Source organism: Carya illinoinensis, chromosome 11 (assembly GCF_018687715.1).
Source record: "Carya illinoinensis cultivar Pawnee chromosome 11, C.illinoinensisPawnee_v1, whole genome shotgun sequence".
NCBI lineage: Eukaryota > Viridiplantae > Streptophyta > Magnoliopsida > Fagales > Juglandaceae > Carya > Carya illinoinensis.
The window spans coordinates 4,322,216-4,383,163 of NC_056762.1; the positions used below are offsets into that span (position 1 = coordinate 4,322,216).

The 60,948-nt window shown below is 34.9% G+C and overlaps 4 protein-coding genes across 5 annotated transcripts; 1 reads left to right on the forward strand and 3 right to left on the reverse strand.

Annotated features, from left to right (window-relative positions):
* Positions 1–7,855: 7,855 nt before the first annotated feature.
* Positions 7,856–10,047, reverse strand: LOC122281938. Its single transcript, XM_043093815.1, has 8 exons — positions 9,909–10,047; positions 9,676–9,773; positions 9,134–9,192; positions 8,906–9,040; positions 8,558–8,811; positions 8,264–8,423; positions 8,033–8,108; positions 7,856–7,929 (listed from the first exon to the last, which is right to left on the reverse strand). Exons 1-8 carry the CDS (start codon positions 10,004–10,006, stop codon positions 7,871–7,873), a joined length of 939 nt encoding a protein of 312 aa, XP_042949749.1. The 5' UTR covers positions 10,007–10,047; the 3' UTR covers positions 7,856–7,870.
* A 12,637-nt stretch (positions 10,048–22,684) lies between these two features.
* LOC122280592 (iron-sulfur cluster assembly protein 1-like) lies at positions 22,685–25,337 on the forward strand. The gene is made up of 3 exons (XM_043091556.1): positions 22,685–23,070; positions 24,355–24,409; positions 25,052–25,337. Exons 1-3 carry the CDS (start codon positions 22,767–22,769, stop codon positions 25,209–25,211), a joined length of 519 nt encoding a protein of 172 aa, XP_042947490.1. The 5' UTR covers positions 22,685–22,766; the 3' UTR covers positions 25,212–25,337.
* A 9,995-nt stretch (positions 25,338–35,332) lies between these two features.
* LOC122282566 (50S ribosomal protein L7/L12) lies at positions 35,333–42,685 on the reverse strand. 2 transcript variants are annotated; one of them, XM_043094502.1, is made up of 2 exons: positions 42,551–42,685; positions 35,333–36,187 (listed from the first exon to the last, which is right to left on the reverse strand). In XM_043094502.1, exon 2 carries the CDS (start codon positions 36,092–36,094, stop codon positions 35,513–35,515), a length of 582 nt encoding a protein of 193 aa, XP_042950436.1. In that variant the 5' UTR covers positions 36,095–36,187; positions 42,551–42,685; the 3' UTR covers positions 35,333–35,512. The 2 variants fall into 2 exon arrangements, with proteins under 2 accessions (XP_042950436.1, XP_042950435.1); XM_043094501.1 differs by lacking the exon at positions 42,551–42,685 and adding an exon at positions 40,980–41,342.
* Positions 42,686–47,894: 5,209 nt separating this feature from the next.
* LOC122281633 (mitochondrial aspartate-glutamate transporter AGC1) lies at positions 47,895–55,049 on the reverse strand. Its single transcript, XM_043093320.1, has 6 exons — positions 54,724–55,049; positions 54,510–54,585; positions 53,842–53,937; positions 50,567–51,083; positions 49,286–49,421; positions 47,895–48,302 (listed from the first exon to the last, which is right to left on the reverse strand). Exons 1-6 carry the CDS (start codon positions 54,838–54,840, stop codon positions 48,114–48,116), a joined length of 1,131 nt encoding a protein of 376 aa, XP_042949254.1. The 5' UTR covers positions 54,841–55,049; the 3' UTR covers positions 47,895–48,113.
* Between the last annotated feature and the right edge of the window lie 5,899 nt (positions 55,050–60,948).

Below are 60,948 nucleotides of genomic sequence, written 5' to 3' on the forward strand. Positions count from 1 at the left end.
TATTCGAATGGCCTTTAATTCCATTCAAATTAAATTATATTCATTCGAATGAACATAAAATTAATTCGAATGAGCCTAAATTCCATTTGAATAAAATTATATTCCATTCGAATGAACCCAAATTTAATTCGAATGGACTTGACTTTAATTCGAATGGAATTTATATTCATTCGAACGGACCTGAGCCAAACAGACATGGCTGAGTCGACTCAGACCTGAATCGACACATTCATTTTTCACAAGGAATCCAATATTTTAATCGGTAGAAATGATTTAGGAGTAAATCCCTATCATTTCTACCGATTATAGTTGTGTCATTTGGCCCCAAAACAACAAAATGGGGCTGGATTGATTCAAAATCCGACCCCCCCCCCCCAAAACTAACCAAAAAACTAATAAAAATAAAAGTCATTTAACCCATACCTCTTGCTTTAGGATATTTGAGGAGTTGGTCGGAGTTGGTGGCGGCGTTGTGGCTACTAACGGCGGAGGAATCGAAGAATAAGTTCGAATGAGAGGAGGCACGAAATGAATGGAGAAGAAACTGGTTCGCGGCTTAAATAACGTAATTTCGTTCGAACGGAAGTATAATTAGTTCGAACTAAAAGGGTATAAGTTTGAATTAAAAGGGTATAAGTTCGAATGAATTATATAATACTTCATAAAAATATATATATATATAAGTACAAGAGGTAAAACAATACGTTTTATATTAGTAATACTAGTATATAATACTAGTATTAGTACTAATAAAAAATTTCTCACTAGTATATATAATATATATTAGATAACTATATCTATTATAGTATAGAGTTTTATACTAGTTACTTATATATATTGTAAGTAACTAGTATATATATATGTAATAGTATATATATTATGCATTAGATGAGTATAAAATAGTATTGTATAAAGCATTGCATTATAAAGTAAATATAGTAAGTATATAGTAAAACATTGCATTAATTATAAGTATAAAAAAACATATTTCTAATATATTTAGTTTGTATATTAATAATAAACCAAGTACTTGGACTATATTATAAAGTATTACAGTATTATTAGTTTTCATATTTTGATGCTATATATACTTTAATATCACTTAGTATTATACTATTAGTGATACTTAGTATTATACTTATAGTGATACTAACTTATAAGTATAACACTATTAGTGATTGTAAATAAAATATTATACTATTTTAAATACTTAATATTATAGATTGATAAGAAACTTAGTATTATGATATTAATGACACTTAGTATTATATAGTGTATATAATTTTTACATATACACATAATAATATTGGGTGTATTATGTGTATAGTTATATATTTCTCTAATTATCTATTCAAACTAATATAATGTCAGCTCGAATAGAGATAATTCATGTTCGAACGAATTTTTTTTATTTGGAGGAAAAATTTACACCAAGTTATCGGTATATGCTGGAGAATATTCCTTTTTTATGTTCGAACTGGAAAAATATTAATTCAAACGGGAAAAAATTGTGGGAAAAATTAGCAGTTTTTGGATTTTCTTCGTTCGAACTTACAAAAATTTAGTTCGAATGGAAATGCACATATTATTAATCCGACCATTTCACTTTATTTTCACTCGGATTGAAGATTGAGAAAAGGAGAGAGAGCGTGGCAGAGGCTATGAGAGAGTGTTGTGGAGAGAGAGAGCTTGAAAGCATTGAGAGAGAAGAGATTCTTGAAAGAGAAAGGAGAAGGACAAGAGGTAAGTTGTTTTTTTCTTTTTCGTATTTTTCATTCCGATTTTCGTTTACAAATATCTTAATATTTTTTGCATTTATTTGTTGGGATAGAACAATAGTTTAATGTGTTTTATGTATATATAGGTATTGTGGATTGACTGAAATTTGAATTGCTAGTACAAGAGGTAAGTTTTATTACTTTTCTAAGTTGTTTAATAATCATATTTAGGGATATTCATATAGTTTTCAATGTGTTGTATTGAAATATAGCATCATGAATGTGAAAATTGTGTTTTGTGGTTCAGTTTTGTGCTCTGTTTCGTGACTAGTTTCTGGATTGGTTTAATTCGAACGCTCTGAATACCGTTCGAATATATTTTTATTTGTTCGAACAGAATATAACTCGACCAGCGTTCCATTCGAACTTATAGAGTGGTTGTTCGAACAGTATCAATTAAATACTTATTATTTGCAGTGATAATTAAATAGCAGTTAATACTCTAAATATAATAATAAGATAGTTAATTAAAAAATTATAATTAAATATTTGAACATAAGTAAGTACTCAAGTATTAATTATGATGATTAATATATAATGTATAATTAATTATTTTATGATAGTGTTTAATTAAATAGCTTAATACTCCAAATATAATAATAAGATATTTAATTAAAAAATTATAATTAAATATTTGAACATAAGTAAGTACTCAAGTATTAATTAAGATGATTAATACATAATGTATAATTAATTATATCTATGATAGTATTTAATTAAATAGCTTAATACTCCAAATATAATAATAAGATATTTAATTAAAAAATTATAATTAAATATGTGAAGATATTTAAGTACTTAAGTAATAAGATGATTAATACATAATGTATAATTAATTATATCTAAGTACACTAATTAAATAGTTTAATACTCCAAATATAATAATAAGATATTTAATTAAAAAATTATAATTAAATATTTGAACATAAGTAAGTACTCAAGTATTAACTAAGATGATTAATATATAATATATAATTAATTATATCTATGATAGTGTTTAATTAAATAGCTTAATACTCCAAATATAATAATAAGATATTTAATTAAAAAATTATAATTAAATATGTGAAGATATTTAAGTACTTAAGTAATAAGATGATTAATACATAATGTATAATTAATTATACCTAAGTACACTAATTAAATAGCTTAATACTCCAAATATAATAATAAGATATTTAATTAAAAAATTATAATTAAATATTTGAATATAAGTAAGTACTCAAATATTAAATATTTCAAAATCTTTAATGGCCCATCATGTATACTTGTAATGTAATCTTCCCATATATTTGTGATGTATGCTTGTTATGTTTACTACTGAGTGTTTGGATTTTGTAGTTATTTTACATGCAGTTAAACTTTAGATCCGTTCGAGAGTTGTGGCCAAATATTATCTTAAAGAATATTTGGGTATAACTTTTGAATTGTTCAAAGTGGACAATTTGGGATTCTATCATCTATATGACATATATACTTAGTTATAACTCATGTGTTAGTCAATTTAAATTTTGGTTTAGCATTTTCCTACATTCTTCGAGTATGTAGTTCATAAGTTTCTCGGCTCGTGAATAGGGTCGACGACTTATCGTGACTAGCATACTTGGAGAATGGTAGGGAAATGTTGCCGAAATTTTTACTAACATACTAGTTTTAGACTGAGTATATATGCGATATAGATGATAGTCTCTCGAATGGGATAGGACCAACTACCTTAAAAGTACATGGTAATTAAACACATGTATTGTAATAGTTGAATGATAGTGTTTATCCCATGATTGTGGTTTTCTTTTATAGATGGATAAAAGTTGGATGTTGTTAGGAGATAGACTTGGTCGAGACTATAAGCAATATGCACAAGGAGTGAAATCTTTCTTAGAATTTGCTTGTGGGAGTGTTGATAGCCGAGGATTTATAAGATGCCCATGTAAGAAGTGCAAAAACCTTAGTTCATATAATATGATGGCTGTGGAGGATCATTTATTCGTAAATGGAATTAATTCTAAATATTCACATTGGGTTTTACATGGAGAACCATTTCCCAAAGGACTTAGATTTGGCAGTCATCTCAACCAGATGGATAAATGTAACGAGATTGACACGGAGGACATAAATGTTGATATTTCTGATGATAGTTATGATAATGGAAAAGATATGACTGAAATATTAGGAGATCTTGGCGCAGACATATTTGGTGCCAGGGTTGGAGAATGAACATCTACCCAGTCATTTGAGGGAAATGAAAACTTTGGATCATTGTGGGAGGATGCACAACGAGAATTGTACGAAGGGTGCACCCATCATAGTAAGTTGTCATTCACTATCAGGTTGCTCCATATAAAGTTTATTTGTCGAATTTCTGCAAAGGCTATCGATATGCTACTTGAATTATTTAAAGAGGCTCTGCCAGAGGATAACATAGTACCTCAAAATTTTTATGAAGTGAAGAAATTAAAGCGAGGGTTAGGATTTGATTATAATATCATCCATGCATGTAAGAATGATTGTGTTCTCTTCTGGAAGCAATATGCAGAATGTGAATCATGTCTGGTGTGTCTTGAAAAAAGATGGACATCAGATAAGCGTAATGTACCCCAGAAAGTGCTAAGACATTTTCCGCTTATTCTTCGACTTCAAAGATTATTTACTTCCCGGATGACTGCGAAAGATATGACTTGGCATCACACAAAAAGAGTTCAAAATGATCAATTTCTCACTCATCCTGCAGATTTCTTATAATGGAAGAAATTTGATGACGAGTATCCATGGTTTGCTAAAGAACCTCGCAATGTACGTCTTGGTTTAGCAACTGATGGCTTTAATCCATTTGGCAACATGAGCACTTCTCATAGTACTTGGCCTGTCATAGTAATGCCTTATAATTTGCCAACATGGAAGTGTATAAGGATCATTATTTTATGATGACTCTATTGATTCTAGGGCCAAGGTCACCAAGAAATGAAATAGATGTATATTTGCAGCCAATGATGGAAGAGTTGAAAGAGTTGTGGGAACAGGGTATCAATACATATGATGTGGCCGCTTCGCGTGAATTCAAAATGCATGCTGCAGTACTTTGGACAATAAATGATTTTTCAGCATACGGGAACTTGTCTGGGTGGAGCACAAAGGGAAAAATGGCTTGTCCTGTTTGCAACAAAGATACACAGTCTCAGTGGTTAGCGAATGACCGGAAATTATAGACACCGTCGATATCTACCTCATGATCATAGATGGCGAAACAATAGGGTAATGTTTGATGGAACGGTTGATCGTAGGTCATCACCGCTAGAGTATTCTGGCAGTGATATTCTCACTCAATTGGCAGATGTCCCAGACAACAGATTTGGAAAGAATGCAATATGCCGAAAGAGGAAAAGACAAGCAGTGGAATTGAATTAGACCAAAAAAAGTATTTTTTTTAAGTTGCCATACTGGTCTACCTTAACACTGCGTCACAATCTAGACGTAATGCACATTAAAAAAATATATGTGGGAATATTTTGGGTACCCTGATGTCAATACAAGGAAAAACAAAAGATACAGTCAACTCTCGTAAAGATTTCAAAGAGTTGGGAATCAGATCAGAGTTGCATTTGCAAGATACTGGGTCATCAACTTATATGCCCCTTGGATGGTATACACTTTCAAGTGATGAGAGAAAGAAATTCTATGATTGGTTCATGACAATCAAATTACCCGATGGTTATGCTTCGAACATGTCAAGATGTGTCCGATCTCATGATTGGAAGATAATTGGTCTAAAAAGTCACAACTGCCATATATTTTTACAGCGATTGTTGCCAGTTGGTGTGCGCAAAAAGCTTACTCCAGATGTTCGTACAGCTATCATAGAATTAGGGCGATTTTTCAGAAATATTTGCAGTAGAATGTTGAAAGTTGATGTCTTATTAAAAATAGAAGCTGGCATTGCATTGATATTGTGTAAATTGGAGAGTTTGTACCTGCCTTCATTCTTTGATGTAATGGTTCATTTGGTTGTGCATTTCCCTCGTGAGGCTTTAGTTGCTAGCCCCGTTCAGTATAGATGGATGTATCCTATTGAACGGTTTTTAGGAAAACTTAAGCGATCTGTGGGGAATAAGGCTCGTCCGGAAGGATCGATCGCAGAGTCATATATTCCTTTGATGTTTTTTACGCGTTCAAATGCAGGGATTACATTCACATATTTAAAACCAAATGAAATCATTAGCATATTAACTATTTTAAGGCACGTGATGGACACTTTTCTTAAAATAGATTCTTTTGTTTGTATTTAATTTAGACATGAATGCGAGAGTTGGTGATGATTTAAAAAAAAAAAAACACAAATGTTTTAGCAAATAAGAGATCATATATATATTAATTATTTCCAGGTGTTATCATATAGATTAAAATATTTTTTTTATATAATATGAGATAAGACCAGGCAGTAGTTCCTCTGAAATCAAAATCAAACTATTTGGTAGATCTAACCTCGATTTATTTCTCATATTTTATCATTTAAATGTGTTTTTGTCTGTTTGTTTCTCTGCTTGTTTGTTTATGTGGGGTAATATTATATCATATATATCATTTTCAAAATAATCGTCGATCGCAAATTTTAAGATGTAGGTCCTCCTAACTAATTTTTTATTCCTCCTTTTCTCAACGTCTGTATCCACTCTTGATCTCTTCAATATTTGATTTCAACATTCTTTTGTATCGGTGATCATACGATGAGTCTCGTACACCACATATTTGATATTTTTATTTTTTAAATTCTTTTTTAAATTTTTTTAGATTTATTTTTTAAAATTAATTTAATTTTTTTATTGATTATTCATATACTAAATATTTAATAAAAAATTAAAAAATTTTAAAAATAGATGATATGTAGTATATTGAATGATAGATTTATATTTAAAATTATATATATATTTATATGCGGGTGCGCATGCAATTTTATTTTTTATTTTTTTAATTCTCTTTTTCACATTAAGTACTGAGCGAGCTGCTTGCTTAACATTAGCAAGAGGTAGACCAATTAATTAAACTCACTATATGAATTAAGAAACTCATACATACATACATATATGCATCATAATTGGATGTTGCTAGGTAGCTAGGTAGCATGCATGTGCAGTAGACTATTTTGAAAACTTGAAAATTAATTAATTAATTAATGGTGGTGGGGGATGATTAAGAGTGATGTAGTAATAGTAGTGGAATCAAGGCTAACGACAACCAAGGCATCAACTCATTATAGTCGTTAGGCAATTTTTTTAAAATTTTTTATTCTTAATCATGTTTACTTTTTTCCTAATTTGTCGTTATTTTCTGCTCTTGCCAACTGATTTCCCGTATTTTAAGTTCCGATTTCACTCTCAACACACCATCTGTAGTCAGGTTATATACAGAAAGCTAGCTGCTAGCTAGGTGTAATCAATTTTCCATCTCACCATTTATTTTCTTGTCTTGTCTTGATCATCTTCTAGTCAGCTAGCCAGCACTCGATAATTAAGAAACTTTTACTTTTAATCATCTCAATAATCTTTTGTCAAAATAACCAACAACTTCACTAGTACATCATCATCATTATTATCGATGTTATAGGAGTAAACAGTGGTTGTGAGAGCTTAAGTCAAACTACTAATTAAATCAACTACCTAACCAAGAGAGAATGAGCCTTTTGTACTGTTAATCTTTGACAATCCATGAGAGAATATTAAAGCAATAGTGCTTAGATTAATATATATATGTATATCTTTAGGCCCATGTGTTACAATGTCTCTCTCCAGAATAGATTATTTTTTCCCTACCTGAATTGATGCATTCAACAAAGCTAAAAATCCAAGCTGCTGACACAAAAACCTTTTAAATTCCCTCTGATTATTCATCATATATAATTTGGTAGATCTAACCTTGATTTATTTCTCATATTTTATCATTTAAACGTGTTTTTGTCTGTTTGTTTCTCTGCTTTTTTGTTTCTGTGGGGTAATATTATATCATATATATCATTTTCAAAATAATCAAAAAAGTAATCTTGAACTTGGAGCAATGTGCATCTACAAGGCTATTGGTTAAGAGTTCTTTGTTTGTTGGGGGAGTCACATACCTCTACTTCCAGTTGCAATCCAAGAACGAGTTCCAACTGAGTTGACTTTAGCTGCAAGAATGATCAGCTAATTTGAATATATGAAATAGAGTTGCTGGAAAAATTGTCATCACATCATTCTATACAATAAGGCAGAAAGTTTCAAATTTATCACCTTTAACAGACTTCATTGTTGCACACAATCCGGAATAGCCATTTACAAAGGTTCCATTAGGGTTCAACTCCCACATCTGCTAAGAGTAAATGCATTAGCTTGCAATAAAACCCACAGGTTAATCAATAGTTAAAAGTATTTTTTTCATCCTGGAAAATGACCTAAATTTCGAGTACATCTTTAGAAAATTCCATGAAATATAAATTTGGAAGGAAAAAAAAAAAAGGATACCTGGTTCGTCTCCCATCTGCAGGGTGAAAATGCACCTCTCTTGATTTCCTTTGCAGTAAGCCTTTCATTCGAAGAAGCCCCCAGGCAAAAGTCCCTTCTGTCAGTTGATAATAAACGGAGTTTCCCTTGATATTTCTGTTTGTACGTCATCATTTCATCTCTACATCAGCATTAAAAATCACAATTAATCTGTAATTTATACACATAAACAAAGGCTATAGTATTAGTAACAACAGGAAAACTACAATAACATATCTGAGACTATCAGATTGGAGAAAGATAAAGCACTATTACGATGCCAAAAGAGGCTCTCCCTTGTATATGCAAAACGGTGCTTGATTTTTTCTTTTAAGCTTTTCTTTCCAGCATATCTTTTCAAATTCTTCGTCCAGAGCTTCAGTAGACCAGCCAATTGCTTCCGAATTTGAGCAGGCGGTGAGGGCCAAACCTTGTGTATCAGATGTTCTTACATCTATTGCATATCTACTTGATTGATAGGAATGAACCTCATCTGTACGATGAACCCTCATGCCAGTAACGTAAGGAAACTGTACAAGCAACAAAATACTATGTTATGTTTACATTGACAAAATAAAAGGTTCATTTTTTTCAAGACTACAAAGATTAGATGGGTAAACATGCCTCCATGTTGTTTGAGCTAAACCAGTTTATCTCCAACAGGGTAGGATTTGTTATGGCGTTGTATGTGCTCTCATCAAGCTTTCTCACATCTCCTCCAAACATGAAAGGAGACTTGGCCATGGACCACAGAGTGACCTGTGAAGATGAAAAATGTAAGGTCAGAAATGAGTGCTTAGTTACTAAGGACGTAAAGAACCAACTCATATCCTTCTCTATACATATGTATACCTGAGTTCTTTGCTCATCTGGGTTGAGGTTACAACTTCTGTGCGGACCTTCATTTGAACCTAATATTTTTTAAGTAAAAAAGTTAAATGGTGTTTCTGTGTCTAGGCTCAAAGCTAAAATTAAAAATTAAATCTAATAATAATTTGTATTTATGGGGACTTCAGGAATCTTTGAGATTCTCAACACACATGGTAACACGTACAATGCAATGCTCTATGTGAATATAACATGTTTGGAGTAAAGAAACAATGGCGTAGAACTTGTTTCTGAAGCCATGACACTTGCTCTAGACATACTTCTGTTCCAGTAAAAGTTTCCCCATGGACTTTGATGGCACCTGCTTTGTTTGTTAAAAAATGACCTGATATAGACTTGAGTGCATGAACAAACTATTTGACACTAAAAAGTAGTTTGTTAAAAAAAGAATCATGGCCAAATGATCTTAGGTTCATTCAATCTTATGAAATCATGTAAGAAAGGGTCAAGATTCTTCATTGGATATATTATATATGCAAGAAAAATAGCATGCAAATTCTTATAACCTGGATCAGTAAGCCATCCAAGCGGTAGCATATCCAAGTCAGGCCATGACTTCCCAAGCAGGCCCTTAGCTCCAATCATACTCGCAGTAGAGAAGTCCCTGATAAAGAATTAAGTAATATCGTTTGGTATAAAATAATGACAGGACAAAAGAGAGCCAAATGGAAAACAAACCATGATTGAATTGTAAACTAAACTCCAAAACTATAGAACAGAAACAGATGAGTCTTTTCACCTTGTAACATCGAAATGTGCCGCAACATCTCTCCATGAATCCCAATCATCCCCAGTTATCCGATACATGTTGACAAGCCCATTCACATCCTTGGCCATTGCAGGGGTCACACTGGTTCCAGGAGACAATGAATACAATATGTGGTTAGGCAATTTTTTTAAAATTTTTTATTCTTAATCATGTCTATTTTTTTCCTAATTTGTTGTTGTTTTTTGCTCTTGTCGACTGATTTCCCATATTTTAAGTTCCGATTTCACTCTCAACGCACCATCTGTAGTCAGGTTATATACAGAAAGCTAGCTGCTAGCTTGGTGTAATCAATTTTCCATCCCACCATTTATTTTCTTGTCTTGTCTTGATCATCTTCTAGTTAGCTAGCCAGCACTCGATAATTAAGAAACTTTTGCTCCTAATCATCTCAATAATCTTTTGTCAAAATCACCAACAACTTCACCAGTACATCATCATCATCATCATCGATGTTATAGGAGTAAACAGTGGTTGTGAGAGCTTAAGCCAAACTACTAATTAAATCAACTACCTAACTAAGAGAAAATGAGCCTTTTGTACTGTTAATCTTTGACAATCCATGAGAGAATATTAAAGCAATAGTGCTTAGATTAATATATATGTATATCTTTGGGCCCATATGTTACAATGTCTCCCTCCAGAATAGATCATTTTTTTCCTACCTGAATTGATGCATTCAACAAAGGTAAAAATCCAAGCTGCCAACACAAAAACCTTTTAAATTCCCTCTGATTATTCATCATATCTAATTTGGTAGATCTAACCTTGATTTATTTCTTATATTTTATCATTTAATCGTGTTTTTGTCTGTTTGTTTCTCTGCTTGTTTGTTTCTGTGGGGTAATATTATATCATATATATTATTTTCAAAATAATCGTCGATCGCAAATTTCAAGATGTAGGTTCCCCCAACTATTTTTGTATCCCTCCTCTTCTCAACGTCTACATCCACTCTTGATCCCTTCAACATTTAATTTCAACATTCTTTTGTATCGGCGATCATACGATGAGTCTCGTACACCACATATTTTATATTTTTATTTTTTAAATTCTTTTTTAAATTTTTTTAGATTTATTTTTTTAAATTAATTTAATTTTTTTATTTATTATTCATATACTAAATATTTAATAAAAAATTAAAAAATTTTAAAAATAGATGATATGTAGTATATTGAATGATGGATTTATATTTAAAATTATATATATATATGTGTGCGAGCGCGCATGCAATTTTATTTTTTATTTTTTTAATTCTCTTTTTCACACTAAGTACTGAGCGAGCTGCTTACTTGGCATTAGCAAGAGGTAGACCAATTAATTAAACTCACTATAGGAATTAAGAAACTCATACATATATACATATATGCATCACAGCTGGATGTTGTTAGGTAGTTAGCTAGCCTGCATGTGTAGCAGACTATTTTGAAAACTTGAAAATTAATTAATTAATTAATGGTGGTGGGGGATGATTAAGAGTGATGTAGTAATAGTAGTAGAATCAAGGTTAACGACAACCAAGGTATCAACTCATTATAGTGGTTAGGCAATTTTTTTTAAATTTTTTATTCTTAATCATGTCTACTTTTTTCCTAATTTGTCGTTGTTTTCTACCCCGACTGATTTCCCATATTTTAAGTTCCAATTTCACTCTCAACGCACCATCTGTAGTCAAGTTATATACAGAAAGCTAGCAGTTAGCTAGGTGTAATCAATTTTCCATCCCACCATTTATTTTCTTTTCTTGTCTTGATCATCTTCTAGTTAGCTAGCCAGCACTCGATAATTAAGAAACTTTTACTCCTAATCATCTCGATAATCTTTTATCAAAATCACCAACAACTTCACCAGTACATCATCATCATCATCATCGATGTTATAGGAGTAAACAGTGGTTGTGAGAGCTTAAGCCAAACTACTAATTAAATCAACTACCTAACCAAGAGAAAATGAGCCTTTTGTACTGTTAATCTTTGACAATCCATGAGAGAATATTAAAACAATAGTGCTTAGATTAATATATATGTATATCTTTGGGCCCAAGTGTTACAATGTCTCCCTCCAGAATAGATCATTTTTTCCCTACCTGAATTGATGCATTCAACAAAGCTAAAAATTCAAGCTGCCGACACAAAAACCTTTTAAATTCCCTTTGATTATTCATCATTTATATATGTCAACACATGACCTATATCTATATGATGATCTTTTGCTATCCATGAAGATTCATAAAAATAAAATAAAATAAACAAAGCTAGCATGCATGGAAAAGAGCCTGGTCCCCATCCCTCAATGCGGAGAGGCACACGATGCAATCGGGCCAACCAACGAGGTCCGGGTCCTTCCAACCAACGTATTGGTAGGAAAACACCCAGCTGAGGTTGAGCTGATCGGCCAAGACGATTAGGCCGGCGAGGCTCGACCCAACGGCAGCCACGAAACCATCGTCTATAGCATTGTCTAGATTGAATCGGGAGAGACCAAGAGAGTGGAATAGGCCGAAGATGACAGAGCAAAGGTAGAGGTCCCGCCCACAGCTTCCAGAGAGTTTCGACACTTCATTGCCTGTTGTTTGCAGAGGGAGCCGAGTCGTCGTTGAACCGCCTCACAGTTGTTGACGCATCCTTTAGTTACGCAGAGAAACCACACAAATAGTGCACATCAAGGTGGCCCAATCACCCTGCCTCCCAATTGTGAAGGGGAGTTTCCCCATGTAAAATTCCAGGATGCTCACCCCAAAGCTCCAAATATCACCCGCATACCCGTCGTATTGGCTGTGGTTTAGATCCGTGTTAATCCTCTTGGGGCTCATGTACATAATGGTCCCCACAGCGAAGTTGCTGGGGTCCATAGTCTGCAAGAGAGCCTACTGACTCCGAAATCGACGATCTTAACATGGTTTTAGGCGTCAGTAAGAATATTGGAGGGCTTAATGTCGCGATGGACGATGTGGCGGCGGTGTAGATAGGCGAGGTCGGAGATAGTCACGAATCTTGAAGCAAAAAAATTGCATATTGGTCCAAGTTCAGATACGGAAGTGGCAGAAATTACCGAAAATGAATTTCCAAGAAAAAAAACAAAAACAAAACCTTGGATTTTACCTTATTCTCCGGCTCCTTCCTCTTCTCTGACATCTGGTTCTTGATATCCACCGTCGGATCAGAAACCAAGAGTAGGGATGGGGTTCGAGTCGTGCTGGCTCACTCTTCACCTTCTCCAAGTTCATGCTTGAATTCGACAGCACTGAGACGATATGAGGTTGTATCAAACAATTAGAGGCCTCAAACAAATCAGCAGATAAAAAAAAAGGATAAAAATCTACAGAAAATTTTGTTTTCTCGAAAAAAATTAAAAAAAAAAAAAAAAATCTCTTCCTTCTTCTCTTCAAGCTTGGGAGTCTCTTTCTCCTGAAGCCTATCTCTACCCCTCCCATTAGCAGCCGACCAAGCAAATCTCAAAAATTCTAATATTTCACAGTTTTGGTACTGCTTTGGGTTTCAGCAAAATGAAGAGATATATATGCTCATGAAGTGAAAGGGCCTTAGACCTTTCACATGAAACCCAATATATATAGGACAAGATCAATCTATGAATTAGAATATTAATTATTAATGTACGTAGGGCTTGTTGGTGCAAAGGGGGCTGTAAATTAAAAGAAGAAAATATATAGTCATAGAAAAGTTTGCTTCAAGGCGCGTTAAAATGCTACTTTTCTTAAGGCAATATTCACCCCTGTTGAACTCAAGATTTCAAGTTTCATGTGATTATAAATCTACACATGGATTTTGATGATAACAAATGAATTCAAAGAATAAAGAAGTCTCAAGCTCAAGTTGTCTACACAATGGAGTCAAGCACATCAAGGAAACAAGCATGAGCAAGAAGGGAACAAGTTCACATTAAAATTATAGAGTAATGTTGTAAATCTCTTCAAAATTCGAAATTAGGATTAATGCTCAAAATTAATATTTTATCATAAAGCATTAAAATACATTTTCCACATGTGCATGAATATTTTTGAAAATTAAATTTGAAAATTTTGAAAGATGATTGATTGTCATCTTTTGCATGTGCATGCCTTGATTAAAGGGTTGAACTTTGAAAATATTAAAGATGATTGATTGTCATCTTTCACATGTGCATGTTTTATTTGAATATTTTCAAAAGTGATTGATGCTTTTTTAGACTTATACAAAAAGTAAAAGATTAGGTTTGAATTTTTTGAAAATGAAAGTGTGCTCATTTTGTCATATGCCAAAAGTAAAAGATTAGGTTTGATTTTTTTGAAAAAGTGAATGATGTTGTCTTTGACAATTGAGAAAGAAGAACCTTTTATTTGAATTCTTTGAAAAAGTGAATGATGTTGTCTTTGACAATTGAAAAAGAAGAACCTTTTATTTGAATTTTTTGAAAAAGTGAATGATGTTGTCTTTGACATGTGAATCTTTTTAAATTTGAATATGAAGTCTCATATGCCTATAAATAGATCATTTGAGAGCTTCACATTCACAACACCAAGAGCATACAACATTCATTCAAAGCTTTCATTCTCTCTTCTCTAAACATTGAGCCTTAATCCTTGTTCATTTTGAGAGATATAGCTTGCGCTGTATTGTTCTTATTTCACTCGTTGAGGAGTGTTTTCTGATAACCTACCCACTATCAGCTTTTGTATCAGAAAAAGGGTGTGTATAACCCTTGTGTGTGTAGAAAGTATTCTACACAGGGAATAATTGAATCACCACGTGTAAGGTGATTGCAAGTGTAGAGGGTGTTCTACACGGATCCTTTGTAGCGGTGTTGTTCAAAAGTGTAATAGGTTTCTATCTCCACCTGAAGGAGGTTGAATAGTGAATTTGGGAATCCTCAAGGGGTAGCTTGAGGCGAGGACGTAGGCAGTGGGGCCGAACCTCGTTAACATACTGAGTTTGCTTCTCTCTTACCCTTACTCCTTATATTTATTGTTATTTCATATTTTGTTTATATTTTATATTATATATTTGATTTATAATTGTTATTTTTTTTAATACAACTCAATTCACCCCCCTCTTGTGTTAGTCATCTGGGCAACAACCCCCATTAATAACAGTAATATGTATACGGGTTACAAATGAATTTACACTAAAGATATAATGAAGTTCAAAACAAGTCTGCTTATCTAACTGTGTTATGCACAAACGAAATTAGACCCAAATACTTTTATATTTTGCTATTCTGCCAAGAGATCAAAAATCTATTTATGCAGTTAAATAGATCCTAAGGACAAGTTTTTTTTTTTTTAAAGAAATATTTAGGGAGAGAGAGAATTTTGAAATTGGATTCTAAGATTTATTAATTTGTAAGCCAAATGATTTATTTATAGATGACCAAATGATGCAAACGAAAAGTTATAATGATGTCTCGTTAAAATAAAATTACTTTGTATACGATATATATTGCACTTATTACCAAATGACACGGGTTCGAATCCCACCAGGCACCCTTTGGTATTTATTCTTTTTACATTAAGTTTATGTGATATGGGTCAAACAAGAGCAACAGTGCCACTAGGCTAGATCCATTTCTTTATAATTTATCTTTTTCAAAATAATTCATAACTTGTAAAATAAATTTCAAAGATAATATCAATCATATATATAATGTATAATTATTTTGAAAATATTTCCAACAGAAAACAATTCCCCACCATTTTCAAAATATATCTTGGTTAGAATAAGAAAACTTATATATAAATAAACATATCTTTTGAACTTGAACATTTACGTAGTGTAAACACATCAAAGATAATCAAGATGGCATAGTAGACATGCTTTAAACTACCAGTTCTATGTAATTAGCCGGATATATCTCACATATAAATTTTCTTCTCTTTGAGTAGTTTAAAAAAGTTGACATGTGGATTAGCCTTGTGTCTATATCCTAGTTTTATGACCGCTCTAGAGACAAAACCTAATTCTCATAGGAGATGACACCACTCCCGACATTCATATAGGTAAACTTATCGAAAGTTTCTTGTAACTAAACACTTTAATGGAGCTCTGTTATGAGTCTATTAAGAACTTATTGCTCAGCCTCTCATTTTCATTATAATGCTAAGAATTTCAAATCTTAGGATAGCAAATTAGATTGAAAACTAATTTTAATATCATAGTGCTTGCAAACCACAAATATATAATGTACTTTGCTCATTGAATTCAAGTCTTGATATGTTCAAGAGTTGAGTTGAGTTGAGTTTTTATTATTGGCAATTTTATTGTATAGATTATAAGCACATGATCCCCTTTGATGAATTCCGTGTCAATTCCCTTGCAAGTTCTTTAGTTAATAGATGTGTCAATTCCGACAATATATCATAAAATCAATTGTAATCACTCCATCCATGAGTAATTGCCTTATATAAGTATGTTTTAATCCAAAATGCCTAAACTTGTCATTATTTATATTTATAGCCCGTGATAGTGTAGCCTAACTGTCATAATGGAAAGATATTGGTGTCATTGGTTTTGCCTAAATTAAGATCTCTATCAATAAATTTCTTAGTCACTCAGCCTCTTTGCTACAAGAAGCCAATACTATAAACTGACCATGGTTGAGTCAATTATTTACGTCTTAGATCTTGAGGAGATTGCTCCTCCACCAAGGGTAAATTGATGATGATCATCCTTGATTCCCTCTTGGTATTAGTATATCCTTCTAGAACAGAAAGAAACCACCTTCTACATCGAAGAAAACCCATTGTCAACACCATAATTCATGGTATGCTCCAATATGTTAAAATTTTTTGAATAACTATTCAATTAACTTGGTCCTTTAACTACATTATATAAACACAACAATATATGAATAACTCATATATATGTCACATTTTTTTTTTTTTACATGCATATTTTACATTTATCTATCATATATTTTGTATATAAAAAAAAAAATTAAACTAGCCATGCCATTTAGTGTTATAGCATTAATATATTCTAAACAACAATGCCATAAATAATATAAATTAAGCATGTAAGCAAAAACGTTATATTAATTATTGATATCGAGTTTGAACATGCCCTTGACTCAAATATCCCTTCCCCAAAAATTACCCCTTCAATGAACACAAATTTATTTGATTCAAAGACTAATTTAAACCCATACTTATTCAAAAAACTACCAGATACAAGGTTTTTCATAACTTTTGGATATGATACGCATCTTTGAGAGTAAGCACTTTTCCAAATATGAACTCCAAATTTATTGTGCCTCTGCCTCTAACCATGTATCAGTGGATGAATTTTCTATGTAGATAACACATCCATCTTTTGTTGACTCATACTTTTGGAATAAACTCTTGTCCTTGCAAAATATGTTTTGTTGCTCTTGAGTCAATCCACGAAGAGTTATCTCCTTCGATAATATTGACCTCATAAATCATGGACACAAAATTTTCTTTGCAGTCAAAGCTTTGTTGTTTATTTTTAGGAAAACAATAGTCTCTTTTGTAATGGCTCAGCTTTCCACAGTGGAAGCAAATTACCTTTAGTTTCTTCTAATTCTTGCCTTGGAAGTGACATCATTATCTTCCAAAGTTATTATTTCTCTTCCGGTTTTCATATCCAGATTGATTGGATTGTCTGAGTTTTTGGATCTTACCTTCCTCTACCATGTGCATATTGAAGGTCAAAGAGTTATGCTCTTCCTTACCCTCTAAGCTTGGTTTCTTCTTCTATACAAAGACGTTGGCCTAGATCTTCCAGCGACAATTTCTCCTTTCTATGTCTTAGACTTCGTTTGTAGTCTTTCCATGGATGAAGTTTATCAATAATGGATGAAATCATTTTTATATTGTGTTGAGTGAATTGATTAAGAGTATTCATAATTTTATTGAATTGCTCAACAATAGGCCTAGAGTCTATTATTTTATAAAGAAAAATGATAGGAATCCCGCTAGGGGATCCCCTTCATTTATCCCATTCCAATTTTTTTTTTTTTTAGTTTTTTTTATATGTAGTGATTAAGAAAATATTGTTTAATAATATTGTAAATTTTTTTATTTTTAAAAAATATTAAAAGTGTTAAAAAATGATTTGAAAAAAATATTTAAAAGTGTTTCTTTTTTGTTTTTTTCATATCACACTTTAAATATTTTAAAAAAATAATAAAATTCACAATATTATTAAACAATATTTTCTTAATCATCCAGCAGGATGCTTGAACGGGATCCCCAGTAGGATCCCTAGCATTACCCTTTTATAAATGAAAATTTTGGTAGCAAAAAATTTCTTACTTATAGCATCTTCTAAAATATACTTAGCCTCAAGTGCATCTCACATATACTTGGAAGTTGCTTTGTTCTAGTAAGCATCAAATAATATGTCAGACATTGCATTACAAGGAAAAATATAGTTGTAAACATAATTGTGCATTAATTTGTGCACCAATGTGATGTGATTAGTTAAAAAGTATATTTTATTGAAAACAGTGTTAATTTAAATTTTAAGTATGAATAAATCAGTATTGGTACACAGATTAGTACACAACTGTACTTATATATAGCCAAACTCGCATTACAAATATGTCCCTTGCATATGGAGTCATCTTGTTCCCATTTGATCATTGCCCCATTTTGAGTGATTATTTTATCCTCATTTGCAAAAGGCTTAGGAGTGGTTAGAACATACGCCACTTTGAGACTAAACAAGAGGAAGTGGTTAGAACATAGACCACTTTGGCTCCATCAAAGTATTCAAGTTTTACAAAATTCGAAGCAAATTCTCTCAAACTATGAGCCATTAGCAATCATATATTGTCTTAAAAATGTTGGTATAAATTAGGGGGCTGCAAAAGAAGAAAATAGTGAGAGAAACTTTTTCTTCAAGATATGCTACAATATCATTTTTCTTAAGATAATATTCATCCTCCAATAATAGTATGTACACAGGTTAATTACAAGCAAATTTATCTTTAAGATACAATAAAACTCAGAACAAGCATGTTTGTCTAACTACATTATACACAAATATAATTAGACCCGAATACACTCAAATTTTGCTATTCTACCAAAAGATTAGAAATTTGTTATTGCAGTTAAACAAATCCTAACGACAAATTTTTAAAGAAATGAAATATTTGGAGAGATAGCGTTTCGAAATTGGATTATAAGATTTATTAATTTGCAAGTCAATGGTCTATTTATAGATGACCAAAAGATGCCATCATGCCAATGAAAAGTTATGTCTTTTCGTTTGAATAAAATTAGTTCTGTATAGGTATGGCTCCATGCAAAGCTCACCCATATAGAGCTTAAAGATATTGTGTCCACGACGGTTTAAACCTCTTCCATTAGGGCCAAACAAGGGCAACAATGCCACTAGGCTCGACCCATTCTTATTCATCTCTTTTCAAAATAACTTATAATTTTCCAAATAAGTCTAAAAAATATTTAACAATAAATATAATATATTATTTTGAGTGGAAATGTTTTAATTTTGAGGTGAAATATTTACAAATTTTACGATGAGGACGATGATGATATAAATGTATGAGTCAGCTAAATATCTTATATATAAATTGCTGAGAAACATGACAAATACTAATTCAATCCGTATCTAAATAGGTCCAAAATTAATTTGAGAATTTTAAGAAATATAAATAAGAAAAACCATTTCATACTTACGTACGTATACTAGACAAATGTTTTTTTTTTTTAACATTGTTAATAAAATGTAATTAGAATATTGTAGATTAAATGTGCTCGATTCTTTTAGCAATGAACTAAATCCATAAAGATAACTTTTTAAGTTTGATGGAGATCAAAAATTTATTTTTTCTACCTATATATATTAGCTATATATAAAAATAATTTTATTTCAAAGTTTAATGAGGGAAGCCAGTAATCTTTAATTCATATGGAAAAATATAGTTACAGGCATATTTGTGTATAAATATGTATGCTAATTTAATATGATTGGTCAAAAAGTAAATTTTATTGAAAATAATTCTAATTTAAATTTTGAATATGAAAGAATTAGTATTGGTACACAGATTAGTATACGACTTTGTTTGTATGTAGAAAAACTCAATTCATATATATTGCTCCTGAATTGTTTCTGGAAAAGATAACATATACTTGACCTAAAGTAAGTCTATTGGGCCCCATTTAAGGGGAGATGTCCCACCATTGGAAGACAAAAGAAGAAGGAGGAATGAGAGACAATGAATGAATAAGGGAAACGAGAGTGTCAGTAAAAATGGACGAGAAGATGAAAGGAGAAAGTAGAGAGAAAAAAGAATGTTAGACATGCAAGAGAAAAATAAACAATCCTCACCACTATTTAGGGGCAAATAAAAGGAAACGTCTAGATGATTTCAATGAGGATTTTTGGAACTTCTTCGACTTTGGATTCTTCTTCGGCTTCTTCAACATCTAGAAAGGGACTCCTACGAGAAAATATTCTCTAAAAAATATTTACGAGATTCATTGTACGTACATTAAGAAATGAGATGCTATAAGGAACTTTAAATAAGCTTATTATAATGTATATTTCCTCCTAAAAAATTTCGTGGACCTAAACTTTATGCAAAACTACGTAAATTTGTGTGTTTATCTCTTGTTTACATTCTCCGTATTAATTTTCTATTTACTGTCATGGATATATGCACACTCACACCGGATCACACCAGGGGCTTCAGACTATACCAATATAGGCCCAGATCGTTATAACGGGTCGGGAATGACTTTTTCTTCCTTTTTAAACTGTGACGTGATTATTTGCATTTACAATTTCTTTTCTTTGAAAAAAGGCGACAAGCAATATTAATTGAATACATTAGCCTCGATTGACTCGCCAAAAAGGAAGATCTAAAATACTAATTAAGTTTATAGCGTAACATATCCTTAATCTAATAATTAAATTTTCCTTTTCTTCGAGACATTTTATCTTATTTTACTTGATAATGCAAACTTCGATAAGTATTATTGGAGATCACTTGGTTCTCTACCTCAAAGTATATATGATTAAAGCATTGATACGTGGTGCGTGACTATTCAAATTTTCATTTTTTAAAAAAATAATAATAATTCAAAGGAGAAACTTTCGCAAAAATATTTATTGTCATTTAGTCACCTCCTACTTAATTTTAGGAAAAATACAAAAATCTTGCTCAAACTCCGCTCAAATCAAAATTACCCCCAAGCTATCAGATAATTGCACGCTTATGAACCAAACTACCTTGTGTCAAAATTGAACAATGTTGTCCACCTAAGCATTGTTAATGTATTATGCATATGCAAAAGACAATTTTGATGAATGTAAAATGAATTTAAATTTTGACTATTCCATTTACATAAATTTTTATATTGAAATAGCTATTTTTGTTATTATATAATAATAAAATAATATAAGATGAATTTGACTTTAACTATTCACATCAAATCTCCACATTAGATTATTTATTTATTTATTATATAGTAATGAGCAATTAATAATTTAAAAAATATTTAATTTTTTTAATTATTAATTTATTTTATTTTATCATATTTTACTATTTAATTTAAAGAAACGTATGAAAGTTTGTAGATGTAAATAGAGAGAATAGAGAGTGTGTTATAAAAAAATAATAAAATGAGTACTTGGTCTGTAAACAATAGATATCAAATTTGGTATTCTCTTTATAATTACTGTAGCTAAAAGCAACAAAATTTGCTATTGGCTAATTCATTGCAAGTGAATGTCCTATCTAATAGTTATAAAGTACAGTTTATTTTGGATATTAATAACCTGGTGAGAATGCTCTTAATTAATCAGGTCTCATAGTGGTAGGGGTGTCAAATCGTGTTAACGGGTCATGTTCGTGTCATGTCAAAACATGTATATTATACTATATAGCTCAACCCTAACCCGACTCGTTAAGTTTATCGTATCAAAATCTTAAACCTTAACACAATCTGTTAACATAATAGGTCGTATCGTGTCAACCCGTTTTGACCCATTAGTGAATATTATGAAATAGGTTAACACGATAATATACGATTCGTTTCAAACTATTTATGTAAATGGGTTGAATAAGCCCGAATTAACCAATTTGACTTGATTAAATTTAGCATAATTTTATATATTTTTTAAAATTACAATATTTATAAAAATTATAAAGCTAACTGTAAATCTAAAATTACAAGCCAAACAATAAAAATATCGAAATTAAAATTCTAACAATTTTACTTTTAGGTATAAGGGTATAATTGTAATTTTAACTTTCTTAACGTGTCATAACGGATTATAACGTGTCATAATGGATTGACCTATTATCAATCCATTAAGCAATCGTGTCGTAACGGGTCAACTTGTTTTGACTCGAACTCGTTAAGATTAAATCCTAACCTGCTATTATCGTATCGTGTTTGTATTGAACTAACACATCGATGCCACCCTGCATAGTGGTAGTCGTCCAAGAGGAACTGGTTTTCTTAAGTTTAAAACGACAGAAATAGCTAGCGCTGCAGTTAGTGCTGCGAATGCTGGATCTGGTCTAGGGGTTTGTCTAAAGGGTAGGCAATTGACAGTTTTCATTTTTGAAGGCAATGGGGAGAGAGGGTCACGGACTCACGAGGTAACGGGGGAGAATGGGTCTTCCATAATCTCCCATTATCACTGGGCCAGAATGCTTTGGACTAGGAGAAGAGGGTTGTGCTATGCGGCCCCATTGTTAGACCCATGGGATTTCGACGTGGTAAGATGCCATTGGAGAGTATTATTTAGAAGAGCCCTAGCAAGTAGAAATACATTTGATATGGTCGGAAGAATCTCTAGCAAGAGCGAATGATCCAAAGCTTGAAGAAAGAAACGCAAGATGCAGAGGATCGCTTCGAAGGGGCTCCGTCTAGTGCTGCTGGACTCACGGAACGCGGCGTCATGGCCCGCCCAGGTGCTGCCGCGCCTCTATCACGAGAGGGTAATCGAGCACTACGACAAACCCCGCAATGTCGGGTCATTTGATAAGAACGATCCCTCCGTCGGCACCGGCCTGGTCGGTGCACCGGCCTGTGGCGATGTCATGAAGCTCCAGATCAAGGTCGACGAGGAGACCGGAAAGATCGTCGATGCTCGCTTCAAGACCTTCGGTTGTGGCTCCGCCATTGCTTCCTCCTCTGTAGGTTGGTGTTTCTTCTGTTTTATCATTTTATTTGACTGCTGAGGAAATAAGAAGTCAATGTGGATTGTTTGGCTTCTAAGGTATTTAGGATTTATGTTTTTCTTTTGGAAAACTTTTTTGTGCGTATGATTCGTTTGATATCATAGCAATTACACTAAAATTATTTGAGGTCTTGTTTGACCGGAGAATTGAGGTATAGAGAAAAGAAACTGGGTTTTTTTTTGGGGAGGGGGGGGGGGGGGGGGGGGGGGGCGGGCGCGCCTTTATTTTTTGTGTGGCGGTTGAGATTGTTAAGCAAAGGATTGCGTTTGAAATTCTCTCTATTAATAGAGCAGGAATGAGGAGACATGAATGAAAGACTTCATTTTTTGTGTTGTTTTGTACGTGACAATAGGAGTTTACTTTGTTAATGAAAATTCCCAACTAGTTGAAGGACCTCAACATGTAAAACTTGTGTTTTTGTACTTCCTTAATCCTTTACCATATCTTGGCATCAGGACCTCGCTTGTGTAATCCTCTAATGATTTTGGTGTTTTCGTGAGTCAATCCAATCAGTTTGAATCAAATTCCATGGATATTTTCTTTAACATTACGAGTTTTGAAGTGATTGATTCTCACGTTACTCCTTCTAGGATACTATGTTTGTGGAGAAAATATCTTTGGTTGTGTAAATGATATGCTGCCACAATTGCACAAAATCGTATCCTCTTAGGTTGTGTTCTTCTCAGAATATCTTTTTCCTGATTTGGACCATAATCTAAAGCCAGATTGTAGTCTAATATTATAGTTTATATGGACATGCATCTTAGGTATTGCATGAACAGAAAGTTTTAGTTTGTTAAAAGAACGGATCTAATTAGGATGCCCAATAGTAGGTTTTTCATGTTTTTAAATTAGCTTAACTTGTGGGGGAAACATTGGCTTCTTTGCTCAACAACTACAATTAACCTCCTATCTGCATCCTTTTAATGCCCTCCTAAGTGAGCAATGGCGAATAGGATGCCGAAGCGCATCCTAAGCTTTGCCATCCTGTATCTCATATGAGCGCAAGTAATGAGACTACCCCATAGTTTATTCCATGTGGTTACTTGTCTGGCTCCTTATAAAAAGTTTTAGGATATAGCAGTGATATAGAGAATCCAGATCTGTGCCCTTGAGTTAGAAATTACCATGAATTATGTGCTGCTTTATCTTATTTATCAAGTTGTTATTTGTTCTCTGCTTCAGCTTATTGCCCTTTACTCGAAGGATTGTTCTAATTGCTCTGCTTTCTCTCATTTACTAGCTTCTGAATGGGTGAAGGGAAAGCAATTGGAAGAAGTTGTGACTATCAAAAACACGTGAGTTCTACCTTTGTCTCTAAATCTATTTCAACTTTTTTTTTCCCTTACTATATATGTCTGCCTCTGTAGTTATAAATTTATGATTGTGCATTTTTCTGCTTTGTATTTGCAATTACTTTGTAGTTAGTTGTTGTGAGGGGTTTTCTTTTAGTTCTTTTTTATTTTTGTGTCTCTTAACCTGTCACTTGCTGCCGTGAAGAAAATAAGTGACCTTTTACTTGCTGTCATAAACAGGAGATCAACATGAATCTAGATACCATGTGTGACGTAGGAAACAATCTTAAATTTTATAATTTGTGTAGAAAGAATTAAAATGAGATTGTGGAAGTAATGAGGCATAAAAGAAAGATTTTTGTTCAATAAGGATTTCATGGGTAGTTACATACCAGAGAAAGAGGGAGAGAGAGAGAGGTATAGACATTGTGAAAGGAAGGAAGGTTTTTGTACATATTCATTAATTTGTCCTGTTTAAGCACAATTGAGTGACATGCAGTATGAGCCTAATTCCTGTTTTACTCAAAAGGAAAGAAATATATGGTTATTATGGAAGCAATATATGGTATTATTTTGAGGAAATTTTCTTTCATCGAGAGATTTATGCTAAACTAAATGAGGCATTATTTTATCTAATCCTTTTAGGGAAATCGCAAAATATCTCTCTCTCCCACCCGTAAAGTTGCACTGCAGCATGCTTGCTGAAGATGCAATCAAGGCTGCCGTTAAAGATTATGAAGCTAAACGTGCCAAATCAGATGGCAGTGCAACGGCAGCACCTGCAGAGAAGGCCGCTGAAGCTTGATGTTATGTAATTTGATGATGAAAATGAAAAATATTTGATAGTCAGACTTAAGTATTTAATGGAATGTACCTCATGTATTCTTTTTTTTTTTTTTTTTTTAATAAAAAAAACGTAGTTTATATTCCATAATTCAATCAAAGAAGATTGTGAATATAATGAGGATAGTCCTCTACATGAATGTTCTCCTCAAAGAAGTCAAAAACATTCTTAGGTTCTTCTTGGTCATTGAGAATTGCCAGATGAGAATTTTGAGTTTTAAGATTAAATATTAAAATATTATATTTTAATATTATTATTATTTTGAGATTTGAAAAAGTTAAGAAAAAGTTGAATTGTTTATTATATTTTGTATGGAGATTTGAAAAAGTTGTAATAATGAGATGAAAATTTTGTGTTTGAGATGAAAAATTCAAATGGCCAAACAGTACTTAGTTAGGCAGTGTGCCACTAAGTTAGGCTTTCTAGGAACATGAACAATAGACCAATCTTGAATCTGTGTTAACAATTTCTTAGCATCACGAATAAGCAAACCAACTGAGCTCCAATTATCTTCATTGTTTCAAATAGCCTTGACTACTTGCAAAGAGTCTCCATCAAGAATAATATTGGAAGACATTCGAGGCAAAAGGTGATGGCCATTAATGCTGCAGCTGCTTCTCCTATGAATGAATCAGGATACAAGTCATGGACAGCCCTCAAGGTGCCAATGACACTGTCTTGCCAGTCTTTGATTATCACACCTATACCTATCATGCAGTGAGTTTTGTCGATGGCTGCATCCCAATTGATTTTGAAAAAGTTAGAAGGAGGTTTACACCACTAAAGAGGCGTGTCATCTGCAGAGGTTGTCTTCTTCTACTTCTGTTGGTGCTCCACATACCGATAAAGTTCTGAAAGGCTGGATGCCACGGACTTGATGACTTGCTGAGGAGAGGCGAAATGGGACTCAAAAGCTCACTTGTTCCTTCTTTGCCATGTGTTTAACTGCATAAGCAGTTTCAACAAGTTCTTTTCTTGACAGAGTTGAGAATGTGACTTAAGAGCTCACTAAATGGGCCTTCCACAGCTGAACATTTTTTGATCTTCTTCAAGAACTCACTCCAAATGGCTTGAGCTGGCTTACACAACCTAATGCATGAGTGACAATTTCTGGATGGAGAAGACATATTGGACACTATGAGGCTTCCAGCACTTTCCTCTTGAACAGATTGACCTTGGTGGGAAGTATGTTTTTGGTTGCTCTCCACAGAAAGATCTTAATTGAGTGGGAAATTTTAAACTTCCAAATGGTGTTCCATAAGGCAGGGGAGGTTGTTGGCATTGATGGTTGTCCCGAGTTAACTACAGAAATAGTACCTTCGAGATGGTAAGCAGACCTCACTGAGAACTTGCCATTGGTTGTGCATCGCCAAGTCAACTGGTATAGGCTTCTATTGGGACTAATAGGGAGCTTAACTATAGCAGCAGCTTCAGACTCACTAAAAATAGCCTCAAGCAGGTTGACTTTCCATGTGAGGGTATCCTAATTAATGAGAGATAAGACTTTAGCCTATGAATTAAGGATTCTAGGCAGGGATTGGATTATGAAAGAAGATGGGTTAGGGATCCATTTGTCATGCCAGATCCTAACCGAATCCTCATTCCGAACTTGCCATAGGAGCTCCTCAAGCATGAGGGGTCTAACAACCATGATACTTTGTCATACAAGGAGTCACCCCTTTTAAGGTTTGCATTAGAGAAATCTGTACATGGGTAGTACTTGGCTTGTAACACTCAAGTAGCCAAGGAAGATAGATATTGAATTAACCTCCACCCTTGCTTTGCAAGTAAAGCTAGATTGAAGGTCTCAAAATCTCTAAACCCAAGACCCCCTTCCTATTTAGCCACCCCTAGGCCCTTCCAACTCATCCAATGCAGCTTGGCTTTTTATTCTATCTGCCCCTACCAATAAGACTGCATAAGCTTGTTGATGCTTTTGAGGATACTCTTGGAGATCTTGAATATTCCAATACTATAGGTGGGGAGTACTTGAATGACTGACTTGAGGAGAATCTCCTTTCCTGTCTAAGAGAGGAAATTTATTTTCCAACTGCTTAACTTAATTTTGATTCTGTCCAAGATATGGTTAAAAGCCCTGGATCTGTGTCTGCCAACAAAAGAAGGTAAACCAAGATATCTATCAAAAGGGCCTGAGGCATAAATACCTGTTGAATCCAATATAGCTTGCTGAAACTCTTGCTTAGTGTTTTTGCTGAAAAAGATGGGGTCTTTTCCAGGTAAGTCTTTGACTAGAGGCTAACTCATAAGCACTTAAAATATCATGCAACCTGCTCCATTCAGTGGGAAGACCCTTGCAAAAAATAAGGTTGTCATCAGCAAAGAATATGTGATTTACAGACAAGGATCCCCGAGCTATAAGAAAACCAGAAATGATGCCATTTTGTTCAGCTTGATTTAGAGATTGGCTGAGAGTTTATGAACAAATGATAAACAAATAGGAAGAGAGATGATCTCTCTGTCTTACACCCCTAGAAGGTTTCAATTAAGCCTGTGGGGAGCCATTTAACAAAATAGGGTAGGAGACAGTTCCAATACATTGTATGATTAGCTCAATCCAACCCCTTACAAAGCCAATTTTTTCCATAACAGTTTGGAGGAAACTCCACTCAACCCTATCAAATTCCTTACTTATGTCGAGTTTCAAGGTCATGAACCCTTCCTTTTGCCTCCTAAGCTTGTTTTACATTGAATGAAGAACTTCATTAGCCACTATAGTATTGTCAGAAATCAACCTACCCGAGACAAATGCACTTTGAGCTGGCACAATTAGGTGAGGCAAAATAGATTTGAGTCTGTTAGCTATTACCTTTGCAATGATTTTATAAAGAACATTGCAAAGACTAATTGATCTATAATTTGAGACTAACCGAGGGATGCTTTTCTTGGGAATGAGGGTTATGACGGTCTGGTTTATAGTGTGAAAGCTAGGCCTTGAATTGAGCATCTCTAGCACAGTAGTTACCACCCCAGAATAGACCAATGATCTTGGTAGAATAAGGCTAAAAGCCATCGGCACCAGGTGAACCAATAGGGTTCATTTCAAAGATTGCCTTTTCCACTTCCTTTTCAGAATAATCCTTTGTCAAGAGCAGGTTCATCTTAGTAGTGACAGTTGGTTCAATCTGTGCCAACAATTCAATCTGTGCCAACAATTCAGTAATGCCTGTAGGGTTCGAAGAGGAGAATAGTTATTGGTAGAAATTCTGAAATTTCTCACCAATATCCTCTTGAGATGATAGCACATTTCCTTCCTCATCTAGAACTTTACTAATTAGGTTCTTTTGTTTTCTTTGAGTTGCACACTTTTTGAAGTACTTGGTGTTTCTATCCCTCTCTTGCAACCATTTCTATTTAGCTCTTTGCCTCCAAATCAAATCCTCTTCTTTTAGGATATCATCCATCTCTTTTTGTAGGCCTCTGATATGTTCAATGTTCTATCCTATATTGGATTCTTGCAAAACTCTCAACATTTCCCTCTTCTGTTCCACCAAATTCGTTTTGTTTCTACTTGAGAGTCTATGCCACTCTCTAAGTTGAAACTTGCATCTCTCAAGGCCTCTCCTAGTGACTTCAGCTACTAGACCTGATTGCATATAACCCCACCAACCTCTCTTGATTGCTGCTACACGTTCCTCTTTTTTGGACCATGCTGCTTTATACCTGAAGACCCTTTTGGTTGGATAGAAACCAGTCTCGAATTCTTGGCTTTGAAATAACCAAAGGACTATGGTCAGAGCATTAGACTGGTAATATTGAGATTGAGTTCATAGCATAGAGGTTTTGCCAAGCACCATTTACTGGGGCCCTATCAAGTCTTTATTTTGTAAACTCAGTCCCCTCACGATTGTTACACTAGGTGAACTTGGAACCCTCAAAGCCTAGATCACCTAGATCACTGTCCATGAGTGCCTATCTAAAGTTTTCCATCTGTTTAGGGGGTCAACATGCTGAACCAAATTTGTTTCCCTTGGGATATGATCTCATTGAAGTCTCCCACACATATCCAAATGATATTCTGGCTAGGATTTAAGAGCCTAAGAAGACTCCAACTTTCCTTTCTATTAGCAGTTATTGATTGGCCATAGAAACCAATAATAATTCCATTTTTATTGCAATCATCAGACTTAATTTGTAAGGATATGTGACTTAATGAATATGACACTAATTCAACTGTGATTTTTTTGTCCAAAATGCAGCCAAGCCTCCACTTCTTCCAACACAGTCAACAATAAAACTGGATTCAAAACCCAACTTATTTTGGATGTATTCCATTTTAGATCTATAACACTTTGTTTTAATCAAGAATACCAGGTTTGGGGACTTATCTCTCACCAGAATGTGAAGTTCACGAACTGTCCAATGTTTCCTAAGCTCTCAGTTGTTCCAGCACAAGCTTTTCATGATGACTGGCAGGGCTGTTGAATAGCCTCTGCCAATATTAATTTTTTTTTCTCTCTTGGTGCTTTTAGGAGAGATACCAGCCCGGCTGTTGATCCTTTTCTTATGACCGTTTCCAGTAATAGATTGAGGAGGGGTGCCCAAAATGTCTTTAGGGAAGCTAACCAACCTGCCCCTAGCTCTTCTCTTCCAGCTAGAAATGGGGTACTTTCAATTTTGTTTGACTTGCTTTTGAGAAGTTAAGGATTGAGATGGACTAACCTAGCTTATGTTGTCTGTAGGGAGTATACCATGGTCGATGTTGGATGGTGTTATAGGGAGGTTGACAGAGATATTCTAATCAGACCAGGCAGTGTCCCCAACACCCTTGTCAGCAACCTTGATAGGGATTTCTAGGCATGCTAAAAATTCCTCATTTGATACAAAATAGGCCTCTTGATTACCTGCATGTAGAAAGCCACCAACTCCATAGTTAAAACCCTGATTACAGTCTGTATCTGCATGGTCAATGGGTGCTGAGCCCAACCCTTGGGAACCTTTTTGAAAACCATGTTTCCCACCCTTTTCAGGCCTCTTATCATCTGAGCTACCATGCCGGACATCGTTCGACTCCACTGCCTTGACTCTACTACTAGGCTAAGCATGGCCATGCTCCACTTTGGAGGGAGGACCGGCTTTGAGCCAAGAGCCGTATTGGAGCTTGTGCTCCTCTCAAGTTTTGCCATCATAACCAAACTTTGGACAACAAGTTTTGCCATGTAGAATTGCACCACAATCGAAGCAAAAATTGGGCAGACGCTCATATTTGAATGAAATCCAATGACAAGAACCCCCTATATTAAGAACTCTGCCCCTTGCCAAAGGCTTGGTAATATCAACCATCACCTTCACTCTAAGGAAGCTATCCCACGCTCTACCTTTATCATCCACATCCACAAGCACTACCTTGCCTATTGACTCACCAAGCTTCTCTCCCATGCTTTTGTTCATACCAGCGAATGTAAGATCATGACACTGAATCCAAAAGAGCTCGTGAGAGAAATCTAAATCTCTTAGAGCAATGTTGCCCTTACACTCCTGTAAACACACCAAGTTTTTATCAAAGGACCATGGTCGACCCCTCAGCACTTTACTCTTATTGGTTGTAAACTGGAACTTAATAAGGAATTTATTCTTTCCAACTTCCTTGAAAGTCAGCCTTCCGCCCATTTTCCATAGTAGCTTTAAAGGCTCTCTTGTTAAATTCTTTGTCAGCAACCACCAAAGCAACTGGGCTGAGCTGGCTGACTTCCTTTGAAAAGAGTACTTCCTCATATGAGAGGTTAATCTCTTGTTGTTCATCCTCTATTAGCTTGAGGCCCTCACACAAATTCGCCAACTCTTCCTCCATAGTTTTACTAAGATAACAATTGAATGAGAACTCTATAGATCTAAGATCTAAGAGACCAGCCTCTATGTTCCACAAGGTGACATAGAGAGAATACCCCATCTTCCTAGAGAGAGGACCCAATTTGATGTATTCTTTTGAACTTACAAGTTAGTAGTGTTCAGATAATCATTTTTCCTTTCTTTTCTTGTTTATGGCATATAACCAACCTCATCAAGATTTTTGACATAGAACAAATTATATTCGTACTTAAAAATAAATAAACTACTTAGGAGCGTTACAATATTATAACAATCCTATATCTAAACCAATTTGTAGGTACACAATCACAAGTTTCTAACAATGATGATGAAAATAGCCCGTCGTCAAGTCATTCTCATCGGACTTCAAGATCTTCATAACATATTCATTATTATTAGGGGTGGAAAAAATTTCTGAAATCTGAACTCTAGCTAAATTCCGACAAGACTCCGACTTCCTTAGTTGGAGTAGGAGTTGGAGTCCGGAGTCCATATTGGCTCCAAACTCCAGCTCCAAATTCTGAAACTTAGACTTAATATATTTAATATTGTAACATGCGTAACAGGTAGTTGAGTGGCCTAATGGTGCAATGCAATGTTTTGCCAACTAACTGACCTGCATTTGAGCCTCCCCATGTACGAGATGGTGTATTTTGCCAAGTTTTTTTTTTTTTAAAACCCTCAAAAGTTCAAAATGACATCATTTCCGCCTCCTATAAATTTATCTCTTCAGGAATCAGGTCCAAAACCCTACGTCGTTTCTCTCCTCTTCTATCATTTTCTCAGAGCTGAAAGTCTCTCTCTTTTCTCTCTTGCCATTGTTTCTATCTTCCTCCCTCATTTTCTCACAAATTCCCTTTTATATATGCAAATTTCTTTCATCCTTATTTTCTCTCAAGAAGTTGAGTTCCCTTAGTTAACTAAACTCTTCACTTCAATTTTGAATCTGCTCGAGTTCCACTACACGTGGGTTAGGGTTTCATCCCTAACCTCTTCCCTCCGCTTCTCACCATCAGCAACCCCCTCTTCTCCACCGCATTAAGGAGCTTCTAGGATGGACTTGTTACACTACGCTTGTCTTCCTCTGTAGTCTATTGCAATCCAAAACCCTAGGATGCAAAAATCTTCTGTGAATCTGCTTGTTATAGTTTGAAATTTTTGTTATTTGTTATAATTTCTATTATTTTTTATAATTTCTATTATTTGTTATTTGTTATGATGCGAAAATCTTCTTTTAATTTGACAATCTGTTATCTATTCTTTGTGAAATGTTCTTTGTTGGGAGATTCTGATATTACGTTGCAAGAGAGAAAACAAGTTGTGAATTGTGGAATGTTCTTTGTTGGGATTTTCTTCTGTTCTATTCTTTTTTTCTTTTCTTTTTTTTGTTCTTTCATTCAACTCCGATTAGAGCTCCAACCCTCTACTCCGACTCCGACAACTCCAATCGGAGTCGAAATCTACTATGATTCGGAGTTGAAGTCAAAGCCCAACTTGGTCTCCAACTTTGGTCAGAGTTGGGCTTTCCGACTCAGACGAAGTCGGAGCCCACTCCTAATAACTATACTTTTTCACCATTTTACTGAAACTTGATGTGTTAAGGACTTATTATTGTTGCAAGAAGAATGTGGACTAATGACATACTCCCAAGCATTTAATCCACTTCTTGTAAATGGTTTGACAGCAACTTATACTAATCTAGTATTTATAAAAGAATATTCAACCCCAAGACCTTACACAGTACTAGCCAGGATCATTACCACCAATATAACCCTCTTATAACCAATTCTCACCATCAACCTCTACAAAATCACCTACTTATTCGAAAGTAGTTTCCTCTTCTACCTTTTCTCAAATTATAAATCATCCACCATTACCACAACCTTTAGCCTCTTTTATTATTATCAAACAACACCGGGTGCCAGTTTTCCCAATTGTGGGAGAAGTTGTGGCATGAAATTGTTCAAAAAAATGGTATACCAAACTAACAATTTCTATTAATCAAGAATATTCTTTCACAAAAATTGTATTATTAGATATTGTGACAGATTTAAACTATATTCAATGAGGATTAATACCTTCTAAATATTTTGAGAAAATAAAAGAGATATTATTACAAGCCAATGCCACAAAATTAAATATAATTTATAAACTATCAAATGCACATATTTGCGATAATGGAATTTTTTTTTAAACCATATTTATTTTAGTAAAAAGCATTAATACCAAAGTTATGTTAAGAGATTCATTTCTTACTTTATCATATCCGTTTGTTGTAACAAATGAAGGAATTACTATTAGTATATCAGGGCAATAAATTCAATTCAATTTTTTTATTTACACCTCTTTCAAAATAAATAAATCATTTAAAAAGTACTTCATTAAGCAAAGAAATCAATTATTTAACAAAACATAAATTTAACACAAAAGAAAAAAAAAATCTTAAAAAATAATTAAAATATAAAAGGACCAAAGAACAATTAAAACATGCATTATTGATCTAAAAAATTAATAATTTCAAAACAATAATAGAAAAAGAAATATGCTATAGTTTACCAAATGCTTTTTAGAATAGAAAATAACATATAGTTGAGTTACCTTACAACAAAGAATTGCAAAGAAAAATATCCCTACAAAAGCTAGATCGATTCAAATGAATAATGAACTTTTAGAATATTGCAAAAAAGAAATTAATGACTTACTAACAAAAGGATTAATCCGAAAAGTAAGTTATCATGGAGTTATGCTATTCTTTATGTTCAAAAGCAGACATGACTAGAATCCCTCAATTAGTAATAATTATAAACCATTAAATAAGATATTACTGTGAATTCGTTAAAGACGTTACGAAATTATATATTAACGGCCATTAGAAGCGTTATAGATATTAACAGTTAGAAGCATTGTAGCCTAAGATATTATAGAATTAGATGTAGCCTGAGATGGTTGTTAAATAAGATATTACGAAGTGAAGCTAATTAATATCAGTACTGCATGTCCACTGATCAACATTAAGCACTACTCTAATATAAGTTGACAATTTCTTGCTCATGATAGTTTGCAGGCGACAATACCTCGGTCAAGTGGGTGTATTTGGTTGTTAAATCCAACTCAATTCATCGATCTCAAACTAATCTTCTTCTTCTTTGTTTTTTTTAAAAGAAGAGATGCGGGTCATCTATGAGTGACCCACTCTCAATATTCTTAAAAGCCCTTACTTATAGCAAAGGAATACCTTATAAACAAAACACGAAGCCCTTAAGGCAAAAACTCCAAAAACAATATCTAAAATTCTTTACAAATAAATACATTCCCATCAATACCGTATATAAGGAATTCTCAAATAATCAAGCCGCACAATCCCCCGAAGCCTACCTCGCACCAAGCCCTCATCAACAAAATTAAAATCTCTATCCATTGCCACTTTTTTAGCTAAAAAAATCAGCCGCCATGTTGGCTTCTCTAAAACTATGTTAGCCTCTCTAATTATTGACGGGATTCACTACTTTTTCAACTTTTTATTAAAAAGCTAAACGCCTCAACCTACTTCATATATATTTAAATACATATCTCAACCTATTTATAATATTTAAACACTTCTCAATGAGACTCACAAAATATTACTATTCACAGTTCAATTAAATTCATCTCAACATCCAAACGAAAAATGTTCAACCGGCCTCGGCTTCAACTACAGATTCGATCAAACCTTCCGGGAACAATCTGCAGCCAGCACACTTTGATATTAATCAGTATTTACTGAAAAGAAAGAACGATAAAATATGAGTAAGCAGGCGCATGCGACGTGCTGTGCATAATGCATGTGTCAAACTAATCGGTCAATCAGAAATTACCATACTGCAATGCAGTCATGCAATGGCCTTGCTGTTTATTGTATGCCCATAATTATTGGCACCTACAAATCCCTCGATTAACGGCCACGATGGCAATATCACACATATCTCTTTTTGCCAAGTAAAATGAAATTATAGTTGTATTTGTTAGATGCAATTTCCAGCTCTGTCTACAACGCTTCTAACACCCATCTCAAGCTACATCTATAAAGTCCTTGCATTATCATATGGTCTCCAAACAGTTTGCTTTACCTAGTTTCAACCCTTACTCGCCTTGTATCACATGAACGTTTCTTTGGCAGCCTAACAGCCTTTCCTCGCCCGTGGCGCATTCTTATGGATGACAAAATTCGTATTGTTAACGTATCAAGGTTTAAGATTGTCAACTATTGAGTGATATAATGAACATTGCAACCTCAACTGAAACTCTATTCAAATCAAGCACAACTTTATAAGTTCAACTATAAATTATTCTCCAACAAGCTCTTGTGATGGGTATCCATCCACATTACAAAATTGATATTTTTAAATATCTGAAACTTTCTAAAAAAACCCAGAAACCAATCCAAACACCCCGGAATTCTATTCCATACTCGCAACTCCTCCGACAACCTTTAGTTTCTCTATTATCTCATTTGCCTCCTCCTTGGTGACCCCTTGCTTAAGCAAAACGGGAGCCTTCTCAACCAGGTCTTTCGCCTCTTTCAATCCCAGATTAGTAAAAGCCCTGACTTCTTTGATTACCTTGATTTTGGCAGCTGCATCAAACTTGTCCAACTTCACATCAAATGCTGTTTTCTCCACCTTCTTCTCCTCAGCCTTTGCAGATCCAGCAGCTCCTCCCTGTGTGCCCAAGTCAATACCTTCTACTGAAACTGGCTGCAGCTTTGGATGCCTCAACTTCTCGCTGAGAGTAGGACCAATTTGCCTGCGGTCTTCAGGGGATAGTGCCACAATCCGTTCAGCAAGATTAATAATTTTCTCAGAGGGTGAGGGTCTAGGGCCATAGGGGTCATAGAATGGAGGATATTTGAACCTTTTCGGCTTGGCCTTGGGATCTCTGGGAACAAAATCAGACTGGAAGTAACGAAACTGCAAAGGCCCAGTTCCTTCAGGCAGTATGCGATGAACACGAATGGATCTCACAAGCGCGATAAGCTTCATGGTTTCATAGATCAATGAAGCCAATAACTCATTGATTAGAGATGGTTAAAACTAGTATTGTCACGCCTCGTACCCGGGGGTGAACCCTTTAACCTGAAATCCACAAAATATTAAACTTAGATACAATAATCCTCCAAAATCAAATGTATCAAAAATTCTTCTAAAAAGAATAACTAAACACTCAGAAAATTTCTCTTAACTCAGACTAATCCACCTATGCCACCGTCACTTATCACACATTTCTCTTATAATCATGTCTCGTGCCATCTATTCCAACTGTCACAACTATCAAGTATTAAAAAATGATGAATAAACAGGTGAGTCCGACTCAGCAAGCAATAAAGTTATACCAGTGTGTAAACATGAGCTCCTTCCAGAATGCAAAAACAAACCAAAGTTTTGAAATCCATTCTAGTTAAGGCACTAGAACGGAATATTTTGATACCGATCCGTTTCAGTGTATCGTTTTGGTATAGACATGTTATGAATAAATTATGTATATAAAGAAACTATATTTCAAAATAATATCAAAACAAGTATTAAAAACATACACACCTGAGAAATTCAATAATAATTCTTCAGATAAGTCTTAAAAACACACATTTGCAAAACTCTATAATACTTCTAAGTTCTCAATCCAACTGTTAAAATATAATCACTCATATTCATCAACAAGACGATAAGGATCAACATTTGAAACGTTAATCAACAATGGGAAACCCAAACAAACACGAAGCAATGGAAACAAGGCTTTCTAGTTTCTACACAAGAAACAACATTTTTTTATAAGTGAGAAACAAAACAGCAATGGGAAACACAGCCAAATGTTATAAAAAACATAAACATAAGTAGGAAAAAATTTGCACAAAAAATATATGCACAAAACAGAAAAAAATTGGTTGTTGCTTCTTCACTTATATAAATTGAAAAATCCCTCCTTCTGGGAAATAACAAAACATTTCTACATTCAAAGTTTCTAATATCTTGATATAAAATTTTCATCCAAATGCAAATTCTTCGCTGAAATACATTAAAAAAAGTCCCCTTTCTTCGCTATTTTTTTTTTCTTTATCGGTAATCAAGAAGTTTTATTCATAATAATAGGCAAAGCCCAAGTACAATCTACATCCTTGAAATAGATTAAAAAAGGTCCCATTTCTTCACCGATATGCAAATTCTTCACTGATATACATTAAAAAGGTCCCCTCTTGTTAATTTTTTTATTCTAAGCCACTTTGAAATACATGCATTCCAATGACAACTTGAAATAGATGTTAATCCCATATATGATCTATTAGTAGTTTAAGAAACATGCTAGGTACTTGGATGTTGTTGGAAGGCTATAACTGCAGACTCCTGGTTCAGGTTCTTTAATGAATCCTGGTCCTAGAGCACTAGATTTTTTTTTTATTTTTTTATTTTTTTGCTGTTAGGTAAAAATAGAAAGATATTTCTGAAGGCAATACATGAATCTACCAAACCATAGACAAGGGAAATCCAAGAGGGTTTTATGAAAGGAAATCTACAGACTAAAGTTTAAACTGAAAGTTGACAACACACGGGAAAGAGTTCAATGGAGTTTGCGATGGTGAAGCAGTCTGCGATGGCATTAGGAGGCTCGAGCTGCGACAATGTTGGTTGTGGTGGGCAACAGTTGGCAGAGTGTGGCTGGTTAGGGATTTGAGAATCTGATTTCACAAAGGGAAGGGAGGAGAAAATGGGGGTAGTCAACTGGGGCTTCAAGAATCAAAATGCCATTTTGTGAATTTGTCCCTCATTTTTCAAGTAATTTACAAAAAGACCATTCGGGGCATTCCCCTTAACTTCGGACCAAAATTCACATTCCAACTGGAAAACCGGAATCCGGCCGGAATGGACCGGAATAATCAGAATTTGAGCCAGTACGGAACAATGATCTGTCCTGTAATGGTTACTATTCTGATATGAAAAAATTCACTTCCAAGCCATAAACATCCTTGATAACGATAACATTCCACTGAATGTTATTGTCAATGCAACATAAAGAATTTCCTACAGCTGCATTTTGATCCCTTGCAATTCTGAGAAGAGAGGGAAAGTCCAGCTTAAGTGAAAAATCCCCACACCACAAGTCATGCCAGAAAAGTATCCTCTTCCCATCTCCCACCTTCAATCAAATATGATTTGAAAAAAAATCCCATCTAATGAACTTCCACAAACTCACCCCATAAACACCACTAGTATCTTTAGAACAGCAACCTCCCCACAAACTACCATATTTTACATCAATAACAATTTTTCAAAAGGTATTACTTTCCAAGTGGTATCTCCAAAGCCATTTCCCAAATAATGCTCTATTAAACAATCTTAAATTTTTTATCCCCAACCCACTACAATCAATCGGTTGACGAACCTTCTTCCAACTAACCATATTGGAAGCCTCTTCAAGGTTGATTGGAACATAAGATCTATTAGTGGTTTATGGGCAGGATCACTCATCAATTTCAAGGCATGAGGACCAATCAATTGATGATAAGAGAAAGAAGACTGTCAAGGAAAGGTTAGGGATCATCAATGGTAATAGGAGAAGCTACCCCCCATTCTTGGTGGAAGGCCTCATTTTGTGAAGTTTGAAACGAGAAAGATTAATGATTGCTTAGACTTTATATATTCCAAGCAGTTTCACCATGGTGGTAGTTCTCATCATTCTTCATATTCATCCTGATTGACTTCAAAGTTATTCATTTATTTGTTCATTTATGAATTATTATTTTTACAATTTCCATCGCCACCATTGTCAGTATTGCTATTACTTTTCTTGCTAAACATGGTAGATTGCACCAACTTTTGTATCATTTGTACTAGTTTATGTGAATAAATTTAAGTTGAATATATTATATGTTCGTTACTCTTTCCCCATCTTTTTGGGGATAATTCTGGTATTCTCACATGGACAGGAGTGGATGTACCTTGGCATTCTGAGCTCCCAGCCACTAGCAATGCTTTAATCAAGGTAAACATCTACCCACAACTACTTTTAGGCTATGCTTTTGACTTTTGACTTTTGAAAAATACTAATGCAAGAACTATAACAATGCAGTAACCATTAGATAATAGAATAAATAAAACAAACTGCAAAAATTTGTAGACTAATTTTCTTCTGGACCTGGATAAAGAGTATGATATCATTCCATTAATTTGTTATGCTTTTGCAGTCTTTATTAAACACATTTTGCATGCAATACTTCATGGATTATTATAAAGGCCCTCATTGAGTTCATAACCCATTCATTGGTCTTACCAATCATCACTCTTATTTCCTTTCCCTCCACTTCACTGTAAATGATTTAAGGGGCCCATATATGAATTTTTTATTTCAGAACCCTCTAAACATTGTCAAAATATTCCTTAATCTGGAAATGCAAGTTCTTGCTTCTTCTGCCATGACTGTGATTGTACAACAGTCAGTTACCCTGTTGGAAAACTGTTTGATTAACTCATAGGTTCTCTGATTTCTTTTAGACTACCTTTCACACATACTATCAACAAGTTGATTCTTGTGTGAAGGCCAAAGGTGGTGGGGCATACAAGTTTGCTGATCTCTTCAAGGAAAGGCTAGGGGTTACTCTGGACAAAGAAGATGAATGAATTTTCTTTGTGGCAGGAGCAAACTTTTTGCTTAAGGTGGAATTTCTTATTCGAAATTATTTTTATTTCTTACTCGCTTAGATGTGCTTATCAGTATGTATGATTTGCATCGTGAAATAGAAATTTTGATTGAAAACTTTGAATTAGACACAAATGGATTTTTGGGTGGGTTTTAATTTGTTTCACATTTTAGAGCATGAAAGACCAGTGTATACCTAATTTTATATTCTAATATATTCTCCTTTTTCATAGGAATGTTTTACTACACGTGTAATTCAAGTTAAATAAAATTAGTAGCTTCTAGGATAGATTTGTAGTTCATATTGCTCACAAGCCTAGATTTTTTAATCCCTGCGGCCCTGAATACAAGTGAGCCTTGATTATGTCCCTTTTTGTCGTATGTATTGACTGGATCATTTTATCACGACAGCTACTAATTTTATTGACGTGCACAAGCAAATGCATGCAAAATTAACAAACAGGCTGCATCTATAGGTTCTGTCGTACCAACTGAGTTTAAAGCAGGAATAAGATTTTCAGATTTTTTTGTGCCCATAAAAAGTCACATTTTTTATTATTGAAACTTTAGCTTCTAAGAGATCAAGATGACATCATGTGACTCATTTGGTTGCTTCCATGGCAGTTCTAGGGGTGTAACCGGTCTGATTTGATCCCGTTTTGGTCATTTTTTAGGACCAAACCAATGTACACCGATTTTGAGATTTCAAGAACCAACATCACACCGGTTACCCCCCCTAAACCAGTACTTCCGGTTTTACCGGTTCAGTCTGGTTTTCCGGTTCTATCCATGTGTTATAAACCCTATATCTATCATTTGAATCGAGAACCCTAAACCCTTAAATTTTCACAACATCTTACTTACATTATGGTTCAAACAGATTATTGGATTAACCAACCCATAACAGAACAATAAAATTGACCCCGTGTACTAACCAACACATAACAAAACAATAAACATAGAAAAATAGAGAAATCAGTGTAATAAATAACATAGAAAAATAGAGAAATCAGTGTAATAAATATTAGGGTGAATAATATCTATGAAATCAGTTTAATGAAAGGGGACATGTCGAAAACCTAAACAATGAAATCAGTGTAATATATATGAAATCAGTGTATATTATACCATGAAAATATCTATAAAATCAGTGTAATAAAACAAAATAGACATAGAACAAGTCGAAACCCTAAACAATGAAAAATCCCTAAAGTTAAAACCCAAAACAATAAAACATACCGAGAGGCCACGAAAGGGGAGACGGCGAGGGGCTGTTCGCTGTTGACGGCAGCACAGTGTAAGAGAGGGCTCAGAGGGGCTGCGTGAGTGAGGGGCTACGTGCGTGACTCCGTGAGGGGGGAGGGTTGCGGCTGCGGGTTATGAACTTAAGGTGAAACGATGCCGTCTGAAGTTGCGGCTTGAAGAAACGGCATCGTGGAACTTGAAGAAAAACGTCTCCGTTGAAGCTTGGGAGAATAAAATAGTTATGTGATCTTCTTTAAGTTTAAGCTGTGCGTTTAGTTGAAGTGTGGGTTTTGGGTCCTTTAGTCTGTCACTTAGTACCGTTGTTTTTATTGGTCATTTTACAGTTATTTCCTTTTCTATTATGGCATATGCTGTCACTATTGACTATTGTATGGGTATTAAGGGAGAGCCGAGAGAATGGAAGGGGCATCTGGGAAATTGTCCATAGCTTTGATCGGTAAAGAAGTTGGGTTCCCTTCAAGAATCTCTTATCAACATGAGAAAAACTCAAGGCCGGTCGGCCGATGTTATTATTTTTACACCCACCAATAAAAACTTGCCACGTAGGAGTTGCAGGAGATAAACATCTACGCCCGCATGTAAGAAAACTTTTATACACGAGTTCAGAACCCCTCCCAGTTCCTCTTCCACTCCCTCTCGCGCAGCACTGATTTCATAACATGCAATGAACACGTTTATGGAGGGGGTTTACATTGATGGTATTAGAAAATTAAGATTTTTTTTTTTTAATTGCTTCCATACCTTCAAGCCTACCCAGCCCCAACGTCTGTTTTCCCCCCTGTATTCGGTTCCTCTCAATTTTCTCTCCACATATCTCTGCCGTCATTGCCCTTACACGCCACATGACCGCACGTCACCGTCGTTGCTCAACCACCACGCTGCCACCCCATCACCAAACTATCACAACAACCCCTGCTTTACACCATAGAAAACAGAGTAGCGCTCCTTTCCTCCACCCAACCAACAGCCAACCCAGTCGCACCTCCTTCTTGACTCCACACCACGACAAGCCCAGACTTAACCATGACCCCCAGCCCCACGCCTCCATCCGCAACCATTGCAGCCTTCGATCTAAGCAAAGAAAAACAGAGCACAGTTGTCTTTCTCAAAGCACGGCAAACCAATGACAGCAACACCTCCAACCGTCCAGTACAGAAGAAGACAGCACCACCTTACGTCAGAACCACTGTGGTAAGCCTCCACTGCCAAAGCTGCAGCCGTGATCACCTCCGCAAGCAAATGTAAAATTTTTCTATGGTGATAAAAGACTTCAAAAGGAGGGCACTCTTATGGTCTACATCATACTACAATGAACACGTTTATGGAGCTGACACCATACGTTAATGGCATTATTTCGAAACAATTCGTAACGTAAAATCATTTGGGACTTGCATCAGAAGCAGATTTGATTTATTGTCGATAACTTCTTGGAAAAATCTTTGTTTTTTCCATTTTCTCACCAACCAAACGGCCTATCATAGCTAGTATAAAAAAACATATCAAACAAGCCAAAAAGAAAAAAGAAGAACAAAGAAAAACGGTACCCAGTAATAGATCTCGAAAACCTTGTAGATCTGATCTATCGACATCCACCGATCTGTCGACGGCAACAATCAGAGGAGAGAGGGTGGAGAGTTTCGAATGAGAGATTATTTGCTTAGAGAGAGAGTGTGTATTTGAGAGAGAGAGAGAGAGAGAGAGAGAGACGGGGGAGAAGGGACGGGGGTGGGGGAGGGGGGGGAGAGGGAGAGCGAAAGAGAGGGGGCAAGAGATCACAGAAACATTGCATGCATGTGGGTTAAAAGCCCTTCTTGCTGAGACGTCTACGTGGCAACTCCTGATTTGTGAATGTAAAAATAGACTACACACCCGACCGGCTGGGAGCTTCACCCTATCAATATATGTGTGTGACTCTCTTTAGCATTTTCACAAACTCTTTTCAGCAGTCTCTTATTTCTATTACAGCACCCATTGTTATGGCTCCATTAATTTCCTTAGTTACATTAGGGGTGTTTGTCTTGATCCCTAATGTAACAGAATACATGGATAAGATCTCAACTTTCTTGTAAAATTCTCTAATGCTACTCTTCTTAATTCACCTATTTTGGTTTCCTTAACTGCTTTGGATCGTTTGTCTTGATCCCTTTCCTTTTACCTATCTAATTTTTTGACAATGTTATCTTGGCTTTGGTAAATGTCACACACAGGATCATGTTAACAATTGGAGGGAGACAGCACTTATTCTAACATCTGTTCTGTTTCTTGCCGCTGGAATATGGTTTATAGGTGAGTGACCAAGAATCAGATAATTAGCTTATATAGATGTGATGATAAATTTATTTTTTTTATCGGTAATCAAGTAGTTTTATTCAACATAATTGGCAAATCTCAAGTACATAGGGTGTATACTTGAAAAATACCTAACTAGAGTTTACAACCGAAATAAGAAAGTCATGGACATTTAGTCCATTACATACAATGGCTCCCACCCAAGAAAACAATGTTTTGAAGAAAAAAACTTTCAGCTCCCCCATTGTTCTCTCATGGTCTTCAAAACTTCTATCATTTCTCTCTTGCCATATACACCAACACATGCATATGAGTACCATTTTCCATATTGCTGCCACCCGTAAATCTCTTCGAAGGCCTCTCCAGCAGGCTAGAAAATCCATCAATCTACAAGGCAGGACCCATGCTACTCCAAGACCCATAAAAAAATCCGCCCACATGATCCTAGCCACCTCACAATGTAAAAACAGATGATTAACCGATTCCCTATCTTTCTTACACATACAACACCAATCTATTACCATTACCAGACATCTTCTTAAGTTATTTGTGGTGAGAATTTTACCCAATGCTACTATCCACACAAAGAACGCTGCTTTTGAATGAGTTTTCGTCTGTCAAATGCTTTTCCAAGAGAACTTGCGCATGCCTGGGCTGGATAAAACTTTTTGAAAATATCTGACCATGAATTTACCTTTCTTTGAGGGACTCCACAGTATCCTATCCATGGTACCCTCAGTCATACGTACAGAATACAGTGTTGCATAGAATTATGTGATAACCTCCAACTCCCAGTCTTGTGCTGCCCTGGTAAATTCCACATTCCATTGCGGGAAGCCATTGGAAAAAACCAACAAATCTACTATCGTTGCATCCTTAACTCGTGCTAGCTCAAATATGGCGGGAAAGTTGTCTTTGAGACTCCGTTCACCGCACCATTTGGCATGCCAAAATCCAACTCTCGAGCCATCCCCCACTACAATATGAGTATGTCTCCTGAAGGTCTCCCAACCGTTCGTAATGTTTTTCCACAAACCCACCCCATGTGAACCACGAATTTCATTTGAACACCAATCACCCCATGCTTCCCCAACACGTTCAGCTATGACCAACTTCCACAAAGCCTAACTTTCTTGTTGATACCGCCACAACCATTTACCTAATAAGGCTTGATTGAACTTCGTCAAGCTTCGAATCCCCAATCCACCCCCAGAGAATAGGGTACACATCTTTGACCAATTAACCAAATGGAATTTAAACGCCTCCCCCCAACCACTCCGCAAGAAATCACGTTGTAGTTTCTCAAGACGATTGGCGATCTTCGTTGGAAGTGGGAGCAAAGACATAAAGTAGGTGGGGAGGTTAGCTAGAGTAGTTTTAAAATTATTTTAATTAAATGTATTCAGAGTTCTTTCATGCTTTGATTGACTACCTATCAACTTCCTTAACTTTCAACAAACTCGTTCTTTATAAAACATCTCCATTCCTCATTTCACTAAGGATATAGAGACAAAAGTTGCGGATGCTGAAATTAAATTTCTCTTGGAATTTGATTTTGAGAGAGTAAACTTTGCTAGTATTGAATTCATAGTAACTTGTATGTACAGGGGGGTTCATCAAATAAAGTTGTGGACTTCATTCTAAGACTCTTTCCAGTCATTATTTGGTTATCCCAAGAGATACTCGATTCATTAGTTTCCTGTACTTGGAGACAAACGCTTAAAGGAGAAACAAAATGAAATGCTATAACTTTTATGCATATGGCATATACAAATATCATTTTCTAACAGCAAAAAAATCTTTATGTTGGCCCCTCTGCAGATAAATATGTGCTAGTTTTCTCATAATGCATTCCCATGAGATTGTGATTATAGAGTTCCATTTTCTTTTTCATTTAGTTTCTTATGATTATTCTTTGTTTTATGGGGAATCTGAATTTATTACACGGGTGAAATTTGTAGATCATTGATACTTTGCTCAAAAAAGTAGTCAAAGATTTCTCATCACTGCCTGTTTCCCAAGGCACTCGGGTAAGACTTTTAAGTGTGATTGTGAGCGTTGTCAGTATGTAGAGGTACTTCCATACAATTGATTTTCCATTATATTAACCCACTGTCAAAACCCTTTTCTTCTTCCTTTTTTTTTTTCCTTTTTTCCATTCTATAATCGAACCATCAGTCTCACAAAATACTAAATCCATAAAATCAAACACAAACCCAAACAAAAGCAAAAATCAAATGCAAATCCAGAAAAAAAATATCCAACTAAACCGAGAGAAAGGTAGAGACAGAGAGACCAAAAGCATGAAAAAGGAAAGAGATGTAAAGCATAATATAAACATCAGCTTCACAAAATATTAAACCCAGAAAATCAAACATAAACCCAAACAGACTCAAGCGAAAATACAATACAAACCCAAAAAAAACAAAAGAACAAAATCAACCAAACCAAGAGAGAGAAAGAGAGAGAAATTAACATACCGTAAGCTTCGACTCAGAGATTCGCAATCGCCATGGCTAGGGTTGAGAGATGGCGTTGAGAGAAGACTGAAGAGTAAGGTTTTGTGATTCGTTCGAGAGAGTTAAGAGGAAAAGAAATGTAAAACTAAAATGGTGTCGTTTTCGGAAAATAATAAAAACAAGCGGGTGTATAACCTGATTACGGATTACAGGGTTATAAAACCGAATCAAGATTTATAACACCGCCCGAGTGTAATCCAGGCGGATAACTGCTTAGATCCAAATTTTCGGACCGGACTGGACAAAAATCCGGTCCGGATGCACACCCTATTAATTAATATGCTATTGGTTACATATATGCTACTGATAATCTATGATACAATGGTTACATACACTTTTTTACATGAATGTATATGATCAAATGTATATAAATGTATTTATCAAAATAAATATATATTATAATACTAACTAATTGTAGTCTATACCAATATTAATGGTAATACTAATACTAAATACTATACTATACTAATACTAATACTATAATATAGTTATAGTGACTTATATTGTTATTTATATATAGTGTATTACTAAATTACTAATAGTGATATACTAATACTAATAGTTATTTAATTAACTACTAATACTATAATGATATACCATATCAATAGAGTATCATATAGTGATATAGTATTAATATAACTACTAATACTATAGTGGTTTATATAATAGTTATATATTTATATATAGACTTATAGACTTATAGTTGATTACTAATAGTATTAGTATTAGTGTGTGTGTGTGTGTGTGTGTGTGTATATATATAATAGTATCATATATAGCAAGATAGTATTTGATTATAATTTTACATTATATCACATGTTATATTAATTTTATGTTATTTGATTATTATGAGTAATAGGAATCTAAAAATTAATCTTATATTAATTAGCAATTTATCATATAATTATAAAAATTATATATAATATAAAAATATTATATCATAAAAATTATAAAAGTATTATATTTTATAAATAATATATATAAATTGTATATAATATTAAAAATATTTTATATAATATTAAAAAATTATATATAAACCGGTCCAATTCAGTGCCAGAAAACCCAAAACCGAAACTGGACCGGTTCCAACTTGTTTTTAAAACTTAAAATCGATATCAGACTAAATTGGTCCAGAACCAGACCGAAACAACCAATTTAGACCGGGTTACCAGTTTTTTCTTTCCCAACAACGAACGTCAATAAATAATTTTTAATACCTAGCAATTAAAAAATTAACTTTTCATTTTGTTTACAGTTGTAGCTCAATCCCATTGTGACCTGCAATTAAAAAGAAGAATGATGATACATTTAGGGAGATCGTCAATGTAAAAAAATCTTTTATTCAGCAAAACAGTTAGTTTGGTTATTTATCTTTAGTTGCATCGTTTGATGTTCTTGTCCTCCATTAATCCAGAAATCGTCTAAAGTAATAATTAGATATCCTACCATGTCTTGTAGTAGGCTATTAGCCATGAAGCTGCTGTCACACAGATAGAAGCCCATTAAAAGAAAATTACTTATTTGTAATCTGTAAAAATAATTATTTTCTGTTAAAATAAATCTATTTTTACCGTAAATAATATGTAACAAATGCTCATTTTTCTTGTAGTTAGTTTGCAAAAGAGTTTGTGCAGATTGACCCTAATGAGTTATTTTCTAATCTTGTTAATTTTGGATCTGATTTTAGTTCAACTATCGCATTTGATTTGAATGTTTGCTGTGTAGATATCTTACCTGAATGCACTAAAATTTGGGATAAAGAGAATTTTTTTTGGAGGATTTTTAATAAGAGGCCACGCTTACATCATGGACTTTAGCTATCTCCTTTGCAGTTCATTTATGGGGAGTATTTTTTTTTTTTTAAGGTTTACACTAGGATTTTATCTTCATTCTTTTAAAAAATTTCCCAGTCTGAGTTGGGTTATTCACCTTAGGTGCGTTCATGAGCTATGAAAAGCTTGGTCTTGATGACTTGATGGTCCATCAGTTAGTTGAGAGGCTCCCAATGCCTGTGAAATGCTATGTATCAATTTCTTTTTTCCAGATCTAGCAAGTGAGAGGACGGGGTAATTGACTCGAGTTTAAAAATAAGCCACAATGGGTGATCGGATATATAAAATGTCTATATGATTTTGATAAGTTGTTTCATGAAGGCAATGCACAACACTGCTTAATTTATAGTGGCCCAAATCAAAATCTTCCTCTATTTTCCTTATCCTTTTCTCTTGAGAAAGCATTGTTTGCCAAATCAATTGCCTGTGAAAAAAGATAGCCAGTTCTATGCCATTTTGTTCTCCATTCAAACAAGATAATCAACTGATAAGAAATAACTGCCCACAATCATGAATGATGCAAAACCACTGCGAGCCATCCTCAACCAAATTCCACGGAACAGGAGATTCCTATCTGCGGGATGAATCCCCGTAATTCTCTCAAACCGATTCCCCGGCAGGCTCCATTTGAGATGCTGCCTCTCCATTGCGACATACTGAAACCAGAAAACTCTTGATCATAATCATAGCATTCCTCATCATTTTTACATTCATTTATATGCATTCCTTCAAATTTATTTGCATAGATGACAAGACTCGAAACACACATCATAAAGAACGAAAACCAACTTCAAAGTATGGGTAAGAAAGCAGAGTCTGGTCAAAGCCTACAGCCTATAGCCCAAAAATAGGATGGTGACATCGGTTGTATCACAACAATTTCTGTTATGGTTTATGGACATGAAATTGTTCGCACTGTTTGATAGAGATTTGAAGAGAAGAGATGGAAGGTGAGGACTGAGGAGAAAAAGGAATGATGAGAAAGTGAGGGCCATCTATTGTCCCTTGTGTTGTTTAATAGGAAGGAAAGTAAAGAGAGAGAGACTCGGAAAGTACAAATTTACTTTCACAGCTATGCCCCAAATTAAATAATTTTGCGTGATGAAGTTAAAACATCATGCATTTGTCTTAGGAGGCCATCTTTCCTTCCTCTCCCTCCTAACCAAAAAGGAGATTTTGTGAATCCTTTCCCTCCAATCGTTTCCTCCCCCAACTTCTCCAAAAAAACATGGTGTTAGATGGTAGTCCCTAAGGCATATAAATTAAATTCAGCAAGAAGAGCGAACCATAATATAGGAGTGCAAAACAATAACACATGGAACCATAGTGATCAGATGCAATCATTCACACACACATACAAGGAAAGGGATCAATGCATTTCCACTTCATCCATTTGCCCAGACCAAAAGCACTCATTGGTAGCGCATGGTAGAAGGTAAAGAAAAAGAAGTTACAGAACTTATCAAAAAAGGGAAAAAAAAAAAAAGGTTCTAGAAAAATAAAATATAATCAATTGGCACATTGTGGCAAATGAAACAGAAACCATTTTTTCAGTGTCTAAGTGGTTTGAAAATAAAATCAGGAAGTTTATACCATAATCAAGGAAGTATACGAACCAAGTCAATAACCGGTGACATACCTTGGGCAGCACAACACATTGCGATCGACTTTTTGCAGTGTCAAAACAATGAGAAGCTGCAGCAGCTACAGAACCAGAAAACCCAGCGGCAAGACTAACACCTAAAGGAGACAGAGGCCCGATTTCTTCATCTGACCTAAGTGAGAGCAATTACTTCAAGAAAAAGGAGACAAAACAGATGCAAAATTTTAAATATAGGTGCTACTAAATGAGGATCAGATATCTAACATCTTGAGTAAATAATCAGATAAGACCTTAAATAAGACAAGTGTAGAAAATGAAATGTTACTTTAATCCAATGGTACAATAACCCAACAACAGGATCACAGCTTCAACTCAACCAGAAGCATTATGAGCAAATACAAATGGATCATCCAAGTGATCAAATCAGGTCAATTTGGGCAAGCTTGAGACAACCACCTGGTAGTCACGAATGCAAGAGAGAGACATAGAAAGAGAAGGCCCCACCAATACAAACCCATATGCATATCAAGTCCCCACAAAGACTCCAATCTTTCTTTTTTCTTTTTTTTTTGATAAGTCAATATAATATATTAATCAAAGAATAGGCAAAGCCTGGTACAATGTATAGTTGCCCTAGCTAAGTAGGAGCAATGGATATAAGACTCCAATCTAACAATAAAAGAAATCATTGTCAAATCATCAATTGTCTTAAAAGCTTAAACTGTTAAAAAATTATGAATTTAATCATTTAACAGATATTCTAAGTTCTAACACTCTTCTAGTAGGATAAAATTCCTTCTCAGTAAGGGGGACTCTCAAACACTAGATACTTATCAAATCAGCACTTGCCTCAAAAGTTTAAATTATAGGAAAGCGTGAATTTAATCATTTTCTTACAGTTTAATATCCATTTAAAGATAAACCAGACAAGAACTGCATACTTGGAGGCTAACTTTGACGTGGTGGTGGAAATGAGACTCAGTATCTACCCCATACAAAAGATTCAGCAATGCTTTGTTAAGCGGCCACAAAAATATACATATTTATTTCCTTCCATCAAATCAAACTTTAGTTCACCAACTAAACATTCAAAATGGTGAGAAGATACTAGATCTGAGCAACTTTCTAAACAAAAACCAGAGTTTACGCACAAAAGGGAGTGTCCAGCAATTTAAATCTCGTATCTTTAGACCCTCATACATAGGCATTACTCTTGTATATGTCCCATGTACTTGGCTATGCCTACTTTAATAAAATTCTTATTTACTGATAATAAAAAAATCTGGTAACATGGCTCACTGAGGGATGAATCTAAACCTGGGAGAGGGATGCATCCCAACTGCTTTCCAGTCAAGCATTGCTCGGTGAAGAAATTGCCAGCTAGAGAAGAAAATGCCACTGAAGACAGAATCTCGAACAACTCCTGACCGGCTACCTCTCCATAATGCACCCCATCCTTCCAAAGAGATGACGTCTGATGGCCTCCTAACATCATAGACAGATGGTGGCCTCCCAGACCCAGTAATCATCCATGGGTACTCTTGTAATGCACCCATCATATTGGGATGTTTGGTTGCTAGTGTGGACAAAAGGCCAACAGAATGATTAAATGCCTTGTTGTCTGGCGAGTATCCTCGTAGTAATTTTGCAATCACAGGTGCAACAGTTGCCTTTCCAGTGACAGAGCTAGAGCTTTGAAGGGGAGAAGCAGATTTGACCTGCTCACGAAGTTTAAAAAGTTCAAAGGGAGAGCTTATGAGTGATTCTACTGCACCAGCTGCAATTCCTGCCAGTAGGGCCTCAGAGACATGGACAAAATTGTCTTCCCGTCCATCTGTCAGAAAGTATTTTTCTCCTATTTGTCAGAAGCCATACACTTAATGTTTGCAAAAATAAATTCAAAGAATACAGTATTTATACATCACACCATCCACATGGCCACTTCAAAGTTAGTCAACCATAAACAAATGGAGACATCTGATGCTCCCTCACCCGTAACTTCAGATGCTACACATATTGCTGAATTCTTTTCCAAAGAGGTGTAAGAAAACACCATATTAGTTGTCCAATATTTTTAAGAGAAATATGGAGAATTTTATGGCAGAAGATTAAAATTGAAAATTTTCAGCACAAGCCATCCATAATCACTATAAATGGTCAATGGAAACTTGAACACATTGAGCTGTCTTGTGGTCATAATGTGAAAAGGCGTGATGTTGCCACATATGCTTCCAAATATTCAGTGAATAGGACGAGATAATCATTACAACATATAAATTATTGGTCCCAAGAAAAATGCTTATTTGTACTTTTTTCTTTAAAAGAAGTTGTATGCTTGCTTGGTGTTCCCCACTAAATTACCCTCCTTTCTTAAGAGGTAAAGAGGATTCAATTAAGCCAGATCACAAAGCTAGTCAAAAGCTCAGACCTTTCCAAGCTAGGCGTTAAGTAAAACCAATTCATCAAGAATCCTATCGTTACAAGATCTACTTCCTCTTAGCATATTGAATCTAATAAAATTTTCAACCAAGTTATTTTTAAGTAATCTTAAAGGCTCTGAATTCTTTTTATCAATATTCATTTCCAAAGACTCCAACTCTTTTGTCTTTAAGGCTTTCAATTCTATTCTACCTCTCTATAAAGAGACAAAAAGGCCTAAAGTCCAACAGATGGACACATTGTCCACAAAATGTTGCTCTCATTAAATACACATCATGCAACAGATATCATGCAAAATACACATCAATTCCATGAGAAATAAAATATGATTAAATATACAGCAAAGACAATTTTCTTCTTTTTTTTTTATACATAAGAAAATTTATTGATCCTCATAATTAGGCATAGCCCAAGTACACAGGTGGTATACAGGAGAGAAATACCTAATGACAGCCTTCAAACAAAAAAAGAAGCATACAAGTCATTAAAATTAACCCCCTCTAATACAATAGCCTCAGCCCGAAGTTACAAAGATTGGAAAATTAAGTCTCTAATCCCCCCCAATGAGCGTTCTCTATTTTCGAAACATCTTTCATTCCTCTCCTTCCATATACATGGCATAAGACATAGGGGCACCATCTTCCAAACATCCGCTACTTGACGATTTCCATGTATCCTGCACCAAGAAGCCAAAAGATCCACCACTCTCTCTTTGGGATCACCCAAGCAATGTCCAGCCTTACAAAGATTTCATCCCATAGAGCCTTTGACACATCATAATGGAGAAGTAGATGGTCTGTCATTTGCCTTTCATTTTGCGCATGAAGCACCAATCCATTATGAAGAAGCCACACTTCCTCAGGTTGTCTATGGTCAGAAATTTCCCATGAGAGGCCAGCCAGCCAGAGAAAGCAACTTTTAGGGGCACTTTGCACTTCCAAATGCACTTCCAAGGGAGAACAGAAGAAGGATGGTTAGACAAAGCATTTTATAAAGATCTAACTGAGATATTCTTGTTCCCGGGGTGTATCCACAGCAATTTGTCCTCCACACCACACTCCAAATTCAATGCATACAAGGTGCTGTAGAAATCAGAAATATCTCCCACTTTCCAATCTTGAACTGCTCTGATAAATGAAACATTCCACTGCAACAGGCCATTCGAAGAGTCCATATAATCAGCAACAGAGGCTTCCTTATGCAACGCAATTCTGAAAAGAGAAGGGAAAACCTCCTTGAGAGCTGCATCACCACACCAAACATTGGCCCATAATCTGATCTTTGTTCCATGCCCCGCCACAAATCTGAAATTACGAATGAAATCCTCCTAGCCCTTCCTAATAAATTTCCAAACTCCCACACTATACGATCCACACACTTTGTTAGAAATCCAACCTCCCCAAATGCTTCAAAATTTAGCGTCAACCACGGTCCTCCATAAAGCATCACTTTCTTTATGGTAATGCCACAGCCATTTCCCAAGCAATGCCATATTGAAAATGCTCAACTTTCCAATCCCCAAACCTCTAAAAGTACAAATCTTGTCCCATTTAATCAAATGGAACTTTTTCTCGTCCCCCAATCCACCCCACAAGAAAGCATAGAAGATTCTTTACATCCTATTAGCCACACCAGCCAGAATCAAGAATAATGAAAGATAATACATAAGGAGGTTAGATAACGTATTCTTAATAAGGGTTATTCTTCCCCCTTTAGATAGATACATCCTTTTCTAACTAGCCAATCTATTCTCAATTTTTTCAACAACACCATCCCATATTACCTAGGATTTATGAAGGGCCCCTAATGGAAGACCAAGGTATTTCATAGGCAAAGAGGAAACCTTACAACCCTAGATTTTCAGTAACTAGATTGATCAGATTTAAACTTCAAGGACCAAATTGACTGCAGACTAAAACTTGAAAAGGCCAAAATGTATTTTGGATAAACTTTTTATACATTTAATACAAAATAGCAACTTCAACAAATAGCATGTTGCAATTCTTATTCATTTCATGCTTTTATTTTTATTTATGATATGAGGGTAGACTTAGCATATGCATACAATAACACTGGGTGACACTAGTTCACCAACTCAAATTTTAAATATAAGACAGTTAATTACAGAAATAAATAAAGGAAAAATGAAGTACCTTTATAGAAAGCTGTCAAAATTTCATAGATCCCAAAGCGTGATCCAACACCTAAAATTCTCCCCAAAGCCAACCACCCAAAGCCACTATATAAACCTATAATATTCAAGACAAGCAAAACTTCAGCAGTAGATAAGGCTTATAAAGAAAGAAGAGGGAAAATACATAAGTTTTTTTTTATATATATAAGTAGGGAAAATATGCAAGTAATTCCGCAAATGTATAAGAAAAGAGATTTCCCACAGGCACCAAAGGAAGTATCAATCAGCAATGAGAAATTACGTAGGACTTAAAAACACCAAACAGAAGATCAAAACGCATCGTATCTCTGTTCTCACACAACAACGAAAGCATCAAAAAGATAATAATCAGAGTTTTGATAACCCACTTTCATTTTCTGATCCAAAAAAAAGACACCAATTTAGAAATTTGTAATTCATACTCGATAAAAAAATACAAAAGATTAAATTACTAAAGTAGAAGTCATATTAGAAACCCAAAAATAACAATAAAACCTAAATTTTCAAACAGTTCAAGGAGAGCAGCCTGGGAGTGAGAGGTAGAACATCATGCCCCACTTTACAAAAGCTTTGCAAGCTAGTCAAATGTTTAAAAATCTAATTCAAATTTTAGAAAATCAGCCGAGTTTTTAAAAAATTAAAAGTCACCTGAAATTCCAGATAATGATCGAACTCTGTCTAAAACCTTTGCAGTAGTCAACTGTTTACCGGAACCTGAACCAACCTGTTCATCGCCGCACACATGATCATGAAAGGAGGAAAAAAAGAAAAAAAAGAATTTAGGCAGAAAGCAGTCTGGGAAGAACCAAAGAAAGGTTATGAAAATTATCTTAAATGCACAATGGATGAAAATAAAGGGAACCTGGACAAGGGTTTTGATAGTATCAAGAGGGTAAGTGACAGCTATGCCCAATGTCACAGACCCTGTGGCAGCAATCGCATGGGTTGCAAACAATCGGTTCTTCCACAAGTCATCCATCTGAAGAAGTATTAGTACAGGAGATGGTGCTCTTGTGACGGCGTCGCTAAGAGGCTCTGCAGATAAAGGATGGCAGCTAAGGAAGATGGAGATGGGAAGCTTTCAGCATCAGAGAGCTTCCCTGAGTTCCCACCCGCCAGGGCCGGCTCAATCGGTTGTAGAGCTAAAGGCGAGAATGTTCAGTCAGGCCTTTCTGATGTTTAGAAAATAAAATTCTATATTTTAATTTTAATTTTTATATTACTTATTACAAAATATGGAACATTGCTACTCATAAGCCCATACACCACATTTAGGAAACAACCCACGCATTTAGGAAAAACATGGGCTCTGCCTCTTTAATAACCCTTTTATGTACACTCGAAAAGTAATAGATTGTGCTATTTATGATTTTTATATTATACATTAAATTGATAGTGAAAAAAAAGAAACAAGTGTACCCTTAGAATAGGAGTATGTGCAATAATTATTCTCTGGAGAAATGATGAAACTTTGAATCACTTCATGTCTCAATACCAACACCAAAAGTGAAATTGAGGATGAACAAGAGAAAAAAGAAATAAATCAACATATAGGTTTAGAAACATAATTTTTTTTTTTTATTGTGATCAGGTGTCCAAAAATAATATCCCCACTAATCCCTGAGATAGGTTTAGAAACATAATTATAAATTATAAATAATACTCGAGGAAAAATAAAAATATGCTAATGAGTACGTTTTTAGTAATTAGGGAACATTACAAACATTTTTTTTTAATAAATCAATGACTTAATATTTAAATAAAGGGTTTGATCTTGAGCTAAAATATTCCAAATCAAATAATCCATAATACAAGAAAAGTTCAATAAAAATTGAATTTTTAGAAGAGATAAATACTATAAATCAATTAGAGAAATGACCAATTACATAAGATTTATTTGATATTTTTGAAGTTCTTTATGTAACAACTCAGTCCAATATTTATAAGGATACTTTTATTGAGCGTAAATTAAGTTAAATGAGTTATTTTAGATAAGCTCACGAACTATAATTTTGTTGAGGTTGGTTAAGAGTTTTAATTAAACTATGGGCCCAACAATTTTGTGAGGTTGGCTTGTAGACTATAGGCCCAACAATTTTATTTCAGGCACGTTAAGATTTAGTGGATATTTTGGGGGATATTAATGAGGTAATATTTATAAAAGCTCAACTGAGGTTTGTTGGATAATTTTGAATGGGCCACGGATCAAGAAATTATTATGGTGAATTATGAGATTTTTTTATTGGGCTTAATACTTGTGTCAAAGCGCAACTAATATTTACGGATCAAGTACGCCATATTTAATTGGTGATAGGCTCAATAATTATTTTAAACGCCCAAAAATGTTAGGACGAGTTGAGCATATTTTGGACTCAAGAGTCAAGACCAGGCTTGTTAGAATTTATCGAACACTTGGCATATAAAAAAATGGGCAGGCCAGGAGATTATTTGAATCATTCAAAGTGGCCCAACCCATTTGTTAAGCTCTTTTCACTGCCCAGGACCTCCCTTGTAACCACCACCGAAAGCCACAACAGCCCGTTTATAGGGAGTGAAACAGATCAACTTTTCTTGCTCCTTCGCCTTGCACTGCCTTAAACCACCGGGAACCACAACAGAAACCGTCGCATGTTGCATCTCCCATGTCAACGGAAGACATTTACATCACAATGAGAGCTTCTCGTACGAGCTGTTCCATCCTCGATCCCACACAGATGCAGCCCAACCATGAGGTTGCACATAGCCGCCGCAAGTAGAGGCCAACCACCATGGAAGCCAACCCTTCTCGGTTGCCCCCACGATATGGCCCTCACTCTCTCTCAATTTCTCCCTCTATGTCCACACACACTCTCTCTCCACATAACTCTCTCTACCCACGTAAACACACACACTCTGTGCTTGCCATATTTCTCGCTCACTCTCTCTCCCATAACACCTCTCACTCCCTCTTTTGCAAGCCGATAATTAGCATATGTTAGGTTGGTAGTTACTAAGGGTGTGACAGGATTGAATGTAAAACTTGATAGTATGGGCTTATGTGGGGCAAATGAATTTATGAGAATTTGGGCCCATGAAAGGTTAGAATATTTTAGGTTTAATTGCGTAGTTGTTCGGATAAATTGCATGGGAATCAATTATTTTAAGAGTGATGATTTATAGGGATAAGAGAATTTTAGATTTTAGAAAATATAAATTATTTTAATATTTTAGGTTTTAATTACAACGTATGTATTTGATTAGAAATTGATGTAAGTTACATGCACATTTTATAGGTAATCAGTTTCACTCCGGAAATATTGAATTAGCGCTACAAGGTAAGTAGCATGATTATAACCTTTATGTGTACTGTAACTATTTAATTTTGCATGAAAATGTGCATTTTACCTATGCTATGTACAACCAATTTAGAGGCAATTATGTATGCTATGCTGATTTGATTGTCTCTTAGAATAGATGTTATGAAAATCATACTTGTATTATGTAATACTTGTTATGTTATGTAATGTAATGCTCATGCTAATATGCCATGTTTAATGTTTTACCATACTTACAAATATAATACTTTTAAGTTCTCAATTCAACAATTAAAATATAATCATTCATATTTTTGACGCCCTCAAATCTCCATGTACGGACATGGGGAAATCAAGACGTCCGGATGATGATAACATGGGTCACCACCCTAACGACGAGTGCCAAGTGTGTGTAAAAGCTTCAAATGTGCAAAAGAAAACGCAGCGGATAAAGAAAGTCATATAACTAAGTACCAGAATTTTTTCTTAGTTTAATACAAAACTGTTTAAAACATACATAATAAAATATTACAAAACACAAATATTATTCAAACCAACAACAAAGCTTAAACTTCCACTCAATACTCCGGCAGAGCCGCATCCTCGGGTTCAGTCTCCTCCTCCTCTTCTTTGATCTCTGCACCAAAATCTACGGAACCAAAAATGGTGCCGCAGGTAAGTAAAATCCAAACACCACTAGATAAAAGTATATTAAAACTCAAACAACATGCATGAAAGAAAAGCCAATGCACATGTCCCGTAAAACCATATTTTTCTACGCACGCCAAAAACCCATTTGGCTCAAAAACATATCGCTTAAAATCAAACATCGCCACTATCCCAGATAATGGCCCAAACCACCATTTTCCCAGAAAATGGATCAAAAGCCTCAACACATCCTCGTCATTTTTCCCAGAAAATGGCCCGTATCCGAAAACCATAAAAACGATCCAATTATGCATGCACCATGATCTCCCATAGAGATCATCCGCACACCCTGGCTCTGTGCCACACTGCAGGTAACGACTACGCGTGTGACACCTAAACAAGCGATACCCAGACTCGCGCCCAGCGCGTACCTGGCCAGGCCATCCTCTAGTCCCCGCCACTCTAGGGACCATGGAGTCGACACGACAGCGTTACCGTATCGTGCGATCCAGTCGTCGTCCTACAACAACCCAGGGAATGTCACTCAATATTATCCACTCCCGAGTGACCAGAGAAGCTCCACCGAGATAATAACTCATCCTGGCTTGGGCTCGTGAGACTCACACACCCGAAATCCATTTACGCCAACAAAACATGATTTTATCAAATAAATAAAATGCACGTGCATGCACCATGTAAAAACAACCACAATGCACAAAACAACAATCCAAGCAACTCCGTCCTCATCCATCCGACCCCCGAACTCCTCAGACTCAGTTCGGAATCAGCCAACCAACAGTAAATATTTATTGTATGACAAAAATATATTTAAATCTAAAAGTAGAGTTTATAAAATACTTACAGCGATATATGGTATTTTTCGAAAGCTGGCGGCGTTGCAAATGGCGGAAGAAAAGTAACGTAACAGTGTAATTTACACTGTTACCGTGGGTAATAAATTACCCACTTTCGAACAGAGATAAACCAATGCACGAAATTGATAGGGAATGGTCTTGAGATATTTATGAAGCTAAGAGAAGTGAGTTTTGGCCGTGAATAGTGGTAGAAACGGCGGTGGAAGCGGAAAAAGCCTAAATCGGAGTTGAGCTCGTGGGAGCTACTCCGGCAACGGATCAAGGCCGGAATTGGGTGGGTTAGGTCGGCAAGAGGTAGGGGAAGAAGCTGTGAAGAGGTGGTGCGACAGCGCCTGAATCGGTGAAAATCCGTGTGGCTTGGAAGAGCTTATGGTGGCTAACGGTGACTTGAATGGAGATGAAATTTGGTGGGTCATCACAATATTCATCAACAAGATAATAAGGATCAACATTCAAAACAATAATCAACAATGAAAAACCCAGACAAACACACAACAATGGAAACAAGGCTTTCTAGTTTCTACATAAGAAACAACAATTTTTTATAAGTGATAAACAAAACAACAATGGGAAACATAGTCAAATGTCATAAACAAAATAAACATAAGTAGGAAAAAATTTGCACAAAAAAATATGCACACAACAGAAAAAAAATTTGTTGTTGCTTCTTCACTGATATACATTGAAAAATCCTTTCTCTTCTGGGAAATAATAAAACATTTCTACATTCAAAGTTTGTAATATCTTGATATAAAATTTTCATCCAAATGCAAATTCTTTGCTGAAATACATTAAAAAAAGTCCCATTTCTTCACTGATTTCTTTTGTGGATTGGTAATCAAGAAGTTTTATTCATAATAATAGGCAAAGCCCAAGTACGATCTACATCATTGAAATAGAGTAAAAAAAAAAAAAGTACCATTTCTTCACTGATATGCAAATTATTCACTAATATACATTAAAAAAGTCCCATGTTGTTAATTTCTTTTATCCTAAGCCACTTTGAAATACATGCATTCCAATGACAACTTGAAATAGATGTTAATCCCACATATGATCTATTAATAGTTTGAGAAACATGCTAGGTACATGGATGTTGTTGGAAGGCTATAACTATAGAGTCCTAGTTCAGGTTCTTTTATGAATCCTAGACCTAGAGCACTAGGTTATTTTTTTTTTTTTTTGGGGAAACCGAAACCCTTGCTGTTACGTAAAAATAGAAAGATATTTCTGAAAGCAATACATGAATCTACCAAACCATAGACAAGGGAAATCTAAGAGAGTTTTATGAAAGGAAATCTACAGACTAAAGTTTAAACTGAAAGTTGAAACTAACCTCTAGACAACAAACGGGAGAGTTCAATGGAGTTTGCGATGGCTTCAGGAGGCTCGAGCTGCGAAAATGTTGGTTGTGGTGGGCACCAGTCGACAGAGTGTGGCTGGTTAGGGATTTGAGATTTGATTCATTTGAGAATATGATTTCACAAGGGAAGGGCGGAGAAAATGGGGGTAGTCGACTGGGGCTTCAAGAATCAAAATGCTATTTTGTGAATTTGTCCCTCATTTTTCAAGTAATTTACAAAAAGACCATTCAAGGCATTCACCTTAAATTCGGACCAAAATCCAAATTCCAATTGGAAAATGGGAATCCGACCAGAATGGACGGGAACGATCAGAATTTGAGCCGGTATGAAATAATGATCTACGTTGTAATGGTTACTATTCTTATACAAAAAAATTCACTTCCCAACCATAAACATCCTTGATAACAATAACATTCCACTAAATCTTATTGTCAATGCAACATAAAGAACGTCCTACAGTTGCATTTTGATCCCTTGCAATTCTGAGAAGAGAGGGAAAGTCTAGTTTAAGTAAAAATCTCCACATCACAAGTCATGCCAGAAAAGTATCCTCTTCCCATCTCTCACCTTCAATCAAATATGATTTGAAAAAAAAAAAAAAACCCATCCTTTTCTAATGAACTTCCACAAACTCACCCCATAAACATTACTAGTATATTTAGAACAGCAATCTCCCCACAAACTACCATGTTTTACATCAATAACAATTTTTCAAAAGGCACTACTTTCCAAGTGGTATCTCCAAAGCCATTTCCCAAGTAATGCTCTATTAAACAATCTTAAATTTTTTATCCCCAACCCACTACAATCAATTGGTTGACGAACCTTTTTTCCAACTAACCATATTGGAAGCCTCTTCAAGGTTGATTGGAACGTAAGATCTATTAGTGGTTTATGGGCAGGATCA

What these genes read in the sequence shown, in the direction of transcription:
- LOC122281938 (XM_043093815.1), bottom strand. Translation starts at nt 10,006, where the DNA reads ATGGCCAAGGATGTGAATGGGCTTGTCAACATGTATCGGATAACTGGG. An exon ending in GCACATTTCGATGTTACAAG is followed by an intron (nt 9,774 to 9,908) that starts GTGAAAAGACTC and finishes ATTCTTTATCAG; the next exon opens with GGACTTCTCTACTGCGAGTA. An exon ending in GGAGAGCCTCTTTTGGCATC is followed by an intron (nt 8,424 to 8,557) that starts GTAATAGTGCTT and finishes ATGCTGATGTAG; the next exon opens with AGATGAAATGATGACGTACA.
- LOC122280592 (XM_043091556.1), top strand. Translation starts at nt 22,767, where the DNA reads ATGCAGAGGATCGCTTCGAAGGGGCTCCGTCTAGTGCTGCTGGACTCA. An exon ending in CATTGCTTCCTCCTCTGTAG is followed by an intron (nt 23,071 to 24,354) that starts GTTGGTGTTTCT and finishes CTCATTTACTAG; the next exon opens with CTTCTGAATGGGTGAAGGGA. An exon ending in GTTGTGACTATCAAAAACAC is followed by an intron (nt 24,410 to 25,051) that starts GTGAGTTCTACC and finishes TAATCCTTTTAG; the next exon opens with GGAAATCGCAAAATATCTCT.
- LOC122282566 (XM_043094502.1), bottom strand. Translation starts at nt 36,094, where the DNA reads ATGAAGCTTATCGCGCTTGTGAGATCCATTCGTGTTCATCGCATACTG.
- LOC122281633 (XM_043093320.1), bottom strand. Translation starts at nt 54,840, where the DNA reads ATGGATGACTTGTGGAAGAACCGATTGTTTGCAACCCATGCGATTGCT. An exon ending in GGGATGCATCCCTCTCCCAG is followed by an intron (nt 49,422 to 50,566) that starts GTTTAGATTCAT and finishes GCTCTCACTTAG; the next exon opens with GTCAGATGAAGAAATCGGGC. An exon ending in AATGTGTTGTGCTGCCCAAG is followed by an intron (nt 48,303 to 49,285) that starts GTATGTCACCGG and finishes TTCTGGTTTCAG; the next exon opens with TATGTCGCAATGGAGAGGCA.